The sequence below is a fragment of the Amborella trichopoda genome, chromosome 11, assembly GCF_054954075.1.
Source record: "Amborella trichopoda isolate Santa Cruz 75 chromosome 11, AtrichopodaSantaCruz75HAP2 v2.0, whole genome shotgun sequence".
Classification (NCBI taxonomy): Eukaryota; Viridiplantae; Streptophyta; class Magnoliopsida; order Amborellales; family Amborellaceae; genus Amborella; species Amborella trichopoda.
The window spans coordinates 16,355,929-16,428,017 of record NC_142346.1 but is presented as its reverse complement, the minus strand read 5'-3'; the positions used below and the strand labels follow the sequence as shown (position 1 = coordinate 16,428,017).

The window sequence follows — 72,089 nt, the reverse complement described above, 5'->3', positions numbered from 1 at the left end:
CCTAGAAATCCCTTGGCTGTTGGTAAGAGGACTAGCAAACAAGGTGGACAGCGAGATTGGCGAACTGTGAATGCAGACAAAATCCAACACTAAAAAACTCGCCATGACCGCATGATGCCTGAAATTGAAGAAGATATTGATAATGGGTTGCCCTCAGAGGAGTACAAGGCCTGATACAACCTAGTGTCCCATCCTCTCGTACATAATGTCACTAACCCACCCAAAGACATATTGCAACCTCATAACCAGGAAGAAGAAGATGTGGTTCTTGCTCATGAACCATAGTATATAATGAGACCTCGAGGTTATGAGGACGAGTTGGTATGTTTTTATTGACCTACAAATTCTTATAGTCTTGTACTTGCCTATTAGTTTCATGAAATTGTTTAAATATATTAATTAGATAATCTTGTTTGTGCAGGTTACTGCAGTTCAGGCATGTACAGTCATGTTAGCAGAAGCATTTACACTTAGATAGAAGTGGAATCCTGAAGTGTATAATCGCGTTAACAACGCGTTTGTAATATTGTCTAAGTTTGTGCCTGTGTAAATGGATGACATAGAAGCCATGATGGAAAATTTACAACGTAAATATCATGATGAAGGTGTACCTGACGAGGCTAGACATGGTAGAGTGGGTGAAAGTAGTCGGGCTATAGAAGACCTAGCTCCATCCACACAACCAGCAGTTGAGGAGCGCAGAAGATATAACACATGATAGAAACAGTATCAGCCTAAGAGAAGGGGACCAGTGTAATGGGGTCTTGACCCTTGTAATTTTGTTCATTTTGAGTGATGTAATGTATTGGTCATTTTGACCCACCCAAGTTGTTCAATGAACTTTGTTAAGTACAATTTCGTCAAGTCTTTTTACTTTATTACTTGCGAAGTTCAAATAATATTATATGAGGTGCCTATGTTGTAAAATTGTTTAAAGAGAGAAACAGTAACAATGTTTAACGTGCCGAAGTTGTAAAATATGAATTAGAGGATATTGATTGAGTCACAAATTTGCGTATTGATTCAAAATTAATGGCCATCCTAGTGATGGTCCTCCCTAGTTCTCACTAAAATTTGCTGCTAAATTAATCTCTCTGCTACTTGCTTGAGTCTAGAGTTTTGAAATTCTAAAAAGGTATGTTTAAGTGACCAGTGAGACCAAACTGAGACCAACTGATACTTTGCATGTATTAGTGACCAGTGACATTGAGATCAAAACTTCATAATGAGCATCGAGACCAACTGATCCTTCACATGTATAAGTGATCAGTGACATTTTTGGATGTACAACATCCTAAAATGTCACAATTTCGAATGTCGTACATCCAAAAACATCACAATTTCAGATGTTGTACATCCAAAAATAATTTTGGATGTCCAACATCCGAAATTGTGACGTTTTTGGATGTTGTACATCCGAAAATGTCACTGTGAACATCTAGAGACTCCGTGGATATTCACAGTGATATTTTCGGATGTACAACATCCGAAAATGTCACTGTGAACATCCAGAGACTCTCTGAATGTTCCCAATGAGTTCAACATTCTAACATTTGATATTTTGGGATGTTCAACATCCCAAAATGTGAACTATCAATTGATATTTAATAGCATGTGATTACTTATATGTCACTACTCTATCAACTTATTACTTTATCAACTTATTAGTAGCATGTGAACAATCAATTATGCTATTAATATCAATCAATTATGTTATTAACTCAAATTGTAAAAAGATGAAGTTGATGCAAACTTGCAATTCCAGTAGTCGTGTTGCTATGAATGCTCTGCATTTCTCATCTATATGCAACTTTTGTATTTTTTAATGAAGCTTTTACAAATTAACATAGCCTATTTTCAATCTAAAATAGCTTTCAATAGGAGCTCCAAAGTCTCCATTTCAAGATTTATGACAATATAGAAGTACAACAAGTACAACAATACAATATTAAGAATATTTACATCAAGTAATTCACTCTATCGGTTCTCTGCATGTCTTCTTATTATGACCCTCTGCGCCGCATTGTTTGCACTTCAAAGGCCTGGTGATCGGATGTTCAGTCTCGGATATTCTTCGTTGCTTTTTTAGCCTACCAAGAAGGCGTGTAGTCCTTGGTGGCAACATTGTCCAGTTGTAAATACCTGTCAACTCAATATCATCTGGGACAAGCGCAAAGGGAGTTTCAAATGCCCTTTTAAATTGTGAAATACCTAAGGAAGTACACAGGATCCAACTGCATATGGTTAATGGCCGCAATGGTATGGGCACACGGAATGCCACTGAGTTGCCATTTTCTACAACTGGATGTCCAATGCATTAAATCGACAACATATTTCTTCCCAATATAGTGGATCTCAAACTGTGTGTCCATGACGAATATAATCGTGTGAAAAAATCGAGCCTTCATCTTTCGCAGGTCAAGTTTTTCTTAGGCCTTCGGTACTAGCATGCCGCTCAAAGTATTACCTAACTCCCTCTTCTCTTCAAACCTAGTCATCAACTATACCCTTATTTCTTCATACATTGTAATGATCGGCTTCTCTCGAGCAGATAAAATCCAAGCATTGAAAGACACGGTCATGTTTGAGGTAAGATGATTGTATCTAGACCCTGGAAAATAGGCATATGCCCAAACTTTGGGGGGAGTATTCTTAATCCACTCATATGCTTTTGGGTCGGCACACTGTATATCAAACATTATTTTTTCAAACCCACCAATGGTCACTTTACGGGCAGCCTTCGTAAACAACATCAGTAATACTTCAATATTTGCTAACTTCTTCATAAAGCCCTTGAAGTTCTCTCCCACATGTCGCATGCAGAATGATGGAAAACATGCAGGAAACTATTTTTTTTATTGCTTTTGGCAGGATTTTCTGTCGATCTGATATAATGGTTGAGGTAGACAAATTAGGATATACATTCAATAGCTCACTCAATATACTTAAGAACCAATACCAACCCTGGTAGTTCTCTTTCTCAACCACTGCAAATGCTAACAGGAAGAGCTCATTATTTGCATCTAGCGCGATGACGCACAATAATATGCCTTGATACTTTCCTTTTAGGAATGTCTCATCAATACCAATTAGTAGCCTGTATCCATTAACAAAATCCATAATACATAGGCGATAAGCAATAAAGAATCGTTTGAACCGGCCTTCATCTGTGTAGATGCAAACTTTTTTTCCCGGGTTGGTTCTTTGGATCTTCTTAATATACAGGGGAAGGTCATGATATTGTTATTCATGTGATCCATCTATCATCTCTATAACAACCTCTTTTCTCCGCCAAACTTGCATGTAGGAAAGCCTGACCCGGTCATCACGTTGAACATCCTTTACAATATCTTTTGCTTTAATTTTTTGTTGGTCAACAAGGCGGCCTTTAATTGTTTTTGCCACCCAATCACTACGAGCTAATGGCTGATGGACCCTCCCCATTGGACCACTACATGTGTGCTAACTCTTAAGCACCGCACTTGCCATGTGCATCGCTCTGCCTTGCAAGTTGCCCACACCGTCTTAATTCACTTTTGTCAAACTTTAGAACAAAATTGTTGTGGTTGTAAAATCAACTAGATAATACCGGCATTCATTAATATTTTCAAAAAATTGCCCAACATTCAATTGAACCTCGTTACCAACTCCTCTACATAGACTCTCTAATGGTTTAATATCCTTCATATCATGCTCTGGTACGAGCTCAGGGTTGTGCACCACTTGAATGTTTTGAACTTGCTCAGGTAAAGCGTAGAGCGCAAGATAAAGCAACAATTTCTTCACATATAAGATTAAAATAAAGCAATTTACAGATGAAAAAATAAATTGTAGATATACCTATTCTTTGAAGATGGGCCCTCAGCAACAGATTCTTGTTGTGGCTCCATTGTAGCGGCAATATATACTACAATTCTCGAAAATTCCCCTCCCAACATAAAAGATACATCTATATAATCATTTACATCAATCAAATCAAGCCCACTAGATAGACTTGTGTTGTGGTACACAATAGCTAATTTGCTTGGATCACACTTGGTTAAAGTTCCAAAATAAATTTTTAGTTCCTCCAAAGAACTATTCCCATTATACTTGGTGACCTTTAATATTCCTCCTTTATAAATAACACGTCCGTGATCTGCATTCGTCTCAAATGACCCCCCATATCGGAATACCAATTGTACTCCCTCAGTAGCCATCGTCAATACTACTGTATTAAATGAATAGAAAAATTTCAGTTATAAAAAATCAATACAAAAAAATTATCAAAAATGGAGATATTTATAACTACTTTAGGATTCATAAAATCTGAGTATTACATAATAGTTGAAATAGTGTACTACTAAAACTATGACTAATAAATAATAAACAAAAGAAAACATCAAATACTCACATAAACATAAAATAAACAACAAATTTTAATACAAACAAATAAGTTTAACAATTATTTAGCCAAAATAAGGAATACAATGTATTAACATGATACAAACAACAAATAATTATATAAAACAAACAACTTCTTCAATATAAAACAAATTTCATTTATTAATAAAAAATACACAACAAATATTAATAACAAAATATAATATCCTATAAAATAACCGATAATAAACATTAATTAATCAACAGTATAAGGCTAGAGTAAGAGCGGTACCAATCACATCCAAATAGTAGGTCAATCTCTTCAACTTTGTGGATTTTGTATTAGGGGACAGTAAAGGGGGTATAATGCGTTTTTCCCAACTTTATAAAAAGAAAATAAATAACTTTCCGCCAGTAAGCGGGAAAACTTGGCACGAAAAATTTCGGATGTTAAATATCCAAAACTCCCAAATATTTGGATATTGTACATCCGAAAAATGGGAAAAGACATTGTTGGAGCTGCGGCTAATTTCGGATGTTCAACATCTGAATTTATGAGATTTTTGGATGTTGAACATCCAAAAAAAGGCAAACTTGTCTTTTCTTAAAAATAGCGTTATGGAAGATAAAAAACGAACACTTCTGTAATAACGGAAACTATTTGGTGTAATAATAATAACGTAAACTATAACGGATATGTACATAATTTTCTCTAAAAGATAAAGTTTGTTGTCCTTTATACCAAATATAGTTTAGGTGACATATTTTCAACAGATTATTGAACAAGATAGTATTTCTTATTTTTCAAGGTTATGAGTACATAAAGGCAACTAAGCATGCTAGGAATTATGCATTTCCTTGATGAAACTCATTGAAATTGTTGTTAATAATCATTTGCAACTTTCAATGTTGATACAAAGGATTGATATCCGTGGTTGAGATACCATCAATTCATTGTGCAGTGAACCTCTCACTTTATTGATCAAGAAGGAAGATTATTCGATAACACACATGATGGCCTACTTAGCTTTTCAATTTATTGCCACTCTTACTAGGGTTTATATCATGATTCATGAACAATCTCAGCGTGGAATAAGGTCCTTTCTATAGGGTTCTTCAGAACCCCTAGCTTGCGGAATTGAGAATCCTAAATACCAGGAGCCCACCCAAGATCGTGTACATGACTAGCTAAATATGAAGTTAATGAATACAATTATAAATCGAGAGAGAGAAATAAATAAAATATAAAAAGCACATCACCACAACACATGATTTACGTGGTTCACCTTGTAGGTCTACATCCATGGCCTCGACAAGTAGAAATCCATTACAGTTTTGGGTTACAAGAGATTTCTTTCAAAATATCAGTAAAAAAAGCCCATCACCGAGCTTCCCTTCTAAGCTTGTTTTCCCGACTGAGCAATATCGTCGATCAATATCTTATTTCCCATCGTAATACTGTTATCGGAAAGATAACTTCGAGAGCAACCGACAGACTCTCTCTCTATAAGTGAAACTAAATCAACCAAAAAGTCCATGGAATACCTCCTCTCTCGAAAGCCATGTCATTTTCTGTCTCTCTTGGAAACCCATTTCCATCTTGGAGATTTCTTCCCATAACTCCCAAAAGGGTAACCCTCAAAATGATGGGTATTATGTATTTCTTAACTCTCTTATATAGAGATCTTTTGATTGCTTCCCAATAAAGTCTATTTTCTTTTCCCATAATACCCTCAATTTTTTAATGAAATATAGGTATAATGATTTGGCGATCACCAAACCCAACAATTTTCACATTGATAGTAAGATCACCATAATTGCCATGGCAACCTTCATGAAATAAATTTCTTAATTTATTCTCACTTCCTTCCATTGTAAAATTTTCACAAACATTTTACCGTCTCTCCACCTCAAACCATGTACCCATCTAACTTTGCTAATCATAGTTTTCTTCATATAAACCAGTGTTTAAAAAAATAGATCGGTGACTCGAATTGGTCACACCCATACCCGTGTCGGATTGGAGAATTGGTGGATCGGATTGGAGAATCAATGGAATCAGCAAGTTTTGTCTCAATTTTTTTTAAAAAAGTCACAATTAATCTCTAAAAATAGTGTTCTTTTCTAAAAGAATTTAGGAGTGGTGCATTATCTACTTTCATTACTTTGTAAAAATAGTTGAATACTAAGAGTCTAAGTCACTGTTTTCCTGTTGAGATGCCTGTTTTGTTAACCATTCATTCATATCACTAAAAAAAGTGTCTATAATAATCAATGACAGAAATACAAAGTTCAAATGAAGAATACAATAACAAAAAACAAAAAACTAATACTAAAACGAAAGGTGGTATCATGGTATTTTTGTAACCCACTAATGTCACTTGAGTCAAATGACGTCTTGGGCATCAAACCAAAATATATTCTCATTTAAAAGTTATATTCTCATTACAATAAGTGATCTATGTTGTGTCCCATCTCAAATTCTAGATGACCCTTTCAGCACCAGGGCTTGCTCCAAGGAGAGATCATGTATTATTTAAGTTTAATGTCCATACATCAATATAATTCAAATTTTCCATTCCCAGTTAGTTGTTATGAAAATTTAATTATACAGTGAAGTGAGCATTACTATGAAGTGAGCACTGTTATGAAGTAAGTATGGTACATTGCATTCTTACAAATATCCCAGTCAAGAATACTTAAATTATGCATCATGAACGTACATTTTATTGCCATAAAAATGTTGATAAAAAAATTTAAAAAATACAAGTTTTTATTGCATGACAGTTATACATTCATGACATAGAATTGAATTATTGATATACTTACTAGAAAATAGAAAAAAAAGATATACTCATATACTGAGAGAAATAAGAACATACATACATTTGATGTATCAAGGAAATTATAATTATATATCTAGATTCAAGAAAATACATTTTAGTGCACTAAAAAAATTGACGCTAAAATTAAAAAAATGCAAATTTTTATTGAATGATAATTATACATTTTAAAATTAGCTCATTGATTATAATTACAAGAAAAAAATCTATTCTTATACTAAGAGAAACAAAACATACATACATTTGATGTATCAAGGAAATTTTAATTGTGCATCTAGATTAAAAAACATACATTTTAGTGCATTAAAAAAATTGATGATAAAATCAAAACATACAAGTTTTTTCCCATTAAATTTATAAATTATTGACATAAAATTACAAGAATATCGAAAAAAAATGTATTCTTATATTGAATGTATTAAGAACAAATATTTATCAAAATTCCTAATCTAAAACAATAAGTTAATTTACAAGTAATCACTCAAAACCCTAAATTGAATTTGAAACCACAGAACATTTTTTTAAAGAAAAGTCATATAAAAAAAACATAATGAAAAATCATGATACTTATGGATCTGAGAATGAGGAATATCATGATCAAAATGCATACATGAATTTGACTTGAATCGAGATAAAATGACCGTCAATTGTTCTTCAAAAAAAAACAGTGACGGACCTTCGATTTCTTGAAAATTCGAGCAACTATTGTTACTTAATCTTGCAAAAATGCTTCCATAGCTTATCAAGCTCCCGATTTTGAACTAAAGCCCTTTGATTTCAAAAAACAAATTTGCCCACTTTCACTTAAATCACAAGATTGGCGGAAATTTATTTGTCTTCAACTGTTCTTAAAAAAAAAGCCCTAGATTTCTTGAAAAATCAAGCACCAATATTTGGTCAATCATGAAAACACGCTATAAAATCTTCTGAAGAATAAAATTTTCCTCAGAACCCCTTTGATTTGAATTGAAATCGATCACAATGTTGTCGAAAATCCAAATAATGGTGAAAAACCATGAAACTGTGGCCGGAATTCGACTTTTTCAAAAATCAACAAATAAAACCTGCTTAATCATAAAACAAATCTCTAAAATCTTATGAGGAATGTAATTTCCTTCAAAACCCCTCTGATGTGAATAAAAAAATGATCACAGTTTCTCAAGAAATTGAGAGAATGGCAGAATTAGGGTTTTTATGAAAAAAAGATCGTATTTTTTGATTCAATCCTATGATTTCATTGTTTTATAATGAAAAAACCAATAATTAATGACAATGGTGAATTGGGAAAGGCTGCAATGCCTCAATAATTCAAGAAAAAGCTGATTCCTGTGATTTTTTTTTTTGTGACAATACTGATCGTCCTTTTTTTTATGGACTCGCCATTTTTTTGGTGGACTCGATGGTTTTTATGGAATCGGTGATCCCATAGTCACTCGAAAATTTTACTATTTGGAATCACTCGAATCATGTTGTATACCCTAATCCGGGATGGGCCGAGCGATCCTCGATTAGGATCGGGTCACCAATTTTTTAAACATTGATATAAACCTTAGCCCGGTACACACCTTGTGCTTGGATACCAATTGTAGTGTTCTCATGAAATCACTTGCAGAACCAAGAATTCCATGTACCGGGATCCTACCTAAGATCGTGTACATGATTGGTTAAATGCGAAGTTAATTAATACAATTATAAATCGAGTGCAAGAAATAAAAGCACACCACCACAATATACAATTTATGTGGTTCACCCCGTAGAGCCATCCATGGGCTCGGCAAGTAGACATCCACTATCACAATGAATATTACAATTTGGAGTTACAAGATATATACCTCTCTCTAAACATTGATAAAAAACCCTCACAGATCTTCCATTCTAAACTCACTCTCCTAACCGAGCAACACAGTTGATCAATATCTTCTTTGCTACCGCAATACTATTATCGAAACAATCGAGAGACTTTCTCTCTCTAGAAGTGAAACTAAATCAACGCAAAACTCTATGGGAATATTGTATCTCTCTTAGAGGCCATGTCTCTCTCTCTCTCTCTTGGATACCTATCTCCATCTTGTAGATCCCTTCTCATAACACCCAAAGGGGTGACCCTAAAAAAGATGTGTATTATGTATTTTTTAACTCTTTTATATAGAGATCACTTTCTTGCATCCCAAGAGAATTCCTTTTCTTTTCCATAATACCTTCAATTTTTTAGTGAAATATGTGTATAGTGGTTTGGACACTTTATCTTTCTTTGATTTGCCTATGGAGAAGATTAATATTTCATGGTTTGCTTCTTTATAAGCACCGAAAACAACACAATCAAGAAAGAACTTTGTAACCTAATAAATCAAATTCTTAATCGAATTACTTAGCTTGAGGTTTATTGGTTCCATGTTAACTAGAATCCCTTTCAACAATATTATTGTAATGTTAATTCTTGTGGTTTTTCCCTTCAACGACTTTCCCAAATTTTGTAATAATATTGCAAACCAACAACTAGATGAAAATAATCAACTTATCAAGAAAGACAAAAGTAGTGAATTGACCCGTAGATAATATGTTGGTTAACATTACGTATAGGTAATATGTTGATTGCAAGATGGAGGAATCACTTAACAAAACTTGATTTTCAAATGGAATCTTCTTTCCAAAATTATGCATATCTTGAAATCATTATTAGGTCATTTGTGTATATTTTATATGTACATAGTACATTCTTATGTAAAACTAATACATCATTGTATATATTAATATGTACTTAGTACATTTTATATATATGAGTCATGTTAGGGTGCTCATATTATGGAGTAATTTATCATTGTACTCAACAATTTTAGACACTTATATATCATTATTTCGTACTTAGAGAATTTTTTTTATAAAGGTATTTTTAGTCATTAAGAGGGGTATGACATCATCCTCATGGGGTATGACATCACCACATGGAGCATTAAATGCCAATAGTGTATCCATGTAGGTGACATCACATCTTATGTGGACGTGTCACACCCTCCAAATAACCAAAAACACCATTACTAAAAAAATGCTCTATGTATAAAACAAGGGTATATAGGTGTCCAAAATTATTGAGTACAATGATAAATTACTTCATAATGTAGGCACTCAAACGTAACCTTTTTTGGTGCAGTTTATGCAGTAATATATTTTGAGTTTTATAAGGGATATTAGGATATAGCTTCCTATTTTGGTGGTTTATAGGGATAGTTTTCCAAATCTATATTATGTATGTATGGCTTAACATCAATGGGAAGGTCAATTTAAGAAGACCATAAGAAAGACAAAATAACTAAAACACTACAATGTTTTGCAGTCCAAAAAAAATCATCAAACCCTTGCAACCCACGTCTTTTTTGTCTTTAAGCCACATTCATTTATTGATCATTGTAGCCTACCCTCTTTACTCCTAATCATTCTCCCTCCTCTCCATATCCCTCCCTCTCTCTCCTACACCCTCATTTCTCCCAACATCTATCTCTCTCTGCTATCGCTTCTCTCTCACACCCTCATCTCTCTCAAACCTTAAGAGAAAAAAAGAGAACAAGAGAGAGAAAGAAGGGGAGGATGCCAATTACTAAAGCACTCTCCCAATGAGTAATCACGAAGAAGAGATACGAAGAAGAGACACACGATGCGGGGATTTAGGAGAGAGAAAGAGAAGACAAGGGGCATGAAAGACGTAGCGGTGTTGTTCCCTACCTAATAATTTTATTGTTGGGAAAATAGTCATCCCTCATATTTTTTTGTGATAGAAATCCACCTTAGTTTCATGGCGGTAGTAGCCACCATGACACCTTGCTGTTACGGCCCCAAAGACCATTCCTCAATGGAAGAGCTTCACACTTTTGTGAGTCCAATAAATTTTAATCACCACTCTCTCTAGAAAGTCTCTTCATCTCTCTAGAAATATTATCCTCAGAGACTCTATAGCAACTCTTGCTCTTTAGGAAAATTTTCTCTCTAGCTACTCATTCTTTCTCTTAAGCTTGATGCTTATAAAATCAGTTTTTTTTTTTCATATTGAAAGCAGAGTGAAGGGATTTGAGAGGGATGAGAGGTGTAGGAGAGAGAAATAATGAGGCATAGAGTGAGAGAGAGTGGCTGGAAAACTAATGGAGCATATGAGATAGAAAGATGGTGAGGAGGGGAATGTAACTGGGCATGGGAAGTGAAGGGATGAGAGAGAGTGAGAGAGAGAGAGAGAGAGGTTGGAAGATAAGTTTATGCAGTAAGATAGTTTCAACTAGGACAATGTTTTCTATCTTGGGGGTGTATAGAGATATTTTTCCTATAGATTTATAAAACTATATATACATAATGTAGATGAGAGAGATGATCTCTTGACAAATTCTCTATAATTGCCAAAAATGAAGTATTTTTTCAAGGCTTTAATAGACATTATTTAGTCGTGCTTTATTTTGGATAAAATTATAAGATAGTATATATGATTTATTTTTGTATCCATGAATTTGACTTGGTAGGAAATTAAAGGTGAATGCGATAAAATGATTTATGAAGGCTAAGCATGTATTTTATAATTAAATTGGATGATTTGAAAGAAATCTAAGTCTATGAATATGGTTTCGAAAAAACCACATAGTCTTGCAAGGCTCATTAAGTCTTTATAAAAATCATTTTAAATTGTCATACTATCATATAACTATTGCTTGTGAATGCATATATATATACCAAGTCAATCTTTTTTTTTATTAAAAAGAAAAACATTCTGTCTTGAAGGTATTTATAAAGTGGGAGAAAATGCATTGTTTTTTTTTTGAATACCTATATGCCTTAACCCATGTTTCTAATTATTTATAATCCTCGATTACCCAAGACTTTGAATCATAGGGAATGTTGTAGGTATGCCTTCATGTTGGGCTTCCCTGATACATATTGTGTTGATTAGAGAACTTGGTCTGTATGAATTTATTACCAAGATGTCTAGTGTGGTTGAACCTTTGTGGTTTATGAAGGTTTTTGTATATTGTGAAACCAACGTGTATTGAATTACATATTGCATGAGACTTGATATGCTACCTCATGATATATGCATAAAAATTTTGAGAATATATAGTTTGTATGTGCAATAATTGAGTGGGAGCTGCTACAGTCCCTCCTTTTTTTACTTGTTTGGATATTCAGATATACAGGTGCAACCTATCTCACAGATCCAGATGATGTGAAGTCTACATCTGGATATGTGTTCATACTTGGCGGGGGTGCAGTTTCTTGGAAATTAAAGAAACAAGATGTGATGAAATTGTCCACCATAAAGGCAGAGTACGTGGTGTGCTGTTTGGTGATCGAGAAGGCCACCATATGGATTAAGAAATTTCTTAATCAACTTGACTTTCACCTCGTGCGTTGTGAGGCAGTAAGAATTTCTTACGACAACACGTTGATGATATGCGTGTCAAAGGACCCACGATTTCTTAAGAACTCCAAGCATATAAAATCATGTTTTTATCACCTGAGGAATGTGGTGAGATTGAGAAATATCGAGATCCAGATAAACTAAATATTCCAGTAGGAGTACCTATTAGTATTTGACATGCCAAATGGAACAACAAATTATAATGTTGTTCACCCATGGAACCCAAATGTTTGATGCTAGTCGTATGGCTACAAAAGGGAGCAGCTTATTTGAAGAACTCTTTTGAACCCATAAACATACGACCCCATGCGATGAGGGTACGTGATGGTCTTTTACGACAACAGGTCTATGATTTGCGATGCGATGTGAAAGATAAGCTACGACCATTTTTGGGATGAGATCTGAGCAGTAAAGAGAAAAATGTGTTGCCTCTATAAATCTTTTGTGAAAGGATTGATGGCGAAAATCATGATTAATGTATTGAGAGAATAAATAAAAATGCTTGAGAGAGATTACAATTGGGAGAAAGATGTGGGAATAAGAGAAAGTGAGAAAGAGAGAATGTAAGGCATTCAAAGGCCAAGTGGGAGATGTTGGGTTTATATGACCTTTAAAGGCCTTATGAGTGCTTGTAAAATGAAATGATATAGTGAAACATGAACTTAGTGAGAGTGTAGTCTCTCGTAGACCATACTAAGCAAATGATGGTTTGCTGATACCGATCTGTGTTTAACGATCTAAGTCAGTAGGTTGGTAAAAACCCATGTTACCTAGGCATGAAGAACAAACCGATGAGGGTTTATGGGTTAGCCCTTGATGACGTCGGAGAACATGCCCGGATGAGTGAGCCGAGGGACTGTGTGACCCTTGTGTGTGATGGTGGCTTACAAAGACAGGGGCGAAAACCTCATCCATGTACTATCACACGGCATGCATATCGATAGATCGTTCAAGAAAGCCAGAAATCTACCTTTTAGAGTGAAGCGTATGCATGTGTGAGAGATACCCCTATGCGTCATAGAGCTATGGTCGCATAAGGTCTTGGTGACCTTGACTTGTCTCTAAGGGAGGACTTGTAATCCATAGACTGGGATTGTGACCCCTTGGCTCATACGTTAGACTTTGGCGACCCGTTAATGAGCCCTTGCCTAGACTTTGGGTCATGGGAAACACTGGATCGGTTCGAAAAGGCAAGTGTGGTCTTTAGTCCACAGTTGAAGGTGGAGAGCCCCATGATTGCAGATTAAATTCCTTAACCATATGGATCCATTTCCCATCAAGTTAATTTAATTATGTTTGTTTTATGATAGAAATTATTTTAGAATTTTTATTTGAATTTTTATGAGTCATTTGATATTTTATTTATAATTTTTTTTGGACTTATAAAAATGAAGATATTGATTTTACGAAACGATAAACTTCAAATAATGTTTTAGAATTTTTTTTTATAATTTAAAATTATATAAAATATCATGGAGGGGCCCATAGTGCACATGGGCCCACCATGTGTCAAGTGGGTGGGGTCCACATGTGCCACAAATGGGTGGCACGCCCCACCCATTGGATTCTTTCTTGGAGTTTAAGTTATTTCATGTTTTGGTAATATTATGTTATGGCATGTGGTCAAATAAGATATGAAATATTTTGACCATATATTGACCAAATATTGAAAGTGTATATTGACTTGATATATCTTTGAAATATTTTGTGAAAGATTATGGAATGCATAATATTTTAATTAGATTTAATTTACCTAATTTCTATTGATGGAAAAATGGTTAAAAAAAGGGGGATAATGGTCTATGCACCTTCCATAATATTGATGGCTTATCTATGGAATGGATGGCTCAGATCTCTCACCCCACAAGTCACCTTTGATCAACGGTCTATGTTCATTCTCACAATAAGAGGCAAGCCAAGGAAAACCCTAAAAAATCATAATCTTGTTCAAGCCTATAAAAAATGGATTGCCTCTACCTAAAATATCTACACCTTATCTTTCTATATCTCTCTCTTAAGAAAGTTTTTCTCTCTCATGTTTGATCTCTCTTTCCCACGTTGTGAAAGAACCTAAGGGTTTAGGTTATGGAGTTATTCTCTCTCCTATCTCTCAAATATAGATTTATGGCTAAGGGTTTTAGGGTTTAGCAAAAAAAAGAGAATACATCTCTCTCAAACTAGGTTGCTAAGAGAATTCACCTAGGGTTTAAGTTTGTGCTCAAAAGGGTTTATGTTCTATTGGTGTGACTTAGCCGAAATTTACTTTCCCGGTTCGAGATTGAAGCTAGACCGTTGATCTTGCACCATCGGATGGTGGTAACTCGGTGTGGGGTGTAATAAGCGCGGTTGAGGTAATCTCTAGCACTCTTCCTTTTGTTTCTTGCAATCTTATCTTTTATTCTCAAGCATATTTCATTATTGTTTCAATGACATCAAGTTGTTAAGATCTTGGTTTTATTGTTATGTTGATTTTATTTTGAAATTTATCTTATTATAATAAAGACCACGTGCGAGTGATCTTTTGCTAAAAGAAAGGGGTGAAGAAAAAAAAAAAAAATGCATTCTCCTGTAAAAGATCTCATAGGTCTTTCTTTCATAAACTACCAGTTTCTACTTCAATAACATTTTAATAGCGATGTTACACTTGGAGCCTATGTTCCTAAAACCACCAAGAAGTGAAACACCTAAGCACATTTCAGATGATAAGGAGAGGTTTTACTCATATTTCAAGGTAAGCAATTGTAGTGAAACTCATAATGTAATTTAATCATATACAACCAAACTAATAATGGTTTGTCCAATGGTGTTAACAGTATTACGTCGAAGCTATTGACCGGGCACACATCCCTGCATGGTTTAGGAATCTGATGCATAAACACTTTTGAAACAAGAAAGGTTTCCTAAGTCAAAATGTTATGGCTACAGTTGGTTTGACACTCCATTACATAATTGGTGGATGGAAGAGATATGCATCAGACTCTAAAGTCTTGTAAGATGTTATTAGTAGGAAATGTAATCGGCTGGTATTTCCTGAAGGTAAGGCTTGGATCCATCTTAATTAAAACAATTTTATTCTTTGAACGTGGCACTTTACTCATTTCACAAATATGAAATAGAAAAACACTACCTCATGCCTAGAGGCTACCCTGCAATGTGTGGTTTTCTAGGACCAAATATTAGAGAGTCTGTTATCATTTGAATGACTTTGTATCCGGCCCCCAAGCTCCTCAGAACAAGGAGGGATTATCCAATAAATGATATTCAACCTTCAAGAATATGGTGAAAATGATATTTGGGCTATGGAAAAGTTCAACTAATTTTAAAACATTTAGATTCTATAGTATCCCTCCAAAGTTCTAACTTTGTATTGATGTCATTTCGGGCCTCATCAATCAAAACCATGTTACTCGCGAACAATATGTACTACAACACTTTATCTTGCAGGTGCCTAGTTAAGTCGTCCATAATTAAGACAAAGAGGTATGGGCTCAACGTTATAATGTGGACCTATTGTCATTAGAAACTCACTCGTTTCTCCAATAGTTGTTCATACACTAGTTAGCGCTCCCTCATACATATCTCTTACCATGTCAAATAAGTTCACAAGTCCAAATGAAGAAAATAGACTCTAGAAGTTGACATATCCGTGCCACATCTGAGATACAATTACATCTCTTAGACTTATGATGTCATCATTATTATGTTGTCCTTGAATTAGTTGTGAACAGTGATTTAAAAAATGGATCGGTACCCCTGATCGGGCACTTCAAAAACCCATCCAGATCAGTGAATCGGCGATCTGGATCGGGAATCGGCTGACTCGGTTGGATTAAGCTATAAAAAAATCCAAAAAAATTATTAAAATTAATTATAAATTATGTCTTTTAGGAATCCAATAAGAAATGAGGGTACTTGTTAACTTTCATTTTTTTAATCAATTTGTGAATATTGATATGTTTTTTCTTTGCATAAACTTATGTTAACCATTAAATTTACATCACACATAAGAAAAAACATATAATTATCATGGATAAAATATATAATCATATATGGACTACTATAAAAGTAGATTTAATCGATAAAAAATGGCCATCTAAATCTCAAATTGGCGGAAAGCCCTAATCCCCTAAAAAAACCAAAATTATTACAAACTAACTAACTATAATCCAAATTTATTACAACCTAACTAACTATAATGTTATATGCTGAAATTAAAATTGTTGGTTTAAATTTCATAATTATTTTATTATACAAATAATAACAAATCTAAAATATTTTGTAATACGATCTAATTTAAAATGTATTATTGAGAACTGTAAGAAAGATAATAAATTACATGATTTATAATGCAAAAATTAATAAATAAAATAAAATTTTGGTTAGAAATTATTAGAATGCATACCAATTTTCGAAAAAATACTTTAATTTTTCAAAATTTTAATTTTTTAGATTTCTAGAATAAATTTAGTAAAAGAGATTGTTAATAGAAAGAGAGAGATTTCAAATGGAATAAATTTCTTTTTTAAAAAAATAATTTTTTAGATTTATAGAATAAATTTACTAAAACATATTGTTAATAGAAAGATAGAGAATTCAAAAAACGTAAAAAAAAATTAAAAACAATTTATTTTCTGCTTATTTTTGTTGTCAACAAAAATAAAATAAAAAGTGTCTAAGGCGGAATCGAACTTGAGATATGAAGGCTCTACCGTGGAAGTGATAACCACTCCGCCACATCAAATTAATTTCTACATTAATAGTACTTATCCAAATTCCGTCATAATTTAACGCACCGTCAGAATTATCTCACATCCAACAATGAGTTTTAGTTTTGCCTCTATAAATTGCTTTATAAGTTCGTTAAGGATTGTGCGCGTGTGCCTGAGGATGCCATCCACGAGTACCATGTGGGTGACGGACGTCATACAAGCGGTTCACTGTGCAGAACCGGCCAGTTCCCGATTTTACACTTGAATTGACATGGGGTAACCGATTCCCATGCCGACTCGGGCTAATCTGTTACGACTCGCCGATTTTTAAGTCACTGGTTGTGAATATTTGTCATCTCCCTCCTTTGTATGTTCTCTTTAAACCATCCTCCAGAATCTCATCTCCTGCCTACCATTAGCTCTTTGTGTCATCATGATGTAAGAACTATATTGACTTGTATACTCCGGGGGTATTGCATGTGGTTCCTCAATATAGGAAGTCACAAACACAAACAACACGATCCGAGAAGGATAATAGTGCATAAGTGAGAGCGAAATATTGCCACCAAAGTGAATTGTTTTTCTATATTATAGATGTACAATGCTTGGATGATATCCTATTATGTAAGTCATTAGTACATGTTTACCTCATTGCATAGGATTAACAATTTGGTGACAACTTGTTAATCCTAATTAACTGCACTTGAAGAAATTAAGGCGGTAGTTAGATTTGGATCTCAACTACTATAGACCATGAATGTAAGAGTTACAAACTAAATGGTTCCTTACAAACTAAATGGTTCTCTATAAAAAGAAGTTAACCCCCCAAGTAAAGAGGATGATGGAAAAGGGGTGAATGACACTCACCAAAGAGGACTCTCAATGTAGCCTGTCACCAGATGGCTTGGTCTATAGGTATCATGGGCTACACATTCTAAGCGCTATGTAATGGATATGTGCTTCATTCCCTTCTTATTTTGGTTGCTATGAAGTACTATAAAAAGAGCTTGTAAACCCTACTGCATGAACAATTTTTGTTTCACCCTTTTTGAGATTATACACTGCATTCTCTCTACTGCTCATATATCTGATTTTTTTTTATGTTTATTAGCTTGAGATTATCTATTTCTTTATTACTTTTTTTTGTATTTCTTCTTTCCACAAATCTAGAGAGAATTCTTTTTTGGGTTTCTTATACTGCTATTTCCTTTCAATTTGGGATTGAGCTGCTGAAAAGGGTGGAAGAATTATTGTATTGGCTCCAAATTGAGGCTTCATATCACCGGATATTGAAAATATTGTGCTCTCTTTCTTGATAGTCCATACTATTGCCCAGTACCAAAGAAAACCTAGAATGATACATTAGTAAGTAGTAAAAAAGATATTAAGATATATCCAAGGAATAAATAAATGCAAGTTGCACTATCAAGGTTCTTCCCTAAGGCCTCAGGGTTACTCTGATGCAAATTAGAGTGGTGATTATGATGATAGTAAATCCACTTTGGGTTTCATTTTCACACTCGGTGGACGTGTTGTATCATGGTGCAGTAAAAAACAAGATTGTGTTGCCTTATCAACCATGGAAGCAGAATATGTGGCTTGCATTTTAGGATCACAAGAGGTTATTTGGTTGAGAAATTTTCTCATGGATTTAAAATTAGAATGCATTGAAAATGGGCATATAAACATATTATATGATAATCAAGCAACCATTGCCGTTATGAAGGATTGAAAAATAAACTATAAATCTAAACACATTCGGAGGAGGTACCACTATATTCGAGATGTAGTGGAATATGGAGATATAACAATTGAGTATATACCTTCAAATGAGATAGTTGCATATCCATTGACTAAGGCTTGGAGCCGTGACATATTCAAGAAACATGTAGCAGCTATGGGACTAAGATAAGTCCAAATGGAAATCTAATAATGGTGCAGAAAACCATATTGGTAGGTATATGAAAATTGTTGGAAAATTAAACTTACCAAAGTAGAACCTTCTAGATGTGAGTAGAGGTTTAAGAAAATATGTAGAGTTTTCTAGATGGAGCTTTCTAGATGAGACATGAAGAAATAAATAAAGAAGCATGTAAAATTTTCTAAAAATGGCACAAAGTCAACAAAAATGGCTACCCATTAAATGTGGGTAGGTGGTCACTAGAACATTCTAGTTAGTATGACAACCTCTATAAAAGGGGAATAGAGAGTCATAAGTTGGGCCAAGTGAGTGAATATTGAGTGTAGAGACAGTGAGAAGCAAGAGAGAGATTGAGAAAGAGTGTGCAAAGAGAGAAAAAGTGTAGAAGTGAAGGCAGCAGTTTTTCCTCTTTGGTGTAATGTTTTTTTGTTAAAGTAATTGCAAGTGAGATTTGGAAGATAAGTACTCTCTCTCTCTTCTTATAGTTTCTTGCATTGTTATTTTAAATTTAATTTTTCATTATTATATTATTCTAACTCCCATCATCTGGTATCAGAGCAGTTCAATATTTGCTACTCCATTACAATGTCTTATTTGATTTAACCATAAATTCCTAAGTTAAACAAAGGAAATTATGATAAATAGAGTATTCAAATGAAAGTTCTTTTCGGCTCTCAAGATTTATGGGAAATTGCAGATAATGGTTTTGATGAACAGGATCAAGACGGTTTGAGCCAAAAGCAAAAGGATGAAAAGAAAAAAGATAAGAAGACACTCTTCCTCATTTATCAAGGAGTTGATGATTCAGCATTTGAAAAAATTTCTGATGCCACTGCCTTCAAGCAAGCATGGGAAATTTTGCAAAAATCATATAGAGGAGTTGAGAGGGAAAATAAGGTACGCCTTCAAGCCTTAAGAGCTGAATTTGAATCCATTCACATGAATAAGAGTGAATATATTTTAGACTATTTTTCTCGAATTTTGGTTATAGTAAACCAAATGAAGAAAATTAGAGAAAAAATTGATGATGAAAGAGTAATTAAAAAAATCTTAAGATCTATGACTCCTTGATTTGAACACATTGTTGTAGCTATTGAGGAATCTAAAGATTTGTCTTCACTAACTATTGAAGAGCTGATAGGATCACTTCATCCCATGAGCAACGGATGAATCAGAATGCTAATGATTCTTTGGAGGAGGACGAAACTTTTAAACTGGAAGCGAAAAAGAATCTAGTTCATATTCATCACGAGGAAGAAGTAAGGAAATTTCACACGTCCATACAATAAGCAAAGGTATGGAAGATTTAATATATAATGCTTTAATTGCAAAAAATTGGACATTATAGTTCTGAATGCAGATTTAAAGCTGAACATGAAAAATGGAGATCAAGTAAATTTTATTGAAAGAAATGATGAAAACGTGCCAACTTTGCTATTAGCTTATAAAGAGGATGAAAGAAACAATAATACCTGGTATTTGGAAACAGAAGCAAGTAATTACATGTGTGGAAGAAGAGAAATGTTTATAGATCTAATTGAGTCAATAAAAGGAGATGTTTTCTTTGGAGATTTCTCAAAAACCCAAGTAAAAAGAAAAGAAACAATTTTGATACAACTAATAAATGGGGATCGCCAATATATTTCTAATGTTTATTATGTTTTTGCATTAAAAAACCTGGTTATATTAAAAATATATATGAAAACAAGGTTTCTAAATTAAAGAAGGCATTATATGGACTTAGCAAGCTCTTAGGGCATGGAACACTAGACTAAATAAATATTTTCAGGAAAATAGTTTTATTAAATGCCCATATGAGCATGCACTCTATACAAAGTACAATTGTAATGGTGATATAATGATTATTTGTGTCTATGTGAATGATCTTATTTTTACTGGAAATTGCAAGGAAATGATTGAAGATTTTAAGGCTAGAATGGCCAATGAATTTGAGATGACAGATATGGAACTCATGTCCTATTTTCTTGGAATAGAAGTAAAACAAGAAAATGATAAAATTTTCATTTCTCAAGAAAAATATTGAAAAGCAATATTGAAAAAATTCAAAATGGAAAATTGTAAGCCAATCAGCACTCATGTGGAATTTGGGGTGAAGCTACATAAAAATGAAAAAGAAGAAGGGACAGATCCTACTTATTTCCAGGGTCTAATTGGAAGCTTAAGATATCTAACTTGTACTAGACTAGATATTGTATATGGTGTTGGATTGATTAGCAGATATATGGAAGCATTTAAGTTTACTCATCTTCAAGCATCTAAGAGAATCCTATGATATATCAATGGTATGTTGAATCATGGCCTGCTTTATTCAAGAACAAAAGAAGTTGAACTTGTTGGTTTTACTGAAAGTGATTGGGGAGGAGACTTCGATGACAACAATAGCACCTTTGGATTTGCATTCAACATTGGAATGACTGCATTTTCATGGTCATCAGAGAAATAGAAAGTGGTGGCTCTATCAAGTTGAGAAGCAGAGTACGTGGCATCTGCCTCTTGCGTGGGACAAGCACTATGGCTAAGAAACCTATTAAAAGAAAGAAGGCCCCACCAAGATCCATATGGACAACATGTCAGCAATAACATTAGCAAAGAATCCAATCCGACATGGAAAGGGCAAGCATATTGACAGACGTTATCATTTCATACGAGATCACATAGAGAAGAATGAAATCAAGTTCATATATTGTAACACTGAAGAACAGGTTGCTGATATTTTCACCAAGGCATTAAGACCAGATAGATTTAACAAGTTGAAACATTTTTTGGGGATGGTATTTTGTTAAGTTTAAGGGGAGTGTTGGAAAATTAAACTTAACAAAGAAGAATGTTCTAGATGTGAGTAGAGGTTTAAGAAGCATGTAGAGTTTTCTAGATGGAACTTTTAAGATGAGACATGAAGAAATATATAAAGAAACATGTAGAAGTTTCTAAAAAGGGCACAAAGTCAACAAAAGTAGCTATCCATTAAATGTGGGTAGGTGGTCACTAGAACATTTTAGTTGATATGACAACCTTTATAAAAAGGGAATAGAGAGCCACACGTGGGGGCAAGTAAATGAGTATTGAGTGTAGAGAAAGTGAGAACCAAGAGAGAGAGAGAGAAAGAATGTGTAGAGAGAGAAAAAGTGTAGAAGTGAATGCAGTAGCCTTTCCTCTTTGACGCAAAGTTTCTTTGTTAAAGTAATTGCAAGTGAGATTTGGAAGATACGTACACTCTCTCGGGTCTTATAGTTTCTTGCATTGTTATTTTGGATTTAAGTTTTCATTATTATATTATTCAAATTCACATCAGAAATCCCATGTGGAAAGCTTGAGGCAATGCCATGTACAATATGTCAAAGAGCCTTCAAGCTGGGTTTATGGAAAACCCATGTGGAAAACATGAGGCAATACTATACACAAGATGTTAAAGGGTCTTCAGGCCAAGTGGTAAATGTTGGAAACATGGCCTATCAATCCCTTTTATCCTTTGAATTTATTTTTCAATAATAGTATAAAAGCAATATTGTATAGTATATGTGAAATCTCATGTAGTTGACATGAGGCAATGTTATATACTAGGATCCATTTTTTGAGATTTTATAGGATGTTGTACTAGAGGGAAAACCCAATGTCACTGGAGGGAAAACCCAGCGTTGTGTTTGGATTCTTTGTAAGAATTGTTTCTTTATATATTATAGATGTACAAAATTATTTAATTTATTTTATCAAATTGTAAGAATACTTGGATGACGTCCTATTATGTAAGTCATTAGTGCACTAATGACAGGTTTAACTCATTACATAGGACTAATAGTTTTGTGGCAACTTGCTAATCATAATTAACTGCCCTAAAGGGAATTAAGGCAAGAGTTAGACTTGGATCTCAACTCCTATAGACCATGAATGTGAGAATTACAAACTAAATGGGTCTCTATAAAAAGAGGCTAACCGCTCAAGTAAAGATGAGGATGGGAAAAGGGATAATGATACTCACCAAAGAGGACTCTCAACTGTCACCGGATGGCTTCGTCTATAGGTTTTGGCATAGAACCTCAAGTCCCTCATATGATTTAAGGACAGATCCGAGTAAGTTGGTTATGGATTTTATTTATTTATTGACATATATTTTTATTGGGATTAACAAAAATAACGAAGATGAGTGAAGTTTAAATTTGAAGAAAGAGACTAATATATTGTTGATTGGATAAAAAGAAAATGATAACAGTTCAATGCTGGAAAGTATTGGATTACAACTAATCTTTCCCCTGAAATTGTCTATATAAGACACTCCAAACAATAGGGTAATGGACATAAAGGAGTGATCACTCTTGAGTCTTACATTACAGCTGTAAGCAAGCAGTTGTAGTAGGAATAGAGACTGGGCATCTCATTCTGGATCAGTTTTAGGGATGGTCTATTCTTCTGCATAATTTTGAAAGGATCTAATAGACTCAACTAGATCGTCCACATACATATGTAATTTTTTTCTTTTCGAGCTAGATCATCAAGGGTGTTCTCTGTTTGTTTAACCAAACTTTGATGTAAAAGAAATAGATGACCTTATAGGCATCTAGAACTCATCTCGAATCCAATCCATATCAAAAAAATTTGAACTTGTGTTCCATTTGTTATCTTGTACTCTGGTTCTATTTGGGGTCAACTTATTTTGTATGCATTTCTTTGCTAATTATGAAGACACATTTTAGGCGAAACACCCACCTTCATTATACATATAATACTTTGATGGTTCGTGATGCTAAGATGGATCAAATCATTAATAGCTATAGGTTTCTGTGGTGTTGTGAGGTGACTTTGGATTTGAAGATTAATTTTGATAAAATTGTTGTCGTTGGAGTGGCTTGCAATGGGATCTAGTGAACTCTTTCACAACTCATATGGGCTACAAGGTGGAATATTCCCAATTAAATACCTATGAATGCCTATTTGGACAGAAGGTTAGATAGAGTTGCTTATGATGCCATAATTCAGAGATTTCAAGTAAAGCTAAATGTATGGAAGACAAAGTTTTTCCATTAAAGGGGAGGACTACTCTAATAAAATTATCTATGACAACTTTACCCATATACCAAATATGTTTATGCCAACTTCAGTGGTCAAAGTGATTGAGATAATGATAAGAAATTTCCTTTGGGGGACAAATGGGAAAGAGAAGAAATATCATCTTGTTAGTTGGGAGAGTGTTTGTACCCCAAGAGAGAAGGGTGTTTCGGCATTAGGAAGATTAAAGTTATGAATAAACCATTATTCGCAAAATGGTGGTGGAGATGCTTACAAGGTGAGGATTAGCTATGATGACAAGTATTGATGGCTAAATATGTTATGGATCGACATTCTCTTATTGGAAGCAAACGCGTGGGGCTCAACAATCTTAGTTATGAAAAAGAATATATTGGTGTATACCCATTATGGTGAAAAATACTAGATGGGTGATTGGGAGAGGGGACAATATATCTTTTTGGCACCATAAGTGGATGGGTTACAGATCTCTGAATGCCCATTTTTCCAAGTTGTTTGCGAGGGTAACTCAGCCTTTGGCCAAAGTGAATGAGATCTAAGTTGGCTCTAGAAAAATATGAAATAATGATTGTATCTACAATAGGATCCCAATAGTGGTTATATTGTAGCTTACTGAACTTTTAAAGAACTTGAAAGGTGTATATATATTTGTTGAGGCTGATGATGATATTGTATGGGAGGATGAAAATGATGGAATGTTTTCAGTTAAATCTGCATATCGACTTATGTTTCATGATTGTGTCAGATGGGAACAGCCTTTGCTAAGGAAGATATGGAAATGGCCAATCCCCCATAAAGTGCAAGCTTTTGTGGATTGCCATACAAGGTAATACCCTAATTGTTGATAATCAATGAAAGAGGGGAAAACTATTTATTAATGTTTGTTTAATGTCCAAGGAAGAGAAACAAACAAGTGATCACTTGTTCTTACGTTGTCGCGCTGCCTCGAATAAGGAATGGGCCTTTAATTTGATGAGGATCGCAATGATGTTATCAAAGAGCTACAAATATATTATTGAGCATTTTAATTTACCTAGTCTTCGTAAAATTGGGAGGATAATTTGGAACGTATTTGGGGATGCTATCGTATGGGAGATAGAGACATTAAGGAATAGATACACTTTTGATAGCATCCTTTTGAATGGATATAATATGAAAGTTAAGATCTTACATACAACTTGGAGTTGGTTTTTTGTTTCTAAAGAAGGGAGTGGTGAATTTGGCAAATTGAGTAATTCAAGGGATTGCAAAGACTCGACCCAGAAGCAGTTGGAATCCTCTTTTGCTACGGAATATGAAGTTAAATTCTGATACGAGCTCATTGGGAAACAAACCCAAGACCTACCAGAGTTGATATAGTACTTATAGATTTAGATGAGATTATTATATTTTGTTATTTGGTGACCTTGTGAATGTGTTTCGGCAAATCAAGCAGGATTTTATTCGCTTTCGTAAAGATTGAAGTTTTTTAAGGAGAGGTAGCTTCAGAGAAAGTTGATGGTGGAGACAAATTCACTCAATTTCATAAAATCAGTAAGAAAGAATAAAAAATACCTTAGTTTGTGTGAGTGGAGATTATAGACATTTGTGAATCTTTGGATATCCTCTTCACACATTTTTATAAAAAAGCTAATGTCATTGTAGATGGGCTTGCTAAGTGGGGTGTTTCTATGTTGGAGTTGTCCATCGTTGTTGATTTGAACAATTTATTGCTTCAATTATTGCTTTGTAATTTTCTCTTGATTAACAAAGTTAAAAATATTGTTAAAAAAAAATTCGGTTTTGTAAGACATGTTGAAGATTAAGAGTATCTTGTATCTCCTTTATACAAGACATATCGGCCTCATATCACTAAGAAATGAATGAACGGTTGAAACTAGCTTACTCACGGCTCTCTAGAATACAAACATTACATGGTCAATTACACACAGGTAGCCAAAACTTAACACAGGTACCCAAAACTTATTTAACATTCCAAATAGGTTATCAAACACATTTACTAACCATTTTAGAAATAGAACATTCCAAATGTTAACAAAGAAGAACTTCCAATTTCTAAAGGCCATTAAAGACGTGTTTGATTTTTGAAAGATGCGGTTTTGGAAACCATGTTTACTAATATTGTAATACTTCTATGTTCGTTAACAATGAAGTTTTATAACAAATTGGATATTGTAGTACCATTAGTTCCATAAAGGACCATGAAACTTGGGGTATCCACTTCCCTAGAAGACGTGATTTCTAAAATCACATCTTTCGAAAATCAAATACACCCTAAAGTGTGTTTAATTTTTGAAAAACATAATTGTAAAAACTACATCTTCCGGAAAAGTAGATAGCCCAAGTTCCATAGTTTCCATGAAAGTATTGACTTTTGAGCCTTAACTATAAGATAAAAACTTCTGTTGACTATTGAGCTTTAAATATAAGGTAAAAGCTTTTGTTGACTTTTGAGCCCTCAATATAAGGCAAAAACTTTTGTTATGGAACAGGGAAGTGCCACCAGATGGCCTCCACCGGGAGGAATCCACAAACCATATTGCTATCCAGTATATGTTTTCCTAGGTGTTGTGGCAGTCCAGTAAGGCATTCCATTTTCTGGAGGTTCAGCAAAAACATGTCGCTCGAGCAAACCCCAACAATGATGATAATGAAATGGTTCGGATTCCGCTTCAAATCCAATGGGATGAAGAATGTCTAGCTGTCCACCTTCTCCATTGTTGTCTAGTTCCTGTAAGCAGGGCGTAACGCACATATCCACGACGATCAAAGGTAGGCGAGGGAGTAATTCTTCGGATGTTCATCCACTTTATCAGCAAGCTTGCAGAGGGAAAGGGTTGGATTTTCTACTCTTTCGAGATCGACATCTCTACCATCTCAGTTTTCAGTGGCATGTTGACTCCCCCTTCCACCACGATCCAATATGCATTATCCATTCCCCCATATAACCCTTCAAGCTCAACATCGATAGTTCAACTTTTGGTAATCCGAGTAAAACGGGTGTGCCCTGGGATAATAAAAAATGATACATATGCGTTGTAGCAGCCTTTGCCATTCCCCTAGGCCCCACCTCTAACGAAGTTTTATGTATGTTGTCCAACTACAGGGCAAAGCTTCAGGTCCGACGCCTATTGTGAGGCGAACATATTGCCCGGCCAAAAACGCGGCATTCGGGCCCACGCCCTGATTTTGTAACTCCTTTCATTTACGGGACCCTGCAAACATCCTCGCTCTGTAATACATTTATCTGTAACCAGGCCCGCCTCCTCTCACTACCGCTGCTACCTCAACGGCAACAATGAACACCTCACTTTCTCTCCATAGCCCAAAACCCACTCTTCTTTCTCTCTCCTCTCTCTATCACCCAAAATTCAGGCACCCACACTATAAAACGCCGTCTCTTTCACCAGCTTTTTCACAGAGGAACCCCACTTTTAAATGCCACGACACCCACTCTTCCACCTCCAATTCTCCATTATCAAACCCATTTTCACAGAGTTTTTTTGTCCAAAATCCCCTAAAAATACCCTTTCCACTATCCTCTTTCGACCCCATAAAGCCGTTTTTGCTATCCCAGCACCAACCCATTCTCAAGGGATGGATTTTTAGTGTAATCTCAGTTCTTGCTCTCTCTAGGATTGTACCTATGGTTGGAAAGTTCTCAACAATGATGCCTTTGATGAAACTTGGCAGCTTGGTTAGAGAGGGTTCGGCCATTGCTGCTCTGGTTTTGATCAGATTGATGGCAAATTATTGGCAGCAGGCTTTTCTTTGGGAGGCAGCCTTGAATGCCTCTTATGAAATTCGGGTTGATGTTTTTGAGAGGGTTTTGCAGAGAGAATTAGGGTTTTTTGAAGGCACCAGTGGGGCTTTTTCGGGAGATATTTCGTATAGGATCACTGCAGAAGCTTCGGATATAGCTGATACCATCTACGCTCTTATATATGTATGTGAGTTTCTTGTTTATCTTGTTTTTTCAGTGCTTCCCACTTCGTTGAATTTTGTTAAATTAATATTATTATTTTATTGCGTAAATTAGTATGAATTTATTCTAGTGCTGACTTAATTTGTTTTGCTCCGATTTGATAACTTGGGTGATGCAAATTTTCAACTGATTTCTAAGTCTAAAATAAAGTGGTCAATGAAAAATTATAGTTATAGAATGTGACCTGACACTACTCAATTCCGAAGTATTGAGTATGGACTATGGACTAAATTTTGAAAGAAACTTTATGATAGCCCAAAACGAAGAAGAAATATGATTGAAACGGAGTCGAAAAAAATTATATTCAACATTCTGAGGAAGGAAGTGGATGGTTACATTGCGGCTTAGTTCTGCAGAGTTGTTGCTCTACAATGAAAATTGCTGAATCATAGAAATTTTGTTGGAAAATTTTGAATCATTGAGAACCTCAGTCATTCACTTTCTCAGACCTTTTTTTTTTGGGGTGTGTGTTTTGATTTTTGTTTATTGTGTTTTGGGGGTTGGGGGGCGGGGTGGGGGTGTCCCCTTTGCATTATTGGCAAGAATGGGAGCTTCAGGCCATTTTGTATACTCTTACCTCTCAGCCACTTTTGCTTTTTTCTGCCCTTTTTTTTTGGCCTTTTTGTGAGGATTGAAATTTCTCGGAGTGGCCACTTTGTGCAGCCTGAGCTTTTCTTTATTTTTTTACCTTTGCATAACACATGCTATAACTACTATGCAGCCATTAAGAAAAGCCCCAAAAAAAAAAAAAGTACTTGGAGCTCCAAACCCCTAGGCTATTGAGTAAAACCCGATGCAGTAACATTGCACCAACATTTTAACACCAATTAGTTAAATAGATGGTCTATGAAAATTGACTTACTTTTCAGTTGTTTGATTTTTGTTGAGTGCAGACTATTGTACCATATACCCTGCAATTATTTGCTATGTCTTTCCAGATGGTGGCGATTAGCCCTGTTCTTTATCTAATTACATCTTTGGTGAGATGCCATCTTTTACTTAGTGATTGCAATTTACGATTACATATTAACACTCCCATTCATGACTTAGGCTTTTCTTGTTTCTCCTATAGTGGCCTGTTGATTGGTTCTTGTAGGTTATTCCATGTATGTGTCTGGTCATAGCATATCTTGGAGAGAAGCTTCGCAAGATTTCTAAGAAAGCACATCATACTGTCGCCAAACTCTCATCCTACCTAAATGAGGTGCCCTTACTTTGATTATGAATAAAATTATTTTTTGGATATTGGTGATCCTCTTAACTTATGAGTTGCAATATCTTAGGTTCTTCCATCAATGATTGTTGTAAAGGCTTACAATGCTGAGACATGCGAAAGTTTGCGATTTCAAAAGCTTGCTCATGATGACTTGAGTCAACATTTGAGGAAAAAAACGATGAAGGCATTCATTCCCCAAGTTATACAAGTCATTTATGTGGGAATTATCTTTGTATTTTGTGTTGGCTCTTTGGTGGTCTCTGGTGGTGCATTTGATGGTTCTCATATAGTTTCTTTTATAACCTCCGTGTTTCTGTTGATCGCGCCAGTTCAGGTAATATTGCTACATTCAAGACAATAATTTTTTATTAATTTATTTCTTCGGATTTGATGCTTTACGAAGAAAAATACGTTCAAGAAAGAAACAATAAATGGATTGAGTTTTATGCTAATTAAATAGAATAATCTTATTTTAGCCGACCCAAATTAGTTGGGAAAAGGCTTTGACGATGATGAAATAAAATATCTTATTTTGTCTAGCAAATATGTAATGTGCAAGATGAAGGCTCTCTCTGCCACTCTATCTTGAATCACTTGTTGATTAGCTTTACATGTGCCCCTCTATTAATATGTGCCACAGGTCCGACACATATTCTCTCTACTTAGAAATCTGTTGCAACCTTTGGCTTAAAGAAGATATATTCATTATTGAGCTTTCCAAAATCAAATTTATCATCTTGTTTGCCGTAGGAATCTTTTGAGTGAATGTGACTTGTGAATTACACAGGGTGTTGGGAAAGCCTACAATGAATTGAAGCAAGGAGAACCGGCGATAGAGCGGCTTTTTAATTTAACAAGTTTGCAATCTCAGGTGTTTGTTTCAACTCTCTCTCTCTCTCTCTCTCTCTCTCTCTCGCTATATATATATATATATATGATTGTTATTGGATTTGAATTCTAATATTTTTAAAAAACACATACCCAAAATTTCAACTGATTTGGATTTATATAAAAAAAATTAAAACTCAAATACGAAATGAAATTGTGATAATTGGATCGGCCCAGATTCAATCTAGGCCGTTGGGCCTATATGTAGCTGTAGGCTAGTGGGCTTAGCCTACACCAGTATTTCCCTATATATATATATATATATATCTTTGGACTGTTCCCAATGTCCAAAACAGCATACAGTTTTCTTTCGAATACATTCTATAAGCATCTTATATGTAGGAACTAGCAATAATAGTATCTAAGTATAGGCAGGTTCCTGTTTTTCCCTTGATAACAATTGGAAGAACATGATGATTTCTGAAATTAAGTTTATCCTGCTGTGATTAGAGTTATTGCTGTCTGTCCTTATGGATTGATATATATTTATCATTATGCAATTTGTGGGGAACTTTTCCTGAATACAAACTTCGATATTGTATTGTGCATTAGTAGTTAGGTCTTAGGGGTTCAAATTTCATGAAAGCATAGTCAAGTTCTGGCTCTGGCTCTGGCCTGGCCGAGCCCAGCTCGGGCCTGACCTTACCTCTTAAATAGGTCCCTACCTGACTGTCAGGCCCAAACTCAATCTGGACCGACCTTCTAAAGGTTAACCTGGCCCAGTACAGCCCTATTACATTAATCTAAACAAATCGACCTGAATCAAAGTCAGTTTGAGAGTGATCAATCCCAACCCGATCTCTTGTTATATTCAATTTATTCTGGCATTTAAATATTATCTTGTCAGAATGCATGTACTTGATGCAACACAGAGCACTAATGGACAAGATTAAACAGAAAATAAGGCTGGAAATTCAATGGATTCAATAAAAGTGAAGCTCAAGTTGCTTCAATGGAGATCAACCTGGCCCAGTCCAACCTGGTTACATTTATCTGGGTCAGGCCAGCCCGACCCAAATCAAAGTCAGTTTAAGAGTGATCAATCCCAACCTGATCTCTTATTATATTCAATTTGCTGGCAAGTAAAAATTATTTTGTCAAAAAGAAGCACATAATACTGATGGACAAGAATAAACAAAAAATAGGGCTGAAGTTCAATAGGTTTAATAAAGTGAAGCTCAATATACCTCAATGGAGAAAAGTCTCTACAATGACAAACTCAGCAAAAACTAACTCTTACTACAAAGTTTTAAATACCCCATCCACTAAATCCTAATTGTTAAGTACCAAAGTACCCCTGTTCGGCAAAGAAATCCGAAACAAGTCTCCAAAGTGCCATGCCACCCCAAAAACATTGAAAATCCCAAAAACTCCTTCCCGGTACATGACTAAAATAATTGAAATGAAAATAAGAAAACTAAGAAAAAAGTTGGAGGATGATGTCAACAAGTTTGTATCAATCCCCCTTGGTTAGAATAAGAACGTGCGCTCGAGTTTTGTACGATGTATTACCTCAAACTGTCAGGATATACATTTTGGAACTCAACTCCTGACATCCATGAATCTTCTTCTACAGATTTCTCTTTCCAGTGCACAAGATATTGTTTTACTATTTATATGATCCATGCCTCGTAATAATAGTCCTGGTATCAAAGACATAATCACCTCAACATCAAATTCTGGTAATTAGTCTTGCAAATCGTTCTCCATCTCTTCATCATTCTCACCATGATAGTCATCAAGATATGTATTTTAAATACGGGCAAAATATCATAACCTGCCGAAAGCTAAGCTTCATATGCATTTTCTCCCAAGTTTTTCAGAACATGACAAAACCCTATGTGCTTTAACTTTAGCTTATGGTACCGCCACAGGGAAATATCTCCTTATGTAGGTAGACCATAACCAAAGCTCCCTCTTTTAACTCTTTTTGCCGCCTGTGTCAATCAACATTTTCCTTGTAGCACGTTGTGTTCATCTTCAATTTTTCGGTCACCTCCAACTGGATATCTCGAATGTGCTCAACCTAAGCCTCTGCGTCATCAACAACTTGCTCCATATTAGTTAAATTCACCAAATCCAATACCTGCTCCAGATTTCTACCATAAACTAATTCAAAAGGTGACCACCTTGTGGTTCTATTTATGGCACTGCTAAACGTGAATTTGGCTGGAGACATGAATAAATCTCCCAATGTTGCAGTCGCCCTATCAAACAATTCAAAAGATTTCCCAAACTCTTGTTAACTACCTCCATCTTACCATCTGTTTGAGGATGGTAAGCGTTGCTAAACTATTGTTTTGTCCCCATCTTTTGCGACAAGGACCTCCAAAGTTGCCCATAAAGCATGTATCTCGATTCGAAGTGGTAGTTCTTGGAACACTCTGAGCGACATCTCTGAAATACAGATTGGCTTCCTACGTAACATCCAAGATATTTCAGTAAAGTTATAAACTGAGTTATCTTCGAGTAGCAGTCAACTAATAGGAAGATAAAGTCCATTCCCCAAGCTGTTCACTGCAATCCCACCACAAAATCCATAATCACATCTTCCCGTGGTTGTCGTGGTACCGGTAGTGGAGTATACAACCTAGTGTTTTGATGCCTCTCTTTTGCGAGCTAGCATGTATGGCATCTGTCCACATACCTCGCAACATCCCTACCATGCTGCAGCCAAAAATACCTATCCTCCACCAACGCTAAAGTACTGCCAAAGTGACCTCCCAGTCCACCACCATGCAATTAGAAAGTATCTTCAACCTCAAGGAGCTATCCTGTTTGCAGAGGCAATTTTCCCTAAAAGAAAAGCATCCTGCAAAATATAATTCTTAGTAGTTTCTTGTCTCCCTACTATACCTCTTCAACCATTTCAGCAAAATATGGGTCTGTAGCATATTTCTGCGGGACCATTTCATAGCCCACAATTGATGTTTACAGAACACTCAAATGCCATGGATCTCCTACTCAATGCATCTGCTACTTGATTATGACATCCAGCCTTGATTACCAAAGTGAATTCGTGCAAGTACGAAACCCGTTCAACATGCCTTCTACTCAAAAAATTTTGAATACTCAGAACCTCAAGGCCTCATGATCGGAATATAGTGCAGACTCCCACCGAATCAAATGGGGCCTCCATTGCCTAAGTGCCTGCACTATCACATAGACCTTCAAATAATATGTTGAATATTGTGGAATCACTTAACTTCTCACTGAAGAAAACAACGGGCATATGGAATCATTTAACTTCTCACTGAAGAAAAAAACGGGCCTATGGAATCACTTAACTTCTCACTGAAGAAAACAACTGACCTATGCTCCTGGTTCAAAAGAGCCCTGATCCCAACATGGGATGCATCACAATCCACCTCAAAAACTTTGTTAAAATTCGGCAAAACCAATACAAGTGCATGTTTAATCGTTTCTTTAATCAACCAGAAGCTATCATTGGCTGCATTTGTCCAAATGAAGTTGTTGTTCCACATATAATATGCGATGGGAGTTTCCAAGCTGCTGAAACTTTTAATAAGCTGCCAATAAATTGTAGCTGGCCCATGAAAACTACGTAGATCTCCAATACAATTCCTGGTTGGCCAGTCAATAATTGCTTGAACCTTACTTGAATCCACTCTTAATCCCCTCAGTAGATACTGCATATCCAAGGAAAATAAAACTGTCTGCGAAGAAAGACCACTTCTTAAGATTGATAATAACTATCAACATGAAATGTTTCCAGAATTTGCATCAAATGGATCGAATGTTCCTCAACTGTATTGTTGTATACCACAGCAAATTTCTCTATGAATAACTCCGCTAGGCCTGTCCCAAACTTGTATAGAGGAAGGTTTTGTTAGGTAGGGCAGCAAACATAAAACTTTGTCTTTATATGGGTGGAACATGATTCGTATAGTGAACCCCAAATAGTGGGGATAAGGCTCTGATGATAATGATGATGATGAAATTTCCTTATGAATGGTTTGAGAATCTATTAATAACCCACATAAAAGTACTAGGTGCATTATACAAGCCAAAAGGCATCACTAACTATTCATATAACCCGTCTCGAGCCTTGAATGTTATCTTCCATTCATCTCCCAGTCTAATTCTGATTTAATGATACCCACGATATTGGAAAATAGCTTAGATCCCTGTAACATGCCCCACATATCACCTAAATGGGCTTTAGGGAATCTGTACTTGATTGTGATCTTGTAACAATAGCTTAGATCCCTGTAACATGCCCCACATATCACCTAAATAGCTTAGATCCCTGTAACATGCCCCACATATCACCTAAATAGCTTAGATCCTTGTAACATGCCCCACATATCACCTAAATGGGCTTTAGGGAATCTGTACTTGATTGTGATCTAGTTTATGGCCTTGCTGTCCACACACATTCTCCAGATGCCATCTTTCTTAGGAATCAGCAGTGCTGGGACAGCACTAGGACTTAGACTCTCATGGATCGACCGCTTAGCCAATAGGTATGAAACTACCTATAGAGCTCATCATGCTCACTGGGACTCATGTGATAGTGAGGGAAATTTGGTAAACTAGCACCCAGAACCAAGTCTATGCAGTGTTGGATATTTCCCATAAGGAAGCATCGCACTGGATAATTCTTCGGGCATCAAACCCGGAATTTAATTCAAAAGCGGCTTAACTACCTCATTCCCCACATCAAGACCACCATGATCTTTAATTACTAAGGCAAAAATGACCTCCTATTTATTATTTTCTCCAAAAAAAATGACGCATGGACAGAGACAGAACTACTTCTTTCCTTTCTACTCTAACCCTCTCTTTATCATCTTTCAAAGGGTGTAGTTTCACATTCACACCATCCTTGGTAAACAACTACATATTGTTTTGGACTTCTCGCCTTTAAGAATCACAGAAGGGTCGTAGTGCCAAGTGCGTCCCAACAGCAAGTAACAGACGTCTATTGGTAATATGTCGTACCATACGAAGTTGTTACACTGTTTACCAATGGAAAATGAAATTAACTAACAAAGAATAATTAGGAACTTCCTCGTATGATCCATTGTATCTTGTACAGTTGGGGATGCCTCTCTTTCTTTTACTTCAAATTGTTTACCATCTTTTGTGAAACCATGTTCCTACAGCCCTGCTATCAACAATGACGATGCATATGTTGCCTTGCACCATGCATCTTGTACAAAGGATGTTAGTGCGCGGCCATGGCTCGTCAATAACCTTGGGTATAACTAGCATGGGTCGAATCACTAAGAGCTCATCATCATCAAGGTACGTGTCCTCTTCACTTCCCTCAATACCAGCCTCACTCCCTTCATCCATGTGCCCGTTTTCCTCCTCACTACCCTCTATGGTTCTAAGAGTGCACCAACTTGGTGCTTTGGGCAATCATTAGACCTATGTCCTTGTTCGCTGCACGTGAAGCGAGTTGTTGGTTTACTGTTGTTTTGGGACCGCTGTGCTGTGTCAGGCCTCCATTAGTAGGTTTGGCACTTAAATTGACATCCTTCCACACCAAGTGACTGAGTAAAAATTTGCTCCACTACCTCCTCAGATTTTGTAGTGGTTGGTCGCTTATCTGTGAAGCAATTGGGCCTAAGATCTACACAATTTGGTCTCAGCTTTCAATGCGCATTGATATGCCTGATCTAAAGTTAAAATTTGATGTATAGGAAGCTAATATTGCAACATGCAGACCACTGGTATATCTCGCAATCAGCTAGTCATCAGTCTCCCGAACATCATTCCGACTGAACAACTGATAGAGGGTTTCCGTATAATCTTGTACATACCCATCTTTCTGCCATAAATGATGGAGTCATTGGTAAAATTCATCATGGAAAGTTTTGGCAAAGTTTTACATTAATTGTCTATTTAACACAACCTACCTCCTTTATTTGGGCTTGGGACGGGTTAAGGGAAAGTTTAAAGTCCTCACCCTTCTTAAACTAGGAGTAATTGGTAAAGATCTTGCATATAATCTGTAGGCAAAAAACATTTCTTCAAATACCTCTTCACCTTCTCCCAAGTGCAGACCTTTTGCTTTTCTTTTCTTGTGTGATCCACCTAAATTTGCTGCTACCACAAAAAAAATGCCCTTTTAATCTATTACCAACAAGTTGTACCTTTCTATGCTCCACCATATCCTTCTATTGAAAAAATTGTTTGACATTTGCAAGCCAGTCAAGGAAGTCATCTGGCTGTAATCTCCTTGTAAAATCAGGCGCTCATCAGCCCTAATACTTCGTTCAAAACCTTCAAGTGCTTGAACCAACCAATCTTCAAATGGGATAGGGTTTCTTGCCTGTGAATGATGTGACCCAGGCTATCCAAGCCCAAATCATCTTCCGAATTCAGACCTGGTCTGTACTCGAAATGTTGGGGATGCATGCTTTCATCCCTATCGAGGGTTTTAAAAATTGTCGATCTGGATTGGGAATCGGCGGGACTGGTCCGATTCCCACCATATATCAGGAACCGGTCAGTTCCCCCTCTGAGCAGGCTGGCTCTTTGACAGAATAACAAAACCAGCCGATTTTGTCAGCCGGTTCTTTAAGAGAATCGGCTGACCGGCCTTACCTTTATTATTTTATTAGTGTTTTATTTTTTATTTATTATTTTAAGAGGGGCCCACCCTTTTCCTGAGTACAGGAAAAAAGAAACCACAACTGCTCGAGCATCACCTACTCCATCATTTATAGGGTTGTGCCTCCCTTGTTTTTCTTATCCTCAGCGATGTGGGATGAACGCTCCCGTCCCTTTATACACGGTTTTATTAATTATTATTAATAATAGTATGAGGGAGGAAATAAAAAGAAGATAGGGGAGTGGGTGTTTGCTCTATTTATCTTCCCTTCCCCTCTCTCTTTCTGTTTCCTCTCGTCTTGAGGCTTTTCCTGATTTTGTTTGTGTTAAATCCAAGGGTAAGCATGTTAAGCAATAAAATTGAGCCCAAAAAAAAAGTTGAGCCACCTCGTTCACTCAAGCAATTTGAATCCAAGCATGCCCAAGTATGATTGCACTCAACATGAAGCATAGAGTGGTCATGGGAAAGGAAAAAATATATTTAAAGAAATAATGTAAAAAGAAAATTTAACCAGCTACTATAGGGCAAGAAAAGATCAAGTAAAGAAGAAGCAAAAGAAAATTTTTTTAAAAAAATTAACAGAACAATGCAGCAAATAAGGAAGTTCCACAAAAAAAAGATGGGAAAAAATAAGAAAAAAAATTCTTTGATCCTTAGACTTATGCAACTTCATTACAATAAAAGTACAAATGGAAAGTAATCTAATAAATTAATTTTGAGGAAAATAAGAAATGAGTAGGCAATAGTCCATATTTTTACAAGCGCAAGTGATAATTTATAAAAGTGCAAAAATAAAAAAAATTGACGTAGAGAGATCCATTTTATTGCAATGAGTTGTATTTAAATTACATTTTGACTATGAAACGAGTGGTCAACAAACTCTCAAGCATAAAACAGGTTCTCAATATTTGCATATTTTTGACAAAAGAACGAAAATCTACAATGCAATACCCCAATTTCCTTGAAAGCATAAGAAACTAGATTTTAATGAAATTTTAGTAATTTTTTGAAATTTTTTTCAGGCTGGATCCAGCCGATCTGGACTCGTTTTCCAAATGGCTGATCCGGGTCACTGATCCATTTTTTTAAAACATTGATCCCTATGTTCACCCCTTTGTTGGCACAATTCTAGGATCACATATATGATCTGGTGCACCTTGGCAGCCAGTGTGTCAAATCTTTGAAGAACATCCTCTGAATCTGCCATCATGGGTCCAACTCTAGTCCCTCAATCACAATCTCCTCTCACACGATGTTTTCCCCACAACCCTCTTGCAGCCATCCTCGTGTTTCTACAGAAGCGTGATGCCGCAATGCATGGACAAAATTGATATTGTCTGATACCAATTCATGCAGCACAAAGTGTTATTGATGGACAAGATCAAACAAAAAATAGGGCTGGAAATTCAATTGAAACAATAAAAGTGAAGCTCAAGATGCTTCAATGGACAAAAGTCTCTCTACAAGGTTAAAATCAACAAAAACAACTAAACTGTTACTTCTAAACAAAGCTTTATACCCATGTACTAAATCCTTATTATAATGAAGTACCAAACTAGCCCTGTTCAGCAAATTAACTTCCAAATAAGTCTCCAAAGTGCCACGCTATCCCTAAACAACGGTGTAAATCCCAAAAAAATCCTCCAATCCTTGAATGAAATAATTAAAATAAAAAACAAAAAATAAATAAGAAATTGGAGGATGATTTAGCATGACATCAACAAGTTTACATCAATATTGCACATATTTTCCTTCGACAGAAGGAACATTGTACACTTCTTGGTAGTATATGTTATCATTGATTAATTTCATATTAAGAATTTTCCATAACTACTCAACATAAAGTGTTTAAAAGATTGCACTTGTAGTTTGTATGCTTTTTACTTCCTGCTTTCCTTTATCTTTATTTTTGTTGGGGAACTGTAGTTTCTTAATGTTTCCCATGACATTGTAGTCTGTCAGATCCTTCCCTTGTAATGTTTCTGCCTTGCATTTCTTAAGGTGAGATGGTGCGGTTTAGTTTTCTGTTCTGAAATGGTCCATCTCCATCAGATATTGTTGGAGAAAATTCCAATTAAGTTCCACAATGTTTATGGTAATTACAAGTAGCTTGTGTCGATTTATATCGCTGTTCAATGCAGGTATTTGAGAAACCAGATGCAATTACCTTGAACAATGTCAAAGGCGATGTAAAATTTTGTGATGTTAGCTTTCAGTACGGGGACAAAGTGACACCCGTGCTCAATGGTTTAAATCTCCATATTAAGCCAGGAGAGACAATTGCACTTATTGGACCTTCAGGGGGTGGAAAGACAACTATTGCAAAATTGCTTTTACGTTTTTATGATCCTATCTGTGGTAAGCCATTTAAACATTTGATATCTGATTGTTATGATGCTGACATTCTTCATCCAATACATTATTAGATATGTGGGAATTCATGGAGATTTTTATTGGGGAATATGCATTACTCTTGTAGTTGATATGTGATTTATGATTTGGTAAAATACCTCGAGGCCAAGACCTAAATGGATGACCTTGGATCCTACTTCTAGTCTTCTAGGTTCTGTATTTCTCATATTGTTATTACAAGTCAAACTTAATGGTGGTTAGTGTTCTTGTGGCTCTTTTATTTACAGGACAAATACTCATTGACAACCAAGACATTCAGGATATTCGTTTGGAAAGTCTAAGGCGACATGTAGCTCTAGTTCCACAGGATATAGTGAGTTGAACCTTGACCATTGTCTTGTGACATCTTAATCTGTTTCTAGATGAGGCATGAGTTTCAGATGCTTTGCTATTAGCCCTTGTGGTCCAACTCAAAAAATTTAATCATGGATGTCTACAGGAGAAAAATTGACTAGATACACCTATATGTTTCTGCTTTTCTCACAGAAAATTTGTTCTGCATTATATTTAGTTTTTCAGTATTCTGGTTTCTTTTGACTTCATTACATACATAGTATGAGTGGCATTTCATTGTTCATTTCTTTTATGTACTTTTTATTTTTATCAATGAGCTTTTTATGTTGCATTTTCATTTTAAGGGTGAATAATGCTGCAAAATGCATTGAGTTTCCTCCCCTGTTGTGTTTCCCAAAAAAATGCATTGAGTTTCCTCACCTCCAAGAGTAGAAGTACCTGTTAAATTGTGGACAAACCCAGTTTGAGGTTGAATTAAAGAAATGTTTCACTCAGGTCTTTACGAATCAAACAAATGTTTGCAGTTTTTCCTACAAAAAAAAATAAGATAGATACAGTTTTTGTTTCTCCTTGCATGGTCAGGAAGTCTTTGTGATGGCACACCGTTGAAATTGTGTGTTGCATGTCTTTCACATAAGTTTATTCATGGATTACCACAATTAGACTTTTTATGTTTGGGGGAAAATTTCATGGAATATTTGTTTTTTTTATTGTTTCTTAGAGTCCATTTTAATGGAGTTTTCATATCTCTCAGATGCTTTTTTCAGGGACAGTGGCTGAAAATATTGGCTACAGAGATTTAATGGGGGAGATTAACATGGAGGAGGTGGAGCACGCAGCAAGGGTTGCAAATGCAGATGAGTTCATTAAAAAACTAACCCAAGGTTACCAAACAAATATTGGACCACGGGGTTCAATTCTAAGTGGGGGCCAGAAGCAAAGGTATGGAACTCAGTTCATTAATATCACCGTCTTATATATTCTGATTTTGTCCATTAATGCATGTTGAGTTCCATGGCTGATGGCCATCAGTTAGCTTACAATCTACTTCATTTTGCAAGGGAAAGTATGCCATATAATCCTTTGGAGTATGGTTATATGTCACTCCAAAGCACCATGCACTTTCCTCTCCAGATTATGGACTGTGGAGATTAACCACAGCGGGGACCACCATGATGGACACCCTGGTGCAGTTAATCCCCACTATCCGTTAGCAAGAATGGATGGTGGATGCCCCTTTGGGTTGCCGTATGTGTTATACTCCAATGGAATATGGTATACTATTCCTTTTCCTAAACAGGCTGGCTATTGCCAGAACAATATATCAGAATTCGTCCATACTGATCTTGGATGAGGCCACCTCAGCTTTAGATAGCAGGTCAGAGCTATTGGTGAGGCAAGCTGTAAAGCGTTTGATGGATAATCACACAGTAAGATATCAATATACTTCATATCTTTTTTTAAGTTTCATAATTTTTGGACATGTGGCTCATTTATGAACTTAATTGGTAACTTTAGTGCATCTAAATTTGTTCAAGAATTCATGGAAACCATAAACTTGTATCCTCATTTCTCTCTCCTTTTAAAAACCAATTTGCAACATAATGAGGAGGATTCTCAATATTCAATACATATTATAGTAGGTTTTTTTTTTTTTTGGACAAGAGTAATACATATTATAGCAGTTGCCATCATAACTTACATGTCTCCGTATTTACTATTGCCCTGCCAAAACATTTTGCATAATCATGAATACTACCATATATAAAAGGAACATTCAAGTCACCCCCTAACTTTCAATGCTCGGTTGCATTCATGTTTTCTTTCTATTACACTTTATAGTTGAACTCCCTTCTGAGAAATACATTCAGAGCCATGGAACCAGGCCAACCAGTGGAACTCAAGAAAACTTCCTTTGCCCTAAAATTCCGCATTATTAATTCATGGATTTTTGCCTTAATTCATGAGGGGCATTACTGAACCAACAATAACAACTACAACAATAATAATAATAAAAGCTAAGAAGAACTTGGAGGAACTGAGTTTCTCTGTCTAATAGCTCCACAAGTCATGTACTTTTGGTTCGATTGAAAGGTATTGTTACTCATCCCCAAAAATTACATTTGTATCCAGGTACTGATTATTGCACACCGACTGGAAACTATTCTAATGGCCGATCGAATCGTCTCCTTGGATGGAGGAAAGCTCAAGGAGGTCTCTCACTCATCTCTCCTCAACCATGGCAATCACTATGCTCCATTGATGTGATGAAGAATGCACACTTAACAGTGTTGTTTGGTAAGGGATCAGATGGGAATGGTGGACAAGCTTGTAGTGGGGCTCATCCCAATCCTAGGTTTTAGGTTCAACTCTTAGGAGGAGAACAGATCAAAGGTGACCCATATTTAGCCATAAGAGAAAAAGGTGATAGTTTGAAGATATACGGAAGTAATTGTGAAAATGGGTTGGTACAATTTCTTTAAAATGGGGGTTTTGATGACCTGATGGAAAATTTTGACCTTGCACATTTAATTATAGGAAAAGTTTATATAAGGTGGCAACCTTAAATGTAAAATTACAGATGCACCTCAAAAATCTATCGGAAAGGTTGTTTTAATGTTGAAAAATCCTCCATTTAATTATCTCGACATCGAGATATATGGATATAAAAAAAAAAGATTTTTGAGTATTTGAAATAGTGCATCTTGCAACACATTATCTAGGCCATCCATTTTTAAGATTTTCATATGTTTATAGATCTCCTTGATTTTAACCGTTTTTGGAGTTTAAAATTTTCTAGTTAGATATGAAAATAGATTTTAAGATAATAGTAAGAATTTTTTACAACAAAATTATATGTTATGATAAAATTCGGAAGTGCACCTTAATTAGATTGTTTAAGGTTGCAACCTTATAGAAACCGCACCCTTTAATTGTTGGGTGCAGTTTGTATAAAGCTTAGGCCCTAAAACAATCGAAGTAAGGTTCATCCTCAAATAGTGTCAACAGATGCCATTTCAGTATGAAAAGTATTTATGATGGCTTCAATTTATTTTTATTTTTAATTATAAAGTTTAAAGCTTCAAAAATAATGTAGATCAAGGAGAACCATGAACACTTGAAAATTTTGAAAATTGTCGGTCTAGATAATGTATTACTAGATGGACTATTTCAAGACCTGAAGTCTTTTTAGAAAAAAAAATCCATGTATCTCAAGGTCGAAATGATCGGACTTGAGACGGCATCCAAAAAAAAATTTCAATTGAATTTTGAGGTGCGCCTGAAGTCGATTGTTAGGGGCCTCAACTTTATATAATTTTTTTCCTTCATTATTTGAGATTGCTTTTGTACAAGCCATTGATCATGTTCTACTTTGTTCTGGGATGTTGTTAATCCTTTTTAAGAGGTGTGTGAATACATTCAATTTGTTGGTTTTAATTTTAGGGCAAGCTTTCTATGCTTCCCCTACAATATAAAACTTATATGCTTTCTTTTATCCAACCATCTATTTTGAATGGAGGGCTAAGATTGCCCCAATCACAATGTCATGTTTCTAAACTATCTTATTTTTAATATTGCTTATATAAAATATTTTGATACCAAATTTTGGACGTCCAATCTTCTATTAAACTTGCACTAGAAAAAAACGTCAAAAAATATATTTTCAATTAAATAAAATGATCAAAATACCTCTGAAAGATTTAGAGGGTATTTTGGTCATTATATTTTATCAAAAAATTATTTTAAATATTATTTATAGGTGCGCCCCAATGAGAAAATGGCATGTACCAAATTTCATATTCATATAATTTGTATAAAAAAATTAAAAATAAAATACTTTGAGACGTCCAATCTAAGATCAAATGGTAAGTGGCTCTCTTGATCAAAATTGGACAGCTGGATGGTAAGGGAAGCATAGATCTTCTATGCTGTAGGGGAAGTATAGAAACCTTTTCCTTAATTTTGAAGGGAATGCTCCACAAGTGAGGCTTCTTCAATGTAGAACACTTGAACTTGGGCAGTTGCTATTCGTCTATGATGACATGTTTCTCTTTTGCGTGCGGTTTGTATAGAGCCTAGGCTCATCTTCAAATGGTATCGAGAAATGTGGTTTCAATACTAGAAATCTTTGGGATAGCATTAAAATATATTTTTATCTCTAATTATAGAATTTAAAGCTTTAAAAATAGTGCAGATCGAGCATATTTATGAACACTTAAAAATCTTAAAAATTGACGGCCCAAAGATGCATTACAAGATGTACTATTTTCAGAACTTGAATTCATTTTTCTCTTATGTCTATATCTTTTGAAGGTCGAAATGATCAATTTGAGGATATTTGAGCATCAAAACAATATGTCGTGAAATTTTTGAGGTGCCATTATTTAGAGCCTTTCACTTATATAAACTTTTTCCTTCTCTTTCAAGTGGAATTTGCTGAGATGTGGGTTTATGATTGAGCATGTATATTGTGCTCTTGCATGAGCATACTATGCATTATTCTCTTGTGCAAAGCACCTATTTGGAAAGATTATTTTAGTCCAAAATTTTGGGAACTACTTAAGAACTACTAGATAATTATTTTCAAAATAAAAAATTTGAATTTTGAGTTTGTGGCACTTGATCTGGCTCTTCAAAAATTGGATGGTCATTATTCAATCTGGAGGATTTTTTTTTTTCTAATACTTAGAGAGTTTATTTTTGGAAATTTATTTTATTAAGATTAGTTTATGGGTTAATGGAGATTACATCCCAAAATTTGAGATCTAAAAGTTACTAACATGTGTTAGATATATTAAAGATTAGTTTATGGGTTAATGGAGATTAGATCCCAAAATTTGAGATCTAAAAGTTACTAACATGTGTTAGATCTGAGGGAGTACATGGATAGTTACTCCTGCGGAATTAGGAAACCATTTGCCTTTATGATTTATTTGCGTGGACTAGTTTATCAATTTGCCGTTTGTCAAAATATAGCGCATCTTCAAATGGTGTCCGAAAAATGTAGTTTCAATACTGCAAATCTTTGTGATAGCCTTAAAATATGTTTTCATCTTGAATTATAAAATTTTAAAGTTTAAAAAATAGTGTAGATAGAGCAGATCTATTAAAATTTGAAAATATTGAAAATTGACGGTCCAAAATTGCATTACATAATGTATTTCTTCCAAAACTTGAAATCTATTTTTTTCTCATGTCTATACATCTTGATGTCAAGATGATCAATTTGAGGATATTTGAGCATCAAAACAACTTCTAGTGAAATTTTTGAGGTAGGTTTTAATTTGATTATTTAGAGCCCCGGCTCTGTATAAACTTTTTCCTTTAAGAATGCTACAACTTCAACTCTCTTTCTATAGCCTGCACCTTAAAAAGGGAAAGGTTTCTATACTTCTCCTACAGCATAGAAGTTCTATGCTTCCCCTACCATCCAGCCGTCCAAATTTGATCAAGAGAGTCACTCACCGTTTGATCTTAGATCCGATGTCATAAAGTATTTTATTTTTAGTTTTTTTTTTATACAAATTGTATGAATATGAAATTTGGTACTTGTCATCTTCTCATTGGGGCGCACCTATAAAAAATATTTAAAATAAATTTTTGATAAATTATAATTACCAAAATACCCCTTGAAACTTTCAGGGGTATTTTGGTTATTTTATTTTATTGTAAATATTTTTTAAATTTTTTTGCTAGCTAGAGTTTAATAGAGGATTGGACGTCCAAATTTTGGTATCAAATAGTTTATAGAAAAAAAATAAAAATATAGTGTAGACGTGACATTGTGATTGGGACAATCTTAGCCTTCCATTCAAAATGGACGGTTGAATAAGAGGAAGTATATAAGTTTTACGCTGTAGAGGAAGCATAGAAAGCTTTCCCCTTTAAAAAACCTATATTTATGAGTCCTTTTGGTATAACATGGCCCTTAAAGTCTATTTCAATATGGCCTTGTCTTAGCAAGTTTTTAATTAAAATATTATTTTTTCAAAAAAAAAATCTGGCATTTTGAAAACGTGTTAAAACTCTAATTTTTTAAAAAAAAGGCTTAGAAATAAGAGCAGAATTATCTTCTTCTAAAATAAAAAAAAGGAAAATTACTAATACCCTCTACCCCCACCTTAATTTTTTCACACTTAAATTTTATAAAATGTAACTTCTCCACCCCACCCCCCCCCCCCCCCCCCCCCCCCCCCCCCCCCCCCCCCCCCCCCCCCCCCGTCTATAAAATGTGACTTTTATGACTAATACCCCCAACCCCTCAACCTCAAAAAAATAAAAATAAAAATACAAGTTTACCTTCCCTCGTTTTTAACGTCCAATTTTACCCTTTTTCACATCTCACGCGTTTTTACCCTGCGGCTTCCTCTCTCTCAGCAGCACCTGCGGTGATCTCCCCTTTCCCTAATTTCCCATTTTCTCTCCTCTATCTCCCCTCACGCCCTTCTCCTACCTGCAGTATATCCTTCATCGCGATGAAAAACTCCCCTGTGTGCATTATCTCCTCCATCACAGTGAAAGAGTCCTCACTCCTCAAGACCTACTCACTCTCTCTCACGACCTATCAAGGCCCCACTTACCACTTTCTACCTATTTTTTTCTCAATCTCACTCTCTCCCACAGAGAACCCATTTTTTATCTCTCTCTTTCTCTACAATCCAATCTCTCGCTACAATCAAATGTGCCACTGTCTATATGAATTTTTTTTGTCCCTCTCTCTCTACAATCGAAGGCCCATAAATATCGATAAAGGTCCCACAAAGCACATTTATCTTGAAACGAGCCTCATCAGAGGTCGAGCTCGATTTTTGAGGCCCACGTATGAAAAAATATTTCAACTAAATATTTAGAATTTTATCTAATATTAATGTTGTAACTTCAAGTTTGGAGTTAAAGATAGCCACATTGTCTGTATTTAATTTGTTATACAATTGAAAGAATTGATAGGTAATTCTTAAGATGTATTAATTTTTTTAAAAAATTGTTATGGATATTGTCAGTATGTCTCTATTGTCATTTTAAGGTATGAATATTATTGGTGGTACTAATTTTTGGGTTTTTTTTTTTTACTGTATTTTGTTGATCTTATAGATGTTGATGCATACTATTTCTTTTGTTGAAATTTAGTAGCAATTCTTGTTTACAATAATTTTTAATTTGCGTAGCTCTTGTTAAAATTTAATTTGTCAATAAGAATTGAAGGAATGGATTGATAATGGCTTAAGATGTATTGATTTGTGTTCTTAATTTGTTATGGATATTGTCATTGTTTCTGTATTTGTCATTTTAAGGTATGGATGTGATTGATGGTAATAATGTTTTTCTTATTTTTACTATATTTTGTTGAATTTGTATATGATCATCCATCATCTTTATTTTGTTAAAATTTAGTACAAATTATTGTTACAAAAAGTTTTCTTAAAAATTTGTCGAGTTATTTTTAAAAAACAATTTTTAATGTATGGATGTCGTTGATAGTAATAATTTTTAGGTTATTTTTACTGCATTTTGTTGAACTTGTAAATGATGACTCATCATTTTTCTTTTGTTAAAATTTAGTACAAATTCTTGTTACAAAAAACTTTCTGAATAAGCATAGGGCAAGCTCAAGGCTAGTATATTGGTGGTGAAGTTACTACAAATATTGTGCAGGACAAAAGAAAATGGGTGATAGCAGATTAATTTATTACATTTTTGGTGGAGAACTCCGAACAAATGACGATAGGACTTTAGATTATATCGGTGGTGATGCATTTACCTTTTTTACTGATTGTAAAACTAAGTTAAATGACATGCGAAAATAAGTAGCAGAGCGTTTCTCACTTGACATGCACTTGCTATCACTAAGGTATTTTGTCCCAGGAAATAGAAAATTTATGATAAACCTATTTATTAATGATGATATTGTTAGGATGTTGAATGCCCATGAAGGCAATAATCAAGTACTCGTGTATGTATTTCATGGGAGTGAACATAGCAGTAGAAGTATTACAAATAATACTATGACAGTCGAAGAGGCAGACCCCAGAACCCTCTAATGTTTTAGTATCTGGCTTTGAATCAAGCAATGCAACAAGGTTGCTTAACATATGGGAGGATGCACTTATTGGGGTAGGACAACAGTTCGAATCTTTAGAAGATTTCTGAAAAGCCCTTAGCAAGTTTGCTATAGCAAACCATTTCACATACCTTCTGGTTAAAAATGAGGGGTATCGCATAAGGAAAAAATGCAAGGGTGATAGATGCAAATGGGAGATATATCGTGCGAAGCTTGGTAGGGCGAATGTTTTTCAAATCAAAACATGGACAAAAAATCACTCATGCAATTAAGGACAAGCAAATATGTACAGAGAAGAGTGTCACAAAAATTTATTGTATCATTAATCAAGGATAAATTAAGTGATACTGTACATTACAAGGCTAGAGAAATCATGAGTGATTTATCTCGAGATTATGGTTAGAAGTACCTTATTAGAAGGCCTGGCGAGGAAAAGAAACAGCCATCAAAGACATACATGGTTCGTAAGAGGAGACATACAACCAGTTACCAGCATATGTAAACTGTGTAATAGAGACGAATCCTGGTAGTTATGCGACATGACAAGTATGGTCAGGAGGTATATTTCGTCGATTGTTCTTAAACTTTCACCGATCAATATATAGCTTTAAAAATGGATGTCATCCACTTTTATTTTTCGATGGGGCATCACTAAAGGCACGATACCTAGGGACTCTACTTGCTGCAAACTCACTCAATGGGGATGGTCAAATGTTTCCCATTGCATTCGAAATTGTAGATGCCAAAAATACCGATAACTGATTATGGTTTATGGAATATCTAAAAATTGCTATTGGACGGATTGTGAAATTATTTTTTTATTAGATAAACACTCTGGATTAGTTGATACAGTTTGTCTCATGCCTTCTGTGAGCGTCACTTAGCGGAGAATTTTAAGAAGGAATGCAAACACATACCTAATAACGTTAAGAAGGCAGTTGTATGTAACTTTATCGGAGCATATAGAGCATATACACAGCAAGAGTATTTTGATAAGATGGTGGAAATTAGATCACTTTCTGAGGATGCATTCAAGTGGTTCATGGAAACGTTACCAAATCGTTGTGCCACATCACAGTTCAGAGGTAATCGATATGACAAAGTAACAACCAATGTGGCTGAGTCATATAATAAGTGAATTCTAGAAGCACGAGATATGTCAATTCTCCAGTGTGTTGACTTGATCAGGAGATAAATCATGGAACTAATGGCCACTCGCAATTTGAAAGCTGAAGCCTAGAGTACAATACTTACCCTGAAAGTTCAAAACGAATTAAAAAAAAAATCATTAAGGAATCCCTTTCCTTTAGGGTAACTGTGGCCTCAAATGGAGCAGTGTATGAAGCAAGGGGTGATCGCATGAATTATACGGTAAATATTATTGCACGAGAATGTGAATGCCGGTGTCGGCAAATAATATGTTTGCCTTGTAAGCATGCTTGTAAAGCCCTTCAACTAATGAATAGGGACCCTGTTGACTATTGTAAAGAATATTTAACATTTGCAAAATTTCGTAAAACATATTATATAGCTATCATGCCAGTTACCTTGATTGAAATGTTTGGGCGTAGGTTATGTGGACAGCTTCCTCTAGAAGAAGTAAGAGTGCTTCCACCTCACTCAAGACGCCCCCCTGGCAGACCTAAAAATAAGCACATCGAGTCATAAGAAATACCAGTGCGACCTATGTACTGTAGTCGTTGCAAAGGAACTAGTCATAACAGGGCAACATGTAAAGCACTTACTTGAAATCATGTGCTTGTACTTATTTTTTTTTATTTGGTCTTTTTTAATTTGTAACAACCATTTTGTGGGAAACACTGGAATTTATTCTATTTATGTAAATTTTTCACTTGGGGGGCACATATATATTTCTCTTTTTGTTATTCTCTTTTTTGCGCTATTGGACCACATATATTATTTTCTTTTTTGTTATTGCATTCATTATTCTCTTTTTTTATATTACAATCATTATTCTCTTTTTACTCTATTGGGCTACATATATTATTCTTTTTGTTGTTATTGCATTCATTATTCTCTTTTTTGTTTCTATTGCCAATGCATATGTACATATCCTCTTAATTGATGTGAAGTGCATATGTAAAACTATGATAATATAAATAGATTTAATGATGCAAGACTCAGAAGAGTCAAGAGGAACAAGGGACCCATCCACTTCGTTCGATCAAAGGGAAAAGTACGATAGTCTATTTATTTTACTTCATGATTTACATTATTTATATAATTCGTATATTGTTTATAACTAATATATGTCATTTAATGTTGAACTTCATTTCAGAAGAAGAAAAATTTCCGTATTAATTAATCAACTAAGACCCTAAGAAATGGGAGCTAGATCCACGATAGGTAGCTTTGGTCGAGAAGACCAAATTGAGCTCCTTGGTAGACATTGGGGTCTCCAATATCGATTGTAGTTTATTGAGGGCCTTTATAGGAAAATGGTGCAAGGTGACAAATATTGCACCTTTGACTGTTGGTGAGATGACTCCAACCTTGTATGACGTGTAGCATATATTGAGGATACCTGTGATAGGAGAGCTTGTAACCGGCATCAGACCTACAGACTACAAGACTTTCATCATGGAGTATTTGGGAGATTGCCCTAAAGGTGATAAATTAAGTTGTCCTAAACATACCTGTTTGAGGACAAAATTTGGTCAACTACCAAAAACTCCTACCAAATTAAAACTCCTTCAACATACTCGAGCATATTTCCTATATTTAGTCGGCACAATGATATTTGTTGACGCATCTCAAGGGTCCACGCTTACAAGTTACCTACAATTGTTCCTAGATCTCGATGAGGTTGGAAAGTATACATGGGGTGCAGCAGCACTTGCCTTCTTGTATCGTTCATTGTCTAAGGTCGTGGACGGGGATACATATTTTAGTGGGTCAGCGATACTACTACAGGTAATTTACACCTTTCTTTAGTCAATATTTACATATTTGTAGTCTTTTTGGCTTCAAACTAATACTTCTACTCTTTTTTTGTACAGTGTTGGATTTATGAGCATTTTCGAGCTCTATGCACCAAACCTAAAACTATAACCATAGAAATACCTAGAGCTTGCAAGTGGAAGAAACAACCACGCTGCAAAGACCCATTATCAGCATTTGATGATATCTCAATTAATATGGTTAGTGTTATGTTTTTGTTGTAAGTGACATGGTTAATATTATGTTTTTTATAAGACATCTCAAAATACTTGTACTTTTTTTTTATAGGTGAATTGGTAACCATATGAGGATTACAACCCATTAGATAAACTCAGTATAGAAAGCGCGTTGTGCAGATCATATTTGAAATATTTCCACATTACAAAGTATTATATGTTGGATCGTGTGCTGCGGCAATGTGGGAAGTTGCAAGTTATACCTGTTGGGCCACCCAAGTGGGAGAGGAGGGAGAAGGTCGGTCTACACCCCACTAGTTGGATTGATGAGTTGGCTATTGAGATAAGCGACTGGCGGCAACGAGAACGCAATGTTGTCAAGGAAGCCGTAGATAAATATGGTAGCATGCCTACAAATAAATATATGGCTTGGTACAGCATGTTCACTCATAAATATGGAAATACTCCCCTGAGCTCCCCCTCACAGTCGCAGCCCCCCCCTTGCAAGCCATGATGACGAGAGGAGCTTGGTATATGTTTTTAATTAGTTTATTTTAGTTTTTATTGACTTAAAATAATTGTCTATTCATTATCTACTTGCAGTGATTTATATTACTTTTATTGTCTACTTGCAGCGATTAACCTGTATAGGGATGCTACAAGCTGCACTTCGTGGTGAAGTAATAGCAGGGAAATCCAAATATTTGGTACAGACGACCCACGATTTGTTAGTGCATAACACTCCTACAGATAATGCTGAGGAGATTGTGGAGGAAGATGGTGGAAGTGATGGCGAGGATATAGAAGGTGGAGATGACAACAACTAGAGTGAGGATGGAGATAGTGGAGATGAGGAAAGCAATACTAAAGAGGGAGATGGTGGAGATGAGGCAAGAGAGAGCGAGGCTGGTGAGAAAGATGAGAAGAGAACAAAAAGCAAAAATGACAAGGAAATAGAGAGCTAGATTGATGAGGAAAATGAGTGGAGAACAAAAGCAAAAATGATAAGGGCAAGGCTATTGCAAGTTGGCCAAAGAGATGGTTGAGGCCAAGAAAATGAAACTTATGTATTTTTTTGAAATTGAAGCTACTATATCATAATAGACAGTTAATGCAATTTACATTCTTTTGTTGGCATTATGTTAATGAAAGCATTATGTTGATGTGTTCTTTATCAATACCCTTTTAAGTACTCAATGTGTTGTTCTTTATCAATACCCTTTTAAGCACTCAATGTGTTGTTCCTTATCAATACCCTTTTAAGTACTTAATGTGTTGTTCTTTATCAATACCAATATGTTGTTCTTTATCAATGTGTTCTTTATCAATACCCTTTTAAATACTCAATGTGTTGTTCTTTATTAATGTAGTTCCCGCTTTGAAACTTGGTCAAGCATAGGCCAACGAGTTTGTAACTTTATCAATATAGTTCATGTTTTGAAAAGGTTGATATGAATGAGTTTGTAAAGATTGATATGATAAAATTGTTGATGGATTCAATTTTCTTGGATCATTGCATAAATACTTGTTCATAGGTCAATACATAGGCCAAAGCCATTGGGTTGATGGATTCAATTTTCTTGGATCATTGTATAAGCACTTGTTCATAGGCAAAATCCATTCGGTTGATGGATTCAATTTTCTTTGACAAATCTATTGAGTTGATGGATTCAATTTTCTTCGATCATTGCATAAGCACTTGTTCATAGGCGAAATCCATTGGGTTGATGGATTCAATTTTCTTGGATCATTGCATAAGCACTTGTTCATTGGCCAAATCCATTGGGTTGATGGATTCAATTTTCTTGGAAATCCATTGGGTTGATGGATTCAATTTTCTTGGATCATTGCATAAGCCCTTGTTCATAGGCCAAATACATTGGAAATTACATGTTCATATTTCTTGTAACATATATGGGCACTCCGGCACTTGTATAAAGTGCTCCGACACTTACACAAAGCGCTCCGGCACTTGCAGAACGTCCTCCGGCACATGATGAAGCAACTCCCACACTTCATTATAATAGACCGGCACTCAACTTGCTGGATGCAAGATCAATCCGGCACTTCACTTGCTCGGTCTAGTAAAAACTAGATTCATTGGCACTCCAACGAAGCACATCGGACCGGCTCCCTAGAAAATTATCAGTCCGGTGTTAAAGCAAAGCGCTCTGGCAAAGTATACAAGCACTCCGGGAAAATCACGAAGAAGTCCGGCAAAGGTTTATGAGGCCAGATCAGTCTGGCACTATATAGGAGCAAAGCGACGATAATGTGAAGCAGTCCACCGATTTGTGACCTCGGTCCCGTGAAAAGCTCACTGGATTCATGAGCACTCCGGCGTTCTGAGCACACCTGAACGATGTTTTGCTCCCTGGAAAATTATCTGTCTGATGATTAACTAAAGCAATCCGTCGATATACAAAGGCACTCCGGCAAAATCTTTAATCATTCCGGCAGAAAGGTATCAAGCTACATTAGTTCGGCATTCTAGAGGAGCAGACCGACGATACATTCAACTAGTCCAGCGATTTTGATCTTCAGTCCGGTGAATAGCTCACTAGATTCATGGCACTCCAGCAATGGAAGAACAGCGGCCCGGCACTATGCCCCCTGGAAAATTATCAGGCCGATACTACTGCAAAGTGCTCCGGCGTTATACACAATCACTCTGGCACAATCAATCAGCAGTTTAATAGAGTTGTAACAAGCTAGGTTAGTCCAGCATTAGATAGAATTAGACCGACGATATCGTCAGGTAGTCCGGCTTTTGTGAGCCTCGATCCGGTGAGTAGCTCTCTGGATACATGGGCTCTCCAGCATGTCAAGAATAGCGGACCAGCAATTTTCTCCTTGGAGCTAGAGGAGTCTGTTCAAACCAAAGATTTATGAGCACGATCCGGCGAATTTGTACTTGGTTAACTCCGGCATTGTTACTACTGGAGTGGGTTCAGTCTGGTGTTATAGATGTGCATTCCGACGTATCATTGTTTGCTAAGCACTCTGGTAGTTGTGAAAAGCAGTCCGGTATGTAGTATTTGTCTGGCAACTAATAACCGCGGTCCGGTGATGTTTTATATTGGGTCCGTCCAAAGGATTTGGTCATACGGCGATAGTACGGTAAGGGGTATTTTGGTCAAAAAAAGAGTAACTTTTTCAGTTGGGGGGGTATTAGTAAGAAAAGCTAGTTTTTTATAAAAAGAAGTAAGAAAATATTAGGATGGGGATAGAGTGTTTAGAAAGTACAAATTGGAGTGGCTTTAGTAATTTTCTCAAAAAAGAAAATTTAAATAACTATCGCCGTTGCTTTAATTTCCTCGAGTGTTACAATTTTTTTAAGGTTGTGTTCATTCAAAAACTAACTCCTTATTGATTTTAAGTTTTTGAGTTTTGGTTTGGAAACAAGCTTGCTAAAGTGACTTTTTTATTTTTTTGGGTAATTTCTAAAGTGACTTTAAATCAATAGACTTTACTTAATCAATAAAATAAAAAATTTCACCAATGAATTCCCACAAGGGGTCGAGGGCGAGGGGGAGGGGATGGTTTGGTGGAGATGTCCCCTTGGAAGGAAATTAGAAGGGGTTGGGGACCAAAAGAGTGAGTGAAAGGGTGCAGGGAAAAGGGAGAGGGGATAGGATGAGTGACAAGGGTTGGCACCAAAAAAAGGGCTGATGGGATTAGGCTCCTGAGGGAATGGTGTGGAGTGGGGAATAGGATAAGAGCATCGGAGGAGGCCATCTGGGATTGAGGAAGGAGGGCCATGGGGTTGAAAGACAGGATCAGGGGTTACTGAGGTGGGAGTAAAGGAGGGGGAGGAAGGGTTAGAGCCCAGGGAAGAGGAATTGGATCACAAAGGGCTTAATGGAGGAGGAAAAGTAGGATGGATTGAGAGGGCCAAAGTGGAGGATGGTGGGGTGGTGTTATGTGGAGGAAAGGTGTAGAGGTCGAAATTAGAGAGAGGCCAACCCACGGTGGACCAGGGGTAGAGAGTTAAGAGGATGAGGGCTAGGAGAGAGCTCTCGGGGTTGGGAAAGGCGAAGAAACAAAGTCACAAGAATGGGAAGAGGCCAGATAGAAACAGATAAGTTGGGATGAGGGTAGAGAGGAACAAGGGTAGCCGTCAGATGAGGGAGAGGGATTGACGAGAAAGGAGGTGCTTCCAGGTGTCGATTGATGAGACTAGAGACAGTATCAACGTAAAGTTAGAACTTTCGAGGAATGATCTGAAATCTAAACGTTTTAAGGGAAGGTTGGCACCCAAGGCTGCCGGGGGGTGCCCTAGATTGGACTTTCATAAGGGGCTAGGCAAGCGGTGGAGGGTTGGACCTGTGTACTACAACTTTGGGAGCATCATGGTCGCTAGGATGGTAAGATCTAGAGTAATGATGGGGAGGCCTCCTTTTACAGATGACTGTAGTAGCTTGAAGTGGGTCTTTCTACTCTCTGAGAGTGGGTAATGGAGGGGGGGAGGCCACAGCCCAAGACCCATGAACATGATAGAAGAGGCCACAAGGGAGAAATGAGGAGCAAGCACGTCTATGAGCAACCGGATAGAGCCCATGGAGAGCCATTCCGCCGATATCCAGTGCACCCATACGAAGTCCCATACGAAGTCTTCGAAATGGTCTCCAATTGATTTGAAGGTGTGAGGGTGCCAAGCATGTAGAGACAGGAGAAGCCGAATCCTTTATATTTTTAAAGCACCCATGAAAGGGGACCAAAGCAGTGAGGGAGGGGGAGGCATCTGTGAAAGAGGGGTTGGATGACTGAAGGGCAGGGCGCTTTGAGTGCAGTGCTAAGAAGAAAAGGTGTAAAGGATGGAGCCGTTGATGATTGGGTGAGTTTGGGCTCAAATTTAGGGGAAATGGTGGGGAGATTTGAGAGTCGAGAAGGAGGAGCGTTTGAGGAGCTAGGCATAGTTATTATAGAGTGGCGGGAGAGGAGCGGACTTCCAATATTATTGGGATTTGCCTGTGTGAAGTAATGGTGGCCCAACGTCTACAATATCCAGCGTAACACTATATAACGTCGGCACCAAACAACTTGCATTTCAAAACCCGCTTTGTGCAGCTCTTATACTGCCGCGGCCTGTATATATAACATGTATAAAAATCATAACTAGATTTTTTTTATTATATCTACTAAAGTCAGTTTGGATGCACCATTAAACATGAAACCACTTTTTGCATGCTCCTCGTAAATTATTTCATCCATTTTTTACCCAATTTGAAAGATGCAGCCAATACTTGCTAAATTTCAACAAACCTTACAACAAAAAATACTTATTTTACTTTGGGTCATGATTAATGCCAGTCAATAGCACTTATTCAGTCCATCCAAATCGCCCTTGGTATTTATATGGTATGGTACACGCACCATGTGAAGAGGAGGCACGGTTCCTACCTGTTTTATCATGTTCTGGGAAAACCAATTGCCTCAGAATAATAGCATGAACTTTAAGAACACCATCAGAAGAATTTTACTCGATTCATATTTTTATCATGAAGAGAAACTGGATTATAAGTGAGCCTAGCTGTATACCTTACATTAACATAAAGATCCCCAGGCATTTAAAAATAAAATCGTTACCATGGGAAAAGGAAAACAGTGATAGCTTTATCCAAGCATGTTACTGTACATTTTACATGCAGAAAAATCAGCAGCACTAATCTCACAAAATTTAAGCTTCAAAAGCATCATTTCTTTTATTTGTATCGCAGAGAGAAATATCGAGAGAGAGGGGGGGAGAGAGAGGGCCCGTTTACTTAATAAACTTAGCTCACTGTTTAAAGCATGAATCCACACCCTTGGACAATTCCTATTATTGCTTTATGCACTCGATCACATTCCTTGAGATATCTTCCAAAAAGGAAACAAAACCCATACCATTGGTAAGCCCGGTTCCATCCACATCTTGCTCTTCTATTAGATAATGTTCAAATGGGGATGCATCATCCTGACCCCCACGAATTAGCAAAAGTTTGGGGGTTATGCTTCTCTCTTGCTTCAGTTTGTTGATCGTCGCCCGAAGAAGACCTGATACAATAAAATAGCCATTAGGGGATACTATCTCTTTTGCTAATAAACTCATGCACTGTCCATATCATACGAGGCAGCCAATAATAACCAAAATCGTCAGTCCATATCATACGAGGCAGCCAATAATAAGCCTTTTGGTGCAAACTTTCAACCTCGATGCCAATGGTCATCATTGCCAAATAATATCAACTCTGCCAAATATATCAACTCTTTGAGAGTTACTATTTGGCTCAGCCAGAAAAGAGAGTTACTGGATATCAAGGACTTGAGAAAGTGTCGTTTTTTTTTGTTTTTTTTTTTTTTTTGTGAATGTTACCTGTTAGTAGTGGGTTACAATTTTTTGAAACCATTAGTAGATTTCGGAAGGTATTAGCATTGATAGGAATGGAAACCAAAACCGGTAGTTGAATCACAGGTGGTGCTATCACCTTGCCTCAACCCCATTCCTAAGGACTCAAGAAAGTTGATGTACATCTGTTGTATAAAAGTTACAAGAGAGACAAGGATGTTCAATAGGGAGAGTGCTCTGTAATCCAATGGACTGCAAAAACAAGCCTATCATGGTCATCACAATTAATTGAAATGAAATCGACAGTAATGAGGAGTGGGATCCACTGTTTGGGTGGTCATGTTTGTTCTGAGAGGTCCCACTATCTATCCATCGTCCATCTTTACAGTGGATGGTGATGACCCTAATAGAGTATGGTGTCTCCAAAGGCCACTAGGATAAAACTCTATTTTCCATTTATTAATTCTCTACATTAACCATCAAAACGAATGTTACTTTGCTATTTTAGTTACTTATCCAAAAAAATCAAAATGAATGTAGAAAATCACTCAACCACACTTGTACCACTATATACCAAATGCAAAGAAAGATGACTTACAATCTTGGGGAGGAGGGAAGGGATGTGTAGGATCCGCAGTTGAAGAATAATATACAATGAGATTTGTGAAAGCATCGAGGAAAAATATCGGACTCCCACTAGTTAATAGAGCAGCACGGCTCAATGAATGACGTGGATAAGCTTGCTTATCCGGGGTAGAAAATGATGTCAGTGCTGGGTATATGGCACGATTAAGAGAACTTGGATCCAAAGCACTGCATTGAAAAAGTAAATAATAAGAGTAAATGTGAGAATGGGAATGTCACAAAGCTCAAAACTTAAAATTTGACACTTGATTTGCATAATAATCTTATAACATAAAAAGATCCAAGCCAATATTATTTACAAAGTAACAATGCTTTTTACAAAGTAGCAAAGTTTTTCTTTGAAGATTCAAAGTAACAAAGTTATTTTTTACAGTTTACATTGTTACTTGTAAGTGTACAAAGTACCAACATTAAAAGGAAATAAAACCCCAAAAAAGAAAAAATTGAAACAGTGCCTAGACAACTACATATGCAAAAACTTGAAATTTTGAAACAACCCCAGTCGAATATTGAACATACCAAGTAGGGAGTTTCTCAAAATTCAGGACCTAGGTTAAAGTCAAATTTAAAGATGTCTATTCTGGAACTGTTTAGGAATTTCAAGTCCCTGGAGCACAAGTGTGATTAACAAAGGCGTTGCCACGCACCGCTTCAATGGTTTTCCAAAAAAACTAGCACTAAATCTGTACGTACAGTATGATACCCACTTCATGGGTTCGGTCATAGTGTTTTTGCCCAGTGGTTGTTAAGCCATGAATAGCAGTTGTTCCAGTCCTAATCTATGCTACTTTTCTCCTATCAAAAAAATGAATGCTTTTTTTCTCAGAGGTTTATTTCCATTTTGGGGAAGTTTACAATAATTTAATGGACTGTGAAAAACCAGAATCCACTGGGATTCATCTCCATAATTAAATGGACCCTGGAATGAGTGAACCCACTAAAACAAGAGATGAACCCAACAATTTCTTCCATTCTCTCTCTACCATCCATTTTATGAAACAGTGATGGCTCTAACAGACTACGGATTTCCACAGTCTGCAGTAAACTGGAGTATCCCATAAATGACAGGCAAAGTCAAGCACCTGAAAAGGCATTGAAGATATATGCGATAGTCAGGGTGAACCCCCTCTTCATGTAACCGAAGAAGAGGATTTCTCAACAAAGCAAATACAAGTCGCGGCAAAGGCTGCAATTGTGGACATTGTAAGAAGGATACATCAACCCGTGTAGTTGGATGGCGACTTTCATGCAGGATAAGCTTGTAAGCATCATTATACTGAGCTGTGAGAATAACAAGCCATTCATGAAGCAAAAACCTCCCTTCTCTTACTCCTTGCTCCAAAGAAGCTGAAATAACCTGATCAAATTCCAGTGGTACCCATAAGTAAACCAAATTAATATGGTAAAGAATACTAAATTCCTTGACATAGAAAACCATAGTCCATTGGTGACATCGCCATCCAACAGTGATGGAGAAAATAGGAGCCCCAACAATGGGCCCAAAACTTTCCCTCCATCAACATACATAGTTTTATGGGATAGAGATCAAGGTTTTAAAAGGTCTGGCTAGGCAACCAGGGGTCCTGGCCAGCCAGCCAGGCACCTCATACCTGAGGTGGCAGACCAATGAAAAGAAAGAGGGGCAGGAGGGGGTTTCTACATAAAAACCCCCAATGAGAGAGACAAAGGATTACTTGGAGAGAGAGAGAGAGAGAGAGAGAGAGACTGTTTAAAGACTAATGAGAGAGACAAAGGATTACTTGGAGAGAGAGAGAGAGAGAGAGAGAGCAAGAGGAATAGTTGAAGAGAAAGAGAGAGTACGGACACATCCACAACAAACCCACCTCCACCCCCCCAACCCAAAAGAAAGCCAACAGGAAAAAAATAACCAAGCAAAAATTTTCAAGAGAGAGAAGACATGTTCAATGGAGACAAAATAGTGAGAGAGCGAGAGAGAGGAACAAAATATATGTACACAACACACACATACACAACAAAATGGGGGGTTTATTCAAAGAGGGCGAGGGATTGAGGATAAGTTAAAGATAGAAAATAATAACCAGTGATTTACAAACAGGTATCAAGCCCTGAATCACTAGCCGCCAGATTCCGATTCTCCCAATCAGACAGGATATTCCCAAGTTGGATCGCCATGCGGATAGAAAAGGAAGAAAAAGGAATCGGGGCAATTCCGGGTTTCTTAAACCAGAACCGTCACCTACCGATCTCGATACTACTCTAGCAATTCCGAGTCAAATTGGCAATTCTTGAATCGACAGTAACACACCCATGAACCCCCTTATTTTTCAAGAGAGAAGGGATTGGTTCAATATGGAGAGAATGGTTGAAAGAGGAAGAGAGGAAGAACACACACACACACACACATGACACAACAAACAACATAGTCTCTCTTTCTCAAATACACATACATCCACAATCTCTCTCTCTCTCTCTCTCTCTCTCTCTCTCTCTCTCTCTCACACACACACACACACACACACACACACCCCACAAAAAAGCGGGCGCCCAGGCCAAAGCGCTAGACACGCGCCTAAACGCCCATTTAGTACCCGCCTGGGTCTAGGCGGGTGCCAAAGTGCTTCGGTGCCACCTACACATCCAAGGCAGAAAACTTTTAATAAACGGACAGATATGATCTCTGCGGTTCAAGATTTGCCACAGTCCATTGATTATATAGTTCACCTTTCCAATAATAAAAAGAGAAAAGGAAAAGATCCTGGACCTCATAAACTACTACTAATTTTAATGGTAAGGTGAAATGAACAGCACATGGAGGTTAGTATAAAAACCTTTAAACCAACCAATCAAGGAAATCCAAACAAATCCCACTAATCACCAAGGACAACTTAACTTTACTGCTGCTGTTACCAAATGTCAAACTTTTATTGACGATGAATATTTACTGAAGTATAGCAAAATGTCATACATAAGCAGGAACATGTTGATAACTGACCTTGTGAACAAGGATGGAGAGGACAACTTCAGAATCTACATTGTCATAAAGCTCATTAATATTTTCTGCAACTCCATATTGCATAGTCCGTATCCTTAATCTCCTCTTTAGTGAATGCTTATTCCTGCAGTCATAAAAGTTCCTTAAGCATAAAATCAAGCCACAGATGGTAATATAGGTAAGAAAATAGAAGCAATACGATAGGAATCCCACAATATAAGACCATAATGAAAATTTAAGTGAGAAAGATAAGAATGCCAAAAATAGAAGATCATTATGAAAATTTATATGACAGATAGGAATGCCACAGTACAAGATCATTATGAAAATTTATATGACAGATAGGAATGCCACAGTACAAGATCATTATGAAAATTTACATGAGAAAGAGAGGAACGCCAAAATATAAGGCCATAATGAAAATCTGTGTGAGAAAAAATTCAAGCTAAGCTAAGGAATAACAAAGCACCAACATACTTGTCAATGGAAGTCAATCCTGACTTTGAGGTTTCCTCATGTGGCACAACAACAGTATACTGGAATGCTATCTGCAGCACAGGAAGTTCAGAGGGCCTACAAAAGAAGCACCTCAGTTTAAGCATATCCAACACATCTTCAGATACTTGATCTGACTCATACATTTATACCAACCTATTAAATTGTTTTGATTGTTAGATTGTCTAAATTGTTCTATTTTGTCAATAAAAAATCTTGGTACTGCCAAATTAATGTTTTCTTTTATCGTTTACTAGTTAATACCAAATTAACTGTTACAGCCGACAAAAACTACAATTTGATTAAAGTCTAACTAGTAAGTCATTAAACAACCATCAATTCTGTAAAAACCATCAAGACAACAAAACAGATATCTTCAGTTAACAAGCTTATAGGATTACCTTATATCAATCAAATCATTTCATGGCTCATGAAGACCATATTTATGAGTAAGCTAAAGGAAAATAAACTTTCAAATCTCAAAAGTTAATAACAATGGAATACTCACGATAAAGGGAGCATTAGGAACAATAAATGGGCTTCAAAAGCCAATATATCTAGGTCTATCATGAAGCATAAAATCAGAATGGATATTCAAATCCTCAAGCTCTAAGAAATTCAACATTTTACTACAATGGACTTTGCAAACCAAAAGTTGAAAATGGTTCTTTCCCTTGATGAATAACATTTTTATAATGAAAATTTGTAACTAAATAATGACAATGAGCATTCCATTAACTAGGTTCCTTTTACTGTTGAAGGCCAGTAATATATGCATGTCATAAGAGCAATCTTTCTTTCCTCACATTTTCAAAAGAATTCTTCAAATTCTTATGGGGTGGAGAAATCAAGATATAGGAAGTTATGTTATAGACAACAAAAAATAGCACAAAAAAACCATGTTTTGAACCATGCAAAAATATGAGAAAAACTTTAAATAAAACACTTAGTGATCTCAGGATAAGCCTGTTGAAAAACGAATAAATTGACTAATAGATGCATGCAGACTGCTAATTAAAAACTGGCACAATAAACATTAAAGGGAAAGTATCCACCATAAAGCATAATCCATTATTGTACACACTACTCCTAAAGGGATAGGTGGTCAAGATTAACTACGGGGCTGCAGAAATATTAACACCGGTACAGTTAATCTCCACCTGTCCACCATGGAGAATAGATGCTACATGCCCCTTTGGAATTTCATTTACCAACATAAAATTGCATAAAGACACTTTTCATGTCATTGTGGCATCCATACCGGGAAAAGCTGGAGTTACTAACGAACTCAAAGTCATAAGCATAGGTGGCAAATGAATCACAACAAATAATGTGTTGAACATTCTCATACTGGGGATCTGGGAAGAAATGACCATACTGCAAAAGAAAAATATCATATTGTTGATATGGCTGCTGATGATATTAATCACAAGAACAAAATCTGCAAAATTAGTAGGTATAGACTAGAAATGATTATGGATGAAGAGAATAAGAGAGCACACATACAGCACGCCCAGGTTTGAATTCAGAAGATGTTCGAAGACGCAATATGCAACCAAAAGCATATGGACGGCTCAGCATCCGGTAACTGACAAGAGTAATTACCTCATCACGAAATGCAAAAGAAATAGGGACAGCAACCTATAACCCAAAGGAATATTGGAAAAGAATAATTCCTTCGAACATCAACATCCCATGAAATGATGGAGGCAATGGAGAGTGAGTGCAGCCCATGATTGGCGTCATGTCCTGCTCTGATGGGCTCCTCTATCAATTACAATCCATTATTTCATTGAATAATGATGACTATAATATATGGACTACGATTTAGCACAGACACAATCCATGGCATTCAAGTATACAATGGTCTGAAACTAGTTTTGGGAGTTTCCTGATGGTTTTCCAAGCTGCTCTGCCTATCATTCAGCCATACAACAAAAAGAACATTAACATGGGTACTCCACCATATCATTTCATACACGGGGAATTCAAAAGACCTAAACCCAAAACCAATATGTGGTTAAGACATTCCGAACTTACATGTCTTGAGGAAGTGTTGAATCATCAGTATTTGAATACAGATACAATGAGCCACCACTCTCAATGCTCAAGAATTTTAAAGATGCCAAGTCTGTGTATTCATTTGTGACAGCAAATATGTCAACACAAACACCTGCTTGAACGGCCGCAGCAGCCTGGCAAGTGCAAATTAGTCCTTGTTGAAAGTAACTGCTCATGAATCTTCGCAGAGCTCCTAAAAGGTTTCAGTAATTTGTAGCCACGCTGCCAAAAACAAAATTACCAGATCTTTGTAGAATGGAGTTTGCTCAGGAAGCAAAGCACGATCAGCATCTTCTCCTTTACTAGCATATTGCTCACCATAGCGTCTCGTATCCAACTGGCCAGCTCCATAATCAGGAGGACCAGAAAGAAAGGCAAAGACCCTGGCTGCATATGGTATGTATCAAAAACATGAGAAGATTATTAGAAATTATCAGAAAAGTAATCGAAACACCTGCAAAGAGTGTAGGTGGCCCCAAAAATGAAACACCAAGACAGAACATGGCCCATCTTTATAATAGTGATTGTACTCCTGATTAGGTGTTTAAAATGTCAGCCAAGTGAAGGAGAAAGGGAGATTTGACCGCAGTGTACAATCTTTCAAAAAAAATGAATCAAATGGTCCATAAAAAAATTGATTGGTCCAGGTACAATGCTGATATTTCAAGTTTCTGGATGATCTAAATGACCTGTGCAGATGTTCCAAGTATGGTCCTGAAATTTTCCCAACGACTAAGCCCCACAATATAAAATAAAAATAATAATTAAAGATATACAGTTCAAGCTACCAATCAAGGAAGAAAAGAATATCGCTCAAGTTAGTGAGCAGGTCATATAAAAAATTTGAAGGCAGGAGGATGCCTTTTGGGTTTTAGCATTACCCAAAGCAAAGGTGTTTCCATATTCTGATGCGAGGTAATTTATAAGGGCATCCATTGCTACTCCAAAACCACGCCCACCAAGTAGCACACCATCAAGTGCTTGGCCTGCTCCAGTGGTTCTTTCCCATGATGTTGTGGGCTTCAAGGTTTCAAGTGCTGAGGCGATACGATCTTTACAAGTCTCGACCTAATCCAGAAATCAGAAGAACCCAATAACTAGTTCAAAATTTTATGCTGTCGTATGCCTGGAGGCGTGATTACTATAGAATCGACCATCCATGAAAAAATAAGCAAAAGATCAGTTGGTTCCCCAGGGCATATTTCAATGTCAGAAACTTTTCTTTTTGCAGACATATAAATATAGGTTAACTGCTATCCCAAATATCGGAATGGCAACCATGCATAAGGCTGTGGTGAATGAAAATGACTATTTTGCCCATCACCACTGCTTTATTTTTGAAAGGTTTACAATTAAATTGGTTACAATACGGCAGCCGAGATACCCAGAGATATCCTTTTTTTCTTCTGTTTTGACTCAGTTGCCAGCTTTCTGGGAGAAACAGAAGAATAATGCAACCTCCAGAATCCCATCTACCTGGATGTAAGCCAAACAACTTAATGGCTTGATTTTAGTTAGGATATGCTTTAAAAATAAAGCAGAGTGGAGGGACTTGAAGTGATATGTAAGGATGAGGTCACCTCACCCTCGTCTGATATTATGAAAGACTTCATTTTATTTTGGGGCTGACAATATTACGTATGTCCCAGTGATTGCCTTGCCTTTGCATGAAAGCAGTAAATATCACAATTTCTAAGTTCTAACATGTTTTCTTTATAAGTAGTTTGAAACATCAAATTAGCACAAATCAGATTTATATCAGCTGTTCACATACAGGAGCAAGGAAAGACAGCAATGGCATAGCATCTTCAAGTTCAATGGGTAATGTTTCATCGATCTCTGGAGGAATGAAAACATTTTTTACAACTGGTATGGGCCCTTGAACATCATATAGCCCTATTTTGTGGCTAAAGGTAATAAGCCCAAACAATGATCCTGGCCCAAGAGCTACAATATGCAAACAAAAACAATGTTAACTCAATGATATCACAACAATTGGCTAGGTGACCTAATAATCACACACGCACAAAGTCTCTGAAGTCTCATTACCTTCTAGAGCAGCTAAGAGTCCACTTTTAACTAGTTCCAAGAACTCTTCAGAAGCTGCAGAAAATTTTCAAAAGCTCAAGCAAAATTGTGATAAAAGTTGATATAAATGAGTGCTTCTCATGAGCAAGTAAACACTAGACAACACTATGAAAGAAGAAAATGAAGCAGCAGATAGACTTAAAATTTAGTGAAAGAAAAAGAAAGAGATACGTGGCATGAGTGGCTACTAGCACTACAAAGTACAAACAACCAAAGTGACACCATAACGATCAGTGATAAAAATTCTTCGATTAGGATCGGAGATCACCAGTCCTGATGGGGAATCGCTCAATGCCATGCCAGTTCCTGATTGGAATCAGCAATTTAATACTATATGGTATATAATATGTACTACTAGTACAAGCAAGGTTCAAATGCTTTGGCTGTTATTGCCGCAATCTTTTATCAAGAGAAGGGGTTCAGTATCCTCCCGGCGGCTGTTTCTTTTTTTAACTTCCATCCTATATAATTTTTTAACATGTAAAAAGAAATCGGAGGAATTGATCCTCCTCCGTCTTGGTTGCCAACCGCAGTGGCCTAACCAACCACTATTTGTTATTGCTGATATTACTTTTAAATATATTATATGTAACATAATACAACTTTTGCTTTCTTTTTCTTTCTTTTTTTTTCTAGATTGCCGATTTCGCCAGTCTAGATCGGGATTGGTGGTTGAGCATTCCACACCAACAAACCCTTTTTTAAAACATTAAAGAAAATAGAGACCAGTGTTCTAGAACTCGGCTCGGGCAACGGACTCGGCCTTGGCCAAAGTTAAGTTACTCGGACTCACCCAAGTAGTAAGCAATTTAAAAACCAAAAGCAAAAATAAAATAAAAATAAAAAAGATTGGGGGACTTTGGCCACAAGCCTAGGGGGGAGAGAGGCCTTTGGGCACATGGCCTAGGGTAGAGAGAGAGAGAGAGAGAGAGAGAGAGGAGCCTTTGGCCATGTCTCTCCCACTGTCACAGACACCTCTCTCACAGATCTCTCTCTCCTCTCTCATAATGATCTTCCTCTCTCTTCCTTCTCTCTCATACAGGTATCTCTCTCTCAAGGATCTCTCTCTTCTTTCTCTCACACAAATCTCTCTTCTCTCTTTTTCATTGGCATCTCTCTGTTTTGTCTCTCACATAGGGATCTCTCTATCTATTCTCTTTCTTGCATAGGAATCTCTCTCTCTCACACACACACACACACAGATATCCCTCTCTCTCAAGCATCACTCTCTCTTGAAGGAGAGACCATTGGAATCAGAGAGTGGATCTCCACTCCCTTTTGGAAAGAGCTGACAAAGGGGGAGATTTTTACCCCTTTCAGAGAGAGATGAAAGGGGGAGATTTCTGCTCCCTTTTAGAGGGAGGGAGGGAGGGAGAGAGAGAGAGAGAGAGAGAGAGAGAGAGAGCACTTAGTAGAGACAGATGAAAAGGGGATGGTGCCCCCATTTTAGAAAGGAGTGAAAGAGATAAAATAATGAGGGTGAAGCACCCTTTTTATAATGGAAAACTCAATTTGGCGCAAGCCCGAGGCGGACTCAGCCGAGATCTTGAAACACTGATAGAAACTTTACAGGATGTACTTTCAAGAATTTAGTGTGGGCACCTGTCATGCATACCAAATAATCTTAAAAAAAGATAGTTGCATTGAAATATCAATGATGTTAAGACCAAATAGGACTGGGAACCACCAGATTGGTGACAATTCATTTAGTCCAAACATTCTGACTGAAATGTCCATTGAACAGACACAAAACCAGTGCATTGGCTGGTTCAATGACTGGACTAGCTGATTCGACAGGCTTGACAGGTCCAGTTCAGACTAGCCCATCTTGATATGGCTAAAAAAAACTGAAAAGCCCCTCTTTTCGCAATTTTTTAATCAAATTTCACGATTTTTGAGTTTTTTTGTCCTTTTGAAATACTTTAGGGGGCCATTTAGTATTTTTATACTTGAGAGGGTTGGGGGGTTAAAGAGTGAATTTTAGAGAGAAAGAAAGAGTACTTTGGCACTTTTTGGTTCTCTCTCTCTCTCTCTCTCTCTCTCTCTCTCTCGTTAGTATATATAATATCTATGCATAATATATATATTAGGGTTATGTTAGGGTGCTCACACAATGGAGTAGCTTATCATTGTACTCAACAAATTTTGGACACTTCTATACTCTTGTTTTGTACATGGAGCATTTTTTTTATAAGGGTATTTTTTGTCATTAGGAGGGGTGTGACATCATCCATATGGGATGTGACATCACCCACATAGAGCACACTAGTGGTATTTAATGCTCCATGTGGATGATGTCACCCCCCATGTAGATTATGTCAGATGACGTCACACCGCTCCTAATGACCAAAAATATCCTTACTAAAAAAAGATCTATGTACAAGGCAAGGGTATATAAGTGTCCAAATTTGTTGAGTATAATGATAAATTACTCCAAGTGTGAGCACCCTAACATAACCCTATATTATTTAATATAGATATATATATATATATATATATATACCCACACACACCCAAAAATCCCTAAAACTTTGGCAAAAATTGTGAACCTTCAAGGAGGATCTAAACCATCAATCCACCCTATCTTAGACCCCAAGTAAGTTTATTATACCCTCATTTTATTTGGTTGTTTTTTATTTAAAAATAGAAAAAACTGGATTTTTAGGATTTTGCAAGAAAGGATTTTTTCTTCTTTTTTCAAATCAATGCAATAGGTTATTTTTTATATTCAATTTAAGGGTTTTTTTGTGTTAAGAAGTTTATTGTTGTAAGTTTAGTTTATTGTCGTAAGTTTCTCTTATTTGTTAACTAACATGCATTTTCTGTATGTCAATGTCAGTTTTTTTTTTTTGGTTATCTGTTTTCAATATCATCTTCATTTTATTGTTCATTCTCTAAAACATCAATGCAAATATTGTACTATGGAGAATGTTGATTCCTAAAAAGTGTTCCATATTATGGATTTATGTATTTTTGGATTGTTTTATTTTTCTAAGAAAAAATATTTTTATAACTTTTTTTCTTTAATGCCTAAATGCTACTATGGAAAATGTTGAACTACCGAAATATTTCACAATAAGGATTTTGTGTCTTTTTGGTTTTTCTTTTGCATCATGATATACAAACATATGCTCTGTTATAATTTTATGTTGCTCCCAGTAATTTTTTGGATTTTTTTTAGATTTTTCTGGTCCTCTTATATTTTTGTATTTTTCCTTTTTTATTTTTTATTTTTTGACTGCTTTGAACAGTGAACTGATCCAGTCTAATCGAACTGATGCCCCCTCCGGTTCAACCTCCATATTTGAAATCATAATGAAACACAAGAAGATACAATGCAGCATTGTTAAAGCCTTCGTCAAACACAAGACGATTCTTATCAATATGATAAAGTACTTTCAGCCAGAATGAAGCATAAGAATATAAACTCCTAGTCTGCACCGAATATCAAATTATTGGTGATAAGAAAAGGAGAAAGAAAGCAAAAACTATGTTCTTCTACAAACCGAGAAAATAGGGCAAAATCACCATCGGTAGCCAACAAGGTTTTGATCACCAATAACTTTACAAAACCAACTCGAAACCTTAGAATCATCAACATTTTCACCAAACATCTCATTAATATACTTGGTCTTCTACAAACTGACAAACCGGACCAACATGGAAGAAGAATCATTCAAAGCAAATGAAACAAGCCATCTGTTTCCAAGCAAATCATCCAAAATAAATTGAGAATGATACACAATTTCAAAGATAATAACCCTAGGAGCTCTTTCTCTGCAATAATCAACATCACAAGAAGTGCAAACTGAGAAATGTATAAGAAGCTATAAGAAAGATGCCTCAACCACATTAAAAACCGAGATCCAAATCATATTATTTGATGAACTTGCTGAATGTCAGCATTTGTGCATGTGCATATGAAAGAGAGAGGGAAATCAAAATCAGCAGTGCTCACAAAAGCAACTCTCAATGCACAAACGTTACACACTCAAAAAAAAAAATTGAAAATTGGAAAGGAAGTAACAAGTCCATGATCCATACCTGATAAATCGATGGCAGCAACATAGACTGGTCGAGCTTGACCTTCTTCCTCTGGTGGAACGTCATCTGAAACAAATCCTCCATTAATCACCCAGATCATTCAAAATAGAAGAAACAAATCTCGTAAAATTCAAGTCACCAAATAAATACTCAGGATTTATCATCAACAAAAGCCTTAAGCTGCAAATTAAGAGAGAGAACAAAAAAATGTCATTAGACGTCAAGAGTAACTAAGAAAGCAACAATCACATATGTGGAATCACTAGCATTTCAAGCCAGCACCATATTTCTCACCACTAGAGCCCTAAAAATCCTAGAATTAATCACATGGAAGTGTTTATGCACTAACATTACATCTCTCAAGAAACCCAATAAGCAATGTACTGGAAAATGCAGTGTTTGAGAACTCAAACTCGATAGCCAACTTGGGAACTGCCAAAAACATGGTGGCTCACCAAGTTGAACATAAACTCTGCAAAGATCACTGAGTTTTTCAAATGTCTTACAAAACTGAAGAAAAAAAAAAAAGAACAAGAATCTTTTGGATGAGATATGATTTTGGTTTGTCAGGATATTAAAACCACTCTTCTACCACTACGCTAACGAGACACATGTGAAAAATAACAATAATAATATTAGTAGTAGTAATAGCTATACTTCAAAACTCGGGCAAATCCGAATTTTTCATTTAAAAAACAGATGGGTGGGCAAGTCCAGATGACCTGGCCAATTTTTCTGAGTTCTCATCGAGATTTTCAACCACTGCTTGAGGCCACACCTGAACTATCTAGGATTGACCAACAAATCCTACAATTCAAACGACAACCAAGCAATGTTAACTTGTTTTTCAAGCAAACGCCAAATTTCTTGACACCAAAACCCCAGTAATCCTAGAGTTAATCACATGGGAGCATATATGAATTAAACTTACATCTCCAAATAAGCCCAACCATCAACATACTTGGAAGTGATCCTGAACTATCCCAAAATCTCCTGGTTAACTTTCTCAAAAAAAAAAAACTATCCCAAAATCTCCTAATAAATATTAATATTCAGTTTTAGTGTGAGCATTTTTTCAGCTAACGTTCAATTTAATGATAACCGTAACACTGAATCACTTGGGTCAGATTACTTTGGAACCTAAAACTGCAATATTTCCAGATCTTATTTCATAATCCATTCAATAGAAACAAAATAGAAAATGCATCACTCGCGATCGGACTCAAACTAACTACTCAATCATCCATTTAATTTTTCCAAACCAATCCCAGTTTTCCAAAACCCTAATTTCAGACACCCAAATCTCCAATTCCCCCCAGTTTTACAAGACCCTGAGAATGGCGCACCTGGAAGCTCGAGATCAACAAATGAGGAAGAGAGTTCAGGGCAAGACTCAGGGTGAGCCAAGCGAGTAATGCACTGAGATGAGAGTCCATTAAGAGTCCCACAAAGAACACAGTTCCATGCCCATTGATCGAGCTCGCAGAGTGAACTGAAATAGGCCCAACAATTTTCACATCTAGGAAGAAGATGGGCATCTCGGCCATAAGCGGGCTTGTGCCCAAGCTCATCAGTGGGCGAAAATGGAGTGAGAGAGATACCCCAGGGGACGCCACCGCCTTCTAGGACCTCTGTATCTAATGGGAACCTCGATATGCTCGCCCTAACTGCCATCTCGCTCCTCTCCTCTCTCTCTCTCTATTTAGAGAGAGAAAAGCTTATGGAGTCGAGGGGCATGAAGCTTTCTCTGCCTGATTTCTGATGCAATGAGTCAAAACCAAAACCTCCTCTGCGTAGAAAACCAGAGGGTATTAATGAGACCTAATTGGTCCTGGACCATGATTTCTGGGCCATGAATGATGGCCCTGGGCTTAGCCCGTCCCAAAAATCCAGCCTTTTTTTTTTTATTCTAATAGATCATCCTTTGAAATTCTTTCGTAAGACCATCTATAAACCCAAAATTATTAGTTTCCAAAGTCAAAAAAACAAAGAAACAGATTCTTGGTTGAAGAAACTTCTTATTGCACATCTATCTGAATTCACCAAAATAAAATAAAATAACACTCAAAAGTGGGAAAATTTTCTCAATTTCAGGAACCCACTTCTTCCTATTATGTATTTGTTATTTGGGTGTAGTTGGCATACGGATGCATCCGTAACTCTAGAGGGAAGGTGCACCTTCAAATTTTATCATGGTATATAATTTTGATGTAAAATGTTTTTAGGATTATCTCAAAATCTATTTTTATATCTAATTATAAAATTTTAATTTTCAAAAATGATTAAAATCAAGTAGATCTATAAACATATGAAAATCTTGAAAATAGACGGTGTAGATAATATGTTGTAAAATGCATTATTCTTAGACTTAAAATCTTTTTATTTTTCATGGTCATACATCTCGATGTCGAGATGATCAATCAAAAGTTTTTTCAACATTAAAACTACCTTTTCTGATGGATTTTTGAGGTGCATTCGTAGTTCTACATTATAAGGTTGCATCCTTATAAACTTTTTCCCCAAAAAAAAAAGAATCAGATTATTAGTTAAAGAAACTTCTTCTTGCACATCCATCTCATCTCAACAAAATAAAATAAATAACGCCCAAAA

At 36.2% G+C, this 72,089-nt stretch overlaps 2 protein-coding genes and 1 long non-coding RNA gene across 38 annotated transcripts; 2 read left to right on the top strand and 1 right to left on the bottom strand.

Moving 5' to 3' along the window:
• The first annotated feature begins 26,759 nt into the window (after window positions 1-26,759).
• Window positions 26,760-42,275, top strand: ABCB29 (ABC2 homolog 12). 35 transcript variants are annotated; one of them, XR_016044729.1, is made up of 11 exons: window positions 26,760-27,249; window positions 27,374-28,213; window positions 29,146-29,232; window positions 29,349-29,456; window positions 29,536-29,802; window positions 30,256-30,339; window positions 39,084-39,300; window positions 39,582-39,667; window positions 40,403-40,590; window positions 41,014-41,078; window positions 41,782-42,275. XR_016044729.1 is itself a non-coding variant. In XM_020673975.2 (11 exons), exons 2-11 carry the CDS (start codon window positions 27,566-27,568, stop codon window positions 41,914-41,916), a joined length of 1,950 nt encoding a protein of 649 aa, XP_020529634.1. In that variant the 5' UTR covers window positions 26,760-27,249; window positions 27,374-27,565; the 3' UTR covers window positions 41,917-42,275. The 35 variants fall into 35 exon arrangements, 7 of the variants coding, with proteins under 7 accessions (XP_020529634.1, XP_020529637.1, XP_020529633.1 ...); XR_016044734.1 differs by having other exon boundaries at window positions 27,374-28,217; XM_020673975.2 differs by having other exon boundaries at window positions 40,949-41,078.
• Window positions 42,276-48,955: 6,680 nt separating this feature from the next.
• Window positions 48,956-52,119, top strand: LOC148779774 (uncharacterized). The gene is made up of 4 exons (XR_016044719.1): window positions 48,956-50,641; window positions 50,728-50,868; window positions 50,957-51,374; window positions 51,480-52,119. It is a non-coding gene; the product is annotated as an uncharacterized LOC148779774 (long non-coding RNA).
• Window positions 52,120-56,523: 4,404 nt separating this feature from the next.
• Window positions 56,524-71,273, bottom strand: LOC18444868 (sec23/sec24 transport family protein). 2 transcript variants are annotated; one of them, XM_006855023.4, is made up of 14 exons: window positions 70,826-71,273; window positions 69,480-69,545; window positions 65,397-65,450; window positions 65,122-65,294; window positions 64,229-64,415; window positions 63,589-63,734; window positions 63,327-63,481; window positions 62,793-62,874; window positions 62,548-62,663; window positions 61,269-61,364; window positions 60,792-60,915; window positions 58,900-59,174; window positions 57,771-57,985; window positions 56,524-56,880 (listed from the first exon to the last, which is right to left on the bottom strand). In XM_006855023.4, the coding sequence occupies exons 1-14, from the start codon at window positions 71,151-71,153 to the stop codon at window positions 56,666-56,668; spliced, it is 2,232 nt and encodes a 743-aa protein (XP_006855085.1). In that variant the 5' UTR covers window positions 71,154-71,273; the 3' UTR covers window positions 56,524-56,665. The 2 variants fall into 2 exon arrangements, with proteins under 2 accessions (XP_006855085.1, XP_088708340.1); XM_088852214.1 differs by lacking the exon at window positions 65,122-65,294.
• Window positions 71,274-72,089: the final 816 nt, after the last annotated feature.

What these genes read in the sequence shown, in the direction of transcription:
- ABCB29 (XM_020673975.2), top strand. Translation starts at nt 27,566, where the DNA reads ATGAACACCTCACTTTCTCTCCATAGCCCAAAACCCACTCTTCTTTCT. An exon ending in TCTCATCCTACCTAAATGAG is followed by an intron (nt 29,457 to 29,535) that starts GTGCCCTTACTT and finishes GCAATATCTTAG; the next exon opens with GTTCTTCCATCAATGATTGT. An exon ending in GTTTGATGGATAATCACACA is followed by an intron (nt 41,079 to 41,781) that starts GTAAGATATCAA and finishes ATTTGTATCCAG; the next exon opens with GTACTGATTATTGCACACCG.
- LOC18444868 (XM_006855023.4), bottom strand. Translation starts at nt 71,153, where the DNA reads ATGGCAGTTAGGGCGAGCATATCGAGGTTCCCATTAGATACAGAGGTC. An exon ending in CTCCATTCTACAAAGATCTG is followed by an intron (nt 63,482 to 63,588) that starts GTAATTTTGTTT and finishes TGCACTTGCCAG; the next exon opens with GCTGCTGCGGCCGTTCAAGC. An exon ending in TCTCCATCCTTGTTCACAAG is followed by an intron (nt 59,175 to 60,791) that starts GTCAGTTATCAA and finishes GAATTTGATCAG; the next exon opens with GTTATTTCAGCTTCTTTGGA.